Source organism: Anopheles nili, chromosome 3 (genome assembly GCF_943737925.1).
Source record: "Anopheles nili chromosome 3, idAnoNiliSN_F5_01, whole genome shotgun sequence".
Classification (NCBI taxonomy): Eukaryota; Metazoa; Arthropoda; class Insecta; order Diptera; family Culicidae; genus Anopheles; species Anopheles nili.
The window spans coordinates 37812317-37880608 of NC_071292.1; the positions used below are offsets into that span (position 1 = coordinate 37812317).

Below are 68292 nucleotides of genomic sequence, written 5' to 3' on the forward strand. Positions count from 1 at the left end.
CGAAGATTGATGTAAGCCGGTGCGAAACGCACGGGGGTTTCCACAAGAACCTCCTGTCTGTATCACCAAAAAAATAATACGGTCACAACAATAAAGCTCTTTCTGGATTTATTTAGGAGAGAATGATTCTTCATACACAAAATTTTGAAAACAAAATCTCCCATACAAGCTCCTCCCATTAGAGTATTGGAATATAATATCAAGCAAACAAATCATGCCTGATTTAAATGAAATGAGGCAAAGGCATAAAAAAGTCCATATTTACTGCATAATGAGCATGGGTACGTTGCAGCTATCCCGGTTTAAAACAAATCGGTGGGAGGGCATACAATACCTATTCGGAATATTGAAACAAAATGCCTAAAAAAACAAATATCGTCTAATTTTAAAACAACTTTTCATGTACGCTGTAACACAGTCTATGCAAGAAGTAGCAAAGTACAAGATTCTCCCATGCGGAAATGGCGGGATTCAACCCTTATTTATTGGCATGTTCAAAAATCGCTCAGCGATACAAATGTTTTATGTTTATTCTTTTAAACGAGTGAAGTTTACAATATGGACAGGAGAGGAGTTGACCTTTCCAGAATAAAAGAAATTAACATAAATGCAAAGACGTCAGCAATCAGCTCAGTTTCCTGCAACTTTTCTCTCTTCTACCATTTATTTAGACTCTAAACTACACTAAGAAATTCAACTCATACTCTTTCCGCGCATGTTAAAACCGTGCATGTAAAATATTTTGAAACACATAACGCTATTCTCTTATTTGGTAGAATTCAATTTTTAATTGTGTTGAGTAGCGTTGGAAATGTGGTTGGTGTAATAAATTTAAATATGGAATTCAGAGCGTAATGATCACGAACATGGAATGGTGTTTTGAAAGGGAACAGGAATACAGATGAAATATAAAGGAAAATGGAAAATTGTTTTCAGACAGTTTCAGTGACGAAACAAGAACAAGAGACAGAAAAGTAGAAAGATTTTGAACGTCATACATGCTAAGCATGGAAAAACAAAACACAAATTGATGTGACAGATCCAAGAAAAATCATAATGGATAAAAAAGGATTTTCGAAAGAGTTAAAGTCTAATAAACTGGACATAAAAAAGGTTATACTAATTTTATGACTTTAAAAATGCGAAAGATTTGGTTGAAAAATTTTGCTTGATCATAACGGCTTGATCATACGAGCGAAGATTATGAACAGAAATGATAGTTGTGAAACAACCAGAGAGGAAAGGATTTGATGTAAAATCCTTTCTTTAATAGCTAAGATGGTTGAAAGGGTAGATTTGTCAAAACAGAAGTGCAGGATATTTTGAAAAAGCATAGTATCGCAATTGGATAAGATGTGTCAAGCGCAACAGAGAAAGATGAATTAAAGGAAATAGAAAACCTTCAAAGACGAAGCTAGGAATCACGTATTTAGAATGAATACAAAAAAGTGAGAAAAAAGAATGTACATATCATAAATTGCATTACACCAGCATACGTAAAAACGCCACTTTATATTTACTTAAACTACGTCGACCCGAATGAAATCGGGTTTATCAGCTAGTTTATAATAATATACAGACAACTACTTACAAATGCGAGCAAAAGGAAATTTTGCATGCTCACAGAAGATTTCAACTCCCACCACACATATTGGGGAGACCACCACACTGACTAAAGAGGACAAATATTATTGGAGGAATCCAATGAGAGAAACCTTTCAATATTATCTAACACTAACTGTTAGGAACAGCACGAGTTATCTCGCCATAAATAACGATCAAACAATTAAAGATGAAACAGGGGTCAGTGTTAGTATTTATAGAAAGAATCAGCCGAGAACAGGAAAGAACCTATTAAAGAAATCTAATCTAGATTACTGAGCGTAAACAAAAAGGACTCACACGGAGGACACTAGATGAGGGAAATGTTAGTTCAAAAATAGATAAGGTAAAGCAATTGTAAAAAACAGATAGCTGATAAGGTGATCACTCTTCATTGCTCCACGGAAAGGTACACTTTTGGGGTAGGAGAGGAAGTAGCAGATAAAAAAAATCGAACGATATACACGAGAAAAAGAATTAAGTTGGAACAAGGGTGATCATAAAATTTAATAACATTTGTAATCACTTTCTTATTCCCTCTCAAACGGCATTATTATGCTCCCCATGTTCTTTTATTATTTTGCTATTTTTTCTCGATTATTTTATTTTTATTACAAACAAAATTATAAAGTATTTGATTTGTATAGATTGGAGTATAAACTTTTATTCGATTCAAAATAAAACAGCTGTTGACATATGTCACTTGAATTCCAATTCAAAACAAAGTCATACATTAAGACCATTTTAAACCGGCACGATACTAAAGGAATCTCTGTTTCCAAAGTGAATAGAGCAATTTAAGAAGAAGCCGCCGACGAATCTAAACTCTAATACGTATCGCCGTGGCACGCCATCACATACCACCAACGACGTACGGAACAGTTGCTCAAGAGATTCGCAACCACAATACTAGCCATGAAAATTGATATCCACCCGCTGACGGAGGATCCCACATCTGCATGGAAAGAAATCTCGAAATCGCAGCGAGTGATTAAAATCAACACCAAACCCCCGGCTGCCGATGTCCCAGAAAACAAGGTACGCGTTGTCTGCATGTCCGACACTCATTCATTGACGCACCACATCAAGTTCGACATCCCGGACGGAGATATATTCGTCCATGCGGGGGATTTCACGCGGTGCGGCAAGCTGGACGAGGTGGTTGATTTCAACGAATGGTTAAGTAAGTCTACCCATAGCCAACATTACGCACAGCAGATTTAGAACATGTTTTGTTTGCACTCCGCAGAGAAACTACCCCATAAGCACAAACTTGTGATTGCTGGAAACCACGAGTTGAGCTTTGACCACACATTCACTCACCCGTTTCAAAATGCGAGCGCCTGCTGCAAGAAAACAGGATCGACGCTGCTGGACGAAATACCGACCTTAGGAAACTCGAAGGAGTGCCTGGCGGAGGCTGTGAAAACGGAAAACATTCGGCAGTACTTGAGCAGTTGCACCTATCTGCAAGACGAGTGCGTGGAGCTGTACGGGCTGAAAATATACGGTACACCTTGGCAGCCGGAATTTTGCAAATGGGCGTTTAATGTGAAGCGCGGCCAGGCCTGCCTCGAGAAGTGGGAACAGATACCGGAGAACGTCGATATATTGGTTACGCACACACCGCCCGTTGGGCATGGGGATCTTTGCTGCTCGGGAGTACGTGCCGGGTGTGTTGAGCTGCTTACTACTGTGCAACAACGGGTAAAACCAAAGTACCACGTGTTTGGACACGTCCACGAGGGTTACGGCATCACTTCCGACGGTAGGATAATATTCGTCAACGCCTCTACATGCGATATTAATTATCTACCGAACAATCAACCAATAGTTTTCGATATAACCTTACCGAAGGGACGTACTAAAGACAATTGAATTGATTGAAACAAAACAAGACATTTTCCTGACAAAATACAAGACCACCCGTGCCATACACCATGGCTCGTACTTATAGCAGCTAATATGTTAGCTTACAGTAGCTGTGTTTGATAACGTAACCCATTTACACTTCCGAGATAAATGAAGAAACTTAACGGCCGGTTTCCCATCCGACAGCCTTCTAGTAACTTCCTTCGGTAAAGTCCAAGACATAATGCAGGCACATTTTGTGAAATGTTTATCACTCCGAGCGTATAGCAGAAGCACGGAAATGATAATATTAGTGCAATAGCAAAAACCGAGAAAGGTGTTGGTCTTCTCATAAGCACAAAAACTAACTATCGAGACTAAAAGCCAAACTAAATAAGCAGTGTTATGTTACGAGGGTTTAGCGTAGCGGAAGTAACAGAAACTTTGGCTCAATTTACTCTGTTAAGACACTATCAACAAACTAGTATATGCCATGCTTAAGATATTATTGAAGAAATTTTGTGTGTGCTTCATTTGTAGAAGGAAAAAAACGAATATGTGATGTTTTATAGATAATCGAAAACGATTGCTGCAATTATAACTATAATAGTCTGCATTGCTTACTGGATAGCAGGTGCTGAATAAATTTGTTTTTGTGTAACACATACTCTTTCTCTTTTTTTGCCAACACATAAGCAGAATACATACAATCAATGAAAGAACTTTGCCATTGAAATGCGAACAGAAAATAGTAGGACAACAACTCAAACCGGCATCTAAACGAAAATACATAACAAAATAACATAACAGTATAATAATGTTGACGTATACTTACATATTAAATTTATGGTTTTCTGTATCCCATTCCGCTGAAATGAAGTTTCTTTCGACGCTTACAACTCTCATTAACCCACGTAAATATGTGATAGCTAGTGTGTGCACTACTAGCTTACATAACTTTTTTATCAAATTATATTTTACTAAACATAAGTTGTACCAACATAACATAAATTTAATTACGCTGTGTTACTTTCCAGCTGGTAACACAGCGCAGGGAATGGGAGCAAATATTGATGCAAGTGAATCAACATGGAAGCAAACTGTTGTACCATCATCTTGCTTGATGTTGTGTATAAGCTCGAACACTCGAAGAACATTTCATGTTGGTGTTTCGTTTGGCAATGGCAGCGATTAGTTTGCATTTTTTGTTTTGTCCAATGTTCGATTTAATCTATTTCAGTCTTGGCTAATTTACAAATCCGGTTCAATTGGGTTGCATCCTCGGTCTATACACATTAAATTCATTATTCGTACGCGGTGTATCGCAAAATTCAATTTCAAACAACAGCGAAATAACTTTGTTCGTTTCATGAATATACCGTCCTTTCTGTTGCCGCCTGCCTGTGAGGTACGTTTGTACCGCATATATTTAATATATGTAATGTGGCACCAGTTTACGGGTACGCTTACTAACTAACACGAGCAAATAATGAAACGTGTTTTTTTTTTCATAAATATTTTCGGTTATTGCAAAAACACAATTTTTACCATCATAAAATGACAGTTTTTAATAATTGCTTTCAGACAGCAAGAAAAACGAAGCGCATTTTGTCATTTTATTGGCCATTGAAAAAGCGTCCAAAAAAACAAATATTAAAAACCTGTGTTCCAATATAGCAGTTCCGTGGAAATAGAAAAACAGGATGGGAGGGGATATTCCATGATTTTTAAAAGAAAATGTACGTCTTGAAGATCTCTACTGTGCACGATTTAGATAATGCCTAGTGGTATTTTCTCTTCCTATCTTCTGTAGCCAATGCATTTTGCGTGAATCAAAACTTAACCTTCGTATGTTGGTTTTGTTTTCTTCTCACTACCTTTTTTGTCCATGATTGGTCGTTTTATCTATTGCCTTGGAGTGTTGTGTATGTGGGTGTGTCTGTTAGAAAAAATGAGTGTGTTAGATTCCGTGTTGTCCTATTAATTTACTCGTGTAAGAAATTGAGGTGTGTCAAACATAGCAGCGCAGTGCAATCACGGTTTAGTAAGGAACATTTGAAAAGAGATACGAAACACTTTCTCCGTTGTGCGTTCGGCGAACTGCCTCAGCGAACATCATTGAAACGTCTATGCACTGGGTACGAACAAAAAAAAGAAAGAACAGAATTGAATTAGCAGAATGCCCCGCAATGAATCCAAATGCATGCGCATACCTGAATTTTCGGACAGTCCTTCATATGACCATCCTGGGGAATCGTGTTAGTCACAACAACGGCCTCGAAGCACGCGTTATTTATCCTCGAAATGGCCGGCCCGCTGAAAATGCCGTGCGTCAGTATGGCGTACACACGGGTAGCGCCAGCCTCAACCAGCTTGTCGGCCGCGTGGCAGATCGTGCCGCAAGTGTCGGCCATATCGTCCACCAGAATCGCAACGCGATCTTTCACATCGCCGACCAGCACCATCGAGGCCACCTCGTTTGCCTTCTTGCGCTCTTTGTGGATCAGCGCGAATTCGACGTTTAGCCGGTCAGCGATCGAGGTGACGCGCTTCGCACCACCAGCGTCTGGGGATACGATAATGGAATTTCGCCACTCGGCAATATTCTCACGAATCCATTTCAACACCGCAGGTTCCGCATACAGATTATCAACCGGTATGTCGAAAAAACCCTAATATTTCAAGAAGAAAAAAAACTCCACTTTTCGTTAGTACAATCAAACAAGGTTATTTTCCCGATTGTTCAAGGAAAGATTGTAAGATTGTTCAAGGAAACGAACTGATCGCCTTACCTGTATCTGTGATGCGTGCAGATCCATTGTGATGATATGATCAGCACCAGCTACTGACAGCATGTTTGCTACCAGCTTTGCCGAAATCGGCGCACGACTCTGCATGGAAATGGAGAGAAAACAAATGTTAAAAGAAAAGTCATATCAATCGATCGATCAACCTGGACTGGACACATCACTGTCACTTGATATGACCCCAAAACAGAAACAACAGAAACATATAACCATTTGTCATTTGCTTTTTGATTTTAAATACTACACTCCCCCTCCCCCTGGATTAGTGAAAACACCGCATTCAACCATCACGCAAACACGATCCGCAACTGCCGTTATGCCCCTGGAGAGATTCGCATTGACACAGTGACGTTTAACATTTATTAGGAAGGACGCGTAACTTTGTCCCTTTTTTCATCCATCCAGTATTTACAAAGTTAGCAGAATATTACAATACATACCGAACGGACTGAAAAACGTACAAAAACGAGTGTATAATTACTTTAAAAAAACTAATTCCAGATGCAAGGAACGAAGCGAAATCGTGCCAGGAATTCCGCAATACTTTAATGAGGGAATTAATTATGGCCATTGCTGTTATTAAGTGTAAAAGACGACAAATATAGGTATTCACACATAAACATGAAAGAATATCAAACGAAATTATACACTTTTCAAATATGCTACTTTTTTTTCTTCTTTTTAGCACCGAAGATGTAATACTACAATGTCCATGTTTATGTTAGTTTACGCGATAAAAGATTACAAAATTGATTAGTTTATTTTAGTTAATTGTACAACAATTTACAAATCCAACAACACTGAAGGACCATGAGTGGAATAAATAGAAGAACAAAAGGCATAATATGTGAATGATGTTATAAAACGTGTGTGCTCTCATCATCAAAAACCAATACAAAATCATTCGATTCAAATTCAAGACAGAGACTGCAAAAAGGTGCTATTTACACATGGGCCACATGCGGCCATATAGTAGTATGAATAGTAGTATGAAAATAAATCTTTTGCTTATTCTTTTGTCACATCGTTTCTACGGTATTTTAATTAAGCATACGCCTTAGGAAGGGACACTCGCTCATTTTTTTACTTTTCCACTACACCCATAGTACTCTCCACTCACTACTCACTAGATAGGCCTCTGGCATGTAATCCTAAGATGGGTGGTAAATGATTAATACACATTGAAACAGAAGAGCACATGAGAAATAAAAGAAAAAGAGAGAAACGTAAGATTATGATTAATCTAGATCAAATAAAAAGGAAAAGGCACAAATACACTCTTTCGCAGACCGTGTACGAAAGATTACGCATTGCTTTACAACATAAACACGTTGAGACAAGCATTGGAATTTGTTGCCCAATGTTATATACAATCACTCGTTTATTTAGCTTAAGACATCAATTCATCCCCCAAAATTCAAAAACGAAACTGGGTGTTATAGCGAAATGCTGCAGTTTTAAAAACTTGAAACGGTAAAATTGTAGCTTAAAAGCACGAGTTTTATCCTTAGCACAGTGTCTCTCCCTTGTGGCTTGCCCTTTGACTGCTCTTTTTTAACAGAAATTGTTGGCATCGTTGATTAGACATAAGAAGATTTTTTTAAAAAAAATTTCAAATTTCCATTATTTATTCCAATTGACTAGGTCATATGCAATGCTGGTTCAAGACAACAAAATAATATCATAAAGTACAGCAACAAATGAATTCTGCATGGCATAGTAATTCCGTAGTATATTATTTCCGATCCATGTATGTTAAACATAAAACGCACAACCGATGTTGATTCCTTCAACACACACACGAGCTTAAAATAAAACATGAAAACGTACAAAAAGCATACAGAAAGCGTAACTATTCGACCAATCAACCAGACGGACCAACAAAAGATTCTGTTGTTTCGTTCGTTGAGCATTTCCCATTTGTTTAGAAACATAGAAAACAAGAAATTTAGTTTTTGTACAAGTTGTTAGGGAAATATTCGGCCACTTTGATTTCATTTTCAGTGCAAATACTTTACGTCCACACTTTAATTTCGATTCTTTATGGTTGATGTTCCACATAATCATAAAACAATCACAAAAAATAGAACAATATTTATATATATATATATATATATATATATATATATATATATATATATATATATATATATATATATATATATATATATATATATATATATATATATATATATATATGTATATATATATATATATATATATATATATATATATATATATATATATATATATATATATATATATATATATATATATATATATATATATATATATATATATATATATATTAACCTTATGAACCGATTAGATTAGAGGACTTGATGTTTCTATTCCCATTGAAGGACAGTACAACATTAGGGGAAACGTAATCTAAATGATTGTTGTTAATCCCATCGAGTTCAATGCTTTCGCAACAAAACAAAACAAAAATATACTGAATTACAGCAATCAATGATCTATCGCGCAAATTAAAATTAGTCTTGAAATAAAGTTGAAATGTTGCATTCTAAATGTACCCTTCACAGACCAGAATAAAAGATTACAATTACAAGTCAACGGTTCGGCATTCCATTAATTCCGTGACGATTTAGTCCCGAGAATGACAAGCGATTGCCAAACTTATTATCCCCCTCTGTACGTACGTAGGGGACCCAGAGTAACAAAAAAAAATAAACATAATCTTAATAAGAACAAAAGAAAAAACAAAATCGAACAGCAACCCTACCCGGAACTTCCATTCATTGGTTTTCATAAGTTCTGCCAGCTTATCGTCGCCTGTCTGTGTGGTGTGGTTGTGTTGATGTGGACAAGGCCAAAATACGGATCAATCATACACATTTGATCAAGGAAAGGGAAAAGAAAATATTAATTTAAACATTGATCGTAATACGGGTATATTAAAAATATATTACACAAAACCAAGCCCTAGCGGTTTGTTTATTATTACAACAAAGTAAGTCGGCTCGATATCAAAACAACATACGTATACGACATTGAGCAGCCAAAAGAGGGCTTGTCCTATAATGTACGATCCCGTCATGAAACATTATCAGTCGATTGGCGGTAAATGTTGCTAAATAAATTTGAACGGACTGCTTGCGATTTCGTGATCTGCGACCACTGACGCATTGCTGTGTATATTTATTACAGTGCACCCAATCAATGTACATATGAATGCAACCCCCTCTGGCACGTAAGCTCCTGTTGCACACAGCAACAGCACACACAGTCCATGTGCGGACGTACGAAAACGCGCTAGCGAAATCTGTATGATCTGTTAGTTTCATTCCTTGGAGCTGATAACCTCGGCAGGACGCTGCACTAGGAGTACTCGCGTAAAGCCTTGCCGTGACGCTCCAGCTAGTTTTAATCGCGCAACTCATTATCGCCAATAAAAAAGGAAAGATTCTGAACGGGTACCTCTTCTACATGCACAACGACAATCAGTCGAGAGGTTCATTTTGATTGATCGTGCCATGGAAACAGGGTCATGTAAGATTATACCACTGACAACGCACGATCGCAGCGTACACTGGTCAGGAAAGAAGATAATCAAAGATTACCACCTTGCACATAACTATTACTTGCAAATGGAAAATATTGCAGCAGAGCCATTCAAAAATTGATCCGCAGCGATTTGTAAAAATGTTCCAAAAAGAAAAAAAAAACAAAAATCATGATCATTACCGGCCAGCTAGGTAGCTTCTTCGTACACGCAGGATCCGATATAAATTTATATACAATGCAGGGGACACTTAAAAAAGCGCATCTCGGTATCCCATCACCAGCTATCATTTATCACGTACCTTATCTTTCTTATCCTGTCGTGCGTACGGAAAGCATGGTATGACCGCTGTCACACGTGACGCCGACGCAATCTTGCACGCGTTGATCATAATCAACAGTTCCATTAGGTTATCGTTGATTTCGCCGGAACCGGACTGTACGATGTACACATCTTCCCCGCGGACGGATTCTCCAATTTCGACACTAAAACAAAACGCATTTCAATTAATTAAATGTTTGTAATAACACAAAAGCATGTAAATCATTTTGCTTATAAAACACTCCACCACCAAACCAAGGAGGTGGAGTTTGGAAGTGTTTGTATATATGTTTTCATTTTTGTTGTTTGTATGTACAAGCAAGCACAAGCTGCGATGTATGAATGTGTAAAGAATGAGAAAATGTGTAAAGTAATCACACCGACAAATGATAACCCTTTTTCCTGTACTAATAGTACTAAACAGACTAAAAGTGCTAATTATCAAAATCGACACAAAAATCAACCTTTTATGGAAAGTAACAATGAGGAACCAAATATAAAGTTCATTCTCATCAAATTAAAAAAAAACCAAACAACCTACCCTTAACTGATAACAGATCAGCTGTTTACAATAATGGACTCAGAAGCATGTTAATTTTAAAGCATGTAAACCGGACAAAGGTCCTTTTTGAGAGAGAAAAAAACATCGACCCTCGCATCGTGCAGCTGCCAAAACCAAATTGTTTGATCGATTTTAGTCCACGAACAGACCACGTAGCAACCTGCTACCGAAGGCATCAAGAGAGAGAAAGAGAGAGAGAGAGAGAGAGAGAGAGAGAAAGAGAGAGAGGGAGGGGGGAAGGGGGCGTGTGACGAATGAATGCTTCCTAATAAAACAAAACGGTTTAGCAAGCGAGCAGCAAGAGAGCTGGTGGAAAAGGCGCGAAATCGACCGGGGGAGTTCACATAAATTGAGCCCAATCAAACGCCGAACACGCGGCTGAATCCAGCGTGATGCGTGACCTTGCCGCTCATGAATCGCGGTAATGTCGTCCAGGAAAAAAAAAAGAAACATCAAATTGCAGATCCCGCGTGTTTTGTTTTCTACACATGTGTGCGTGCCTGCTTGTGCGTGGAAATCCGATTACAGGATATAGGCGCCGTCCTCAAATATTACAACACGAACATAACATGAATAAATCATGTCCGCCATCCATCCATCGAATGATCGATACCTGTATACTCCAACGATCGCGACACAAAATTTATGCGATGTTCAGCCGCGAATGAAAAAAAGATTAGAAAACCGGTTCCGGTATTTTCTAGACACTCACACAATCAATCAACAGATAGTCTGCCTAGCACCGGTAACAGCTTTCAACAGCAGCCAAGCTGAATGCCAGCTTTCTTGAACACGGAAAAGTCGGTCCGAGTTTGCATCGAGCAGGAATGAGTAGTACAACTACAAGATTGCATTTTCATCCCAAATCTAAACCGTATTCCTCAAGGTTAAGTACACAACATTTACGTGCCGCGGCTTGGTGGTCGCGGGAAAAAAGCGGACGGAATTTATTTATAACTGGTTCCTTTCAATACTGGGGGTTGCTGTCAGCCCAATTGGCCATTTAGTCAGCCGCCCGATTCATCGTACAGCAATGCATATATACCAAGGCTTCCATTTTTCCCTGCCATTTTGTATATGGCTCACACCAGCGATCGACTAGATCATCAGAGGGTGTTTCATCTCAATGAGACAGCGCTCGCTAGCGTATTCTTCATTGACGGCAGAGGCTCAACCCATGTACCACCTCACATTCAAACTCACGTTTCGTCCTTGCAACACAAGTTAGACAGCCAAACCTTAACACAACAACTTACCAGGTTTCTAAATTACTAAATTTTTTCGTAACCACCTTGCCAAGATCGATGCCCAGCCGGTCGACGATGCGGGACGCCAGATCCGGATGAGATGAGCCGGAAAACACCTTAATGTTCGGCATTCTGGACTGCAGCAATTGCCAAGGATCAACACTAGGAACGCAGGTGCTTTCGGGTGTATTTTTGCTATCACCGCTGGTGCTCACGGTGGTGGAGCTGTCGCTGCTGCTTCTAGCAATGCCGTGGATCGACGATGGTAAACTGTGCACGAGATTACTACCGCTGGTGTCGCTGCTGCCACTGTTGGGGCCGCTGCTGCTGATAACGGATGCCTTCTCCAAGTTGCTCCGGACAAGCGTTCTGGCGCGAATCGGGTTGGATGATCGGACTGGCATCACAATTTACGGTGTCGAATTAAATATATGTATTGCTTGTGATGACATTGAAGAGAAAAGAAAACCCCTCTTTTTCCCCGGTGCCGTACTTCAACCAATTATCACACAATTATAGTTCCACACGCGTTCCACTGACATTTCGCTGACATACGGGCTGTCAGGTTGTCTAATTCCCTCTCGCTCGCCGACAGCTGCTTACTTTCTTCAGCCAACGAATTTTGAATTTTGCATTGAACTAAAAGAGATAGCGTGTCTTCCGCGAGGCATGCAATTTTCAACTTCCATTTTGGGGTATTTGCTTGACACTTTGAAAACCGCATGACAGAGATACACATCTGTACACATCGCCAGGGGTGTCCGTTTCCAATGATATCATGACCTATCCTTAGCTACCGTAGCTAGCTCTTAATAATGCAACTGTAAAACCCTTGACAATCCACATTTACCGGCAATTTCATGCAAATAAAACACTGGTTCTAAATATCTGGTACTAAACGTACTAAACACAAAGAATTATTATAGAACTCGACCCAATGTCAACAGTACTGCTTCAGTTGCGCAATTGTTACCGTGGGTAAGTCGTAACGATTTCGCTCTGTATGATTAATAGCAATGTCTTCCATGCGATCACCGAAGGATTAATAACCGTCCTATGCATGATGCTTTTTATTGTCAACCAGTATGACACAGAGCTCTGTAGAAAAATGAATTTCCGTCACGGCTCGATCAAAAAACATCAGGATAATACCAATAAAAAAGGGTAAAGTAAAAGTAATGTTGTTGGATCAATTCCGCTCCCTTCGTTGACAGTACAACGCATCGAAGGTGAACGCAATTCTTATCAAAAAACGCAATTCACCGGGTAGGTAACAAAATGCACTGCGAACATATATTGTCAACAATCATCTTAAACTTTGATGGACTACCCCGATCGATGTCATGATGCGCTGTTGATGATTTTGCAAACATCTTCATTGCATCCCTGCTTAGCGTTTGAAATGGAAATTATTATTTTGGGTTATTCTGTGTAGTTACGTGCCCGCGGTGCTCGGAATCAACCAGTGGTGTATATTAATGCCTTCCAAATTGTAAATCTACGATTAGGAACGGGTTAGCATCAAGTAAGGTAGCGCGAGAATTAGCTGATTTTTCCTGGTTCGAGCTAGATTGAACATTGGACCGCCGACACGATTAGACTGGGCAAAAGCAAATGTTATTTGTTACTATTTTCAATTTTAGAGCACCATTCGCAGCACGTGGCTTATCAGCGATTAAAGGAACCACATCTTTGCGATTATTATCAGTTATCGGAACAAACATAAACCTCAAGTTGCAGCCGAGTCGGAACATGGCGAATATGGCAGTATCCCGCATCAAACGAGAGTTTAAAGAAGTTCTCAAAAGTGAAGAAGTAAGTGGAACATATTTCTTGCAGTTCAATTATCCGGGGACAAGGTTTGCTCCCGCTACAAAACTGGCCTTTAGCAAGGTTGCATAATATCCACCTTGATATGTAGACGATGAGAGCAGTAAGAAAAAAAGGGGTTTCTCTTTCTGCTACAGACATTTTAGGTATATATTACTAGTGAAAAGTGTTTCAATTCTTCTGTGTACATCCCCCCCCCATAAAACAGGGACGAAATGGATGTTATCTGTCGTTTGGCCTACCTTTCTCGTTCACTTGGCGAACTTTCGGCTGTTTAGCACCCTTTTTATCCATAGTTATAATTCGAGCAATATTATTTTCTCGCCCATAAACACAACACTGTGTAGCAACTGTTTGGGTCACTATGCTGAATTCCTACGAAGCGTGTCCCACTATTAGCCGCAGCTTCCTACTGTTGTCAATGTACAAAATCTTCAGCCTATTCCTCCGACTTCCCGGCAAATCAGTGGTTGCATCTTTCCTACCTTGAACTTTGTTTTCTATTTTTCAAATGTAGGTTCTATCAACCGTTTTGATTACGTCTGACATGTGCTACATGCGAGAGGCATACTCATCGCATCAAATCTTTAGCTGTGCGTTGTTTATAACGATTAACTGTTTGTGTTGTGTTGTTTTGAATCCATGTGTAGTTTTCATGAAACCCACACAATTTAAATGTGCCATGCATGTCTCGCGGTGTCTTCTGTTCACTTGATTGCTCGAATTTCTTTCCAAAGATATCCGCTTATATTCGTGTGTTTTTGTTGTGTTTTTTTTTAGATAACACAATGCTCGATAAAATTGGACATGGTGAATGACAACTTTACAGAGCTTAGAGGTGAAATTGCAGGACCCCCGGATACACCGTACGAGGGAGGAAAGTTTGTGTTAGAAATTAAAGTTCCCGAAACATACCCGTTCAATCCACCCAAGGTAGCAAGCGATATGCCGCATTTCGATTGATGGACACATTACTCATGCATTAGTTGATTTTTTTAGGTGAAATTCATGACAAAAATATGGCACCCAAACATTTCGTCCGTCACCGGTGCGATATGTCTAGATATCTTAAAAGACAACTGGGCCGCCGCAATGACTCTTCGGACGGTTCTGCTATCCTTGCAGGCGCTGCTGGCAGCGGCCGAGCCGGATGATCCCCAGGATGCGGTCGTTGCCACCCAATACAAAGACAATCATGAAATGTTCATCCTTACCGCAAAGCACTGGACTAATGTGTATGCCGGTGGTCCGTTCGCAAACACGGATTTCAATCAGAAGGTACATCGATTGCGTGATATGGGCGTCCCGGAATATGATGCCCGAGCCGCCCTTTCGCGTCACAACTGGCACTTAGAGCGCGCGTCGGAGCAGCTATTTAGTTAGTCTTTTCGTGGTATCGTTGCTTTAGAATCACTTCCTATGTTTGTGTTCTGTCGGTCTTTCGTTCAAGATACCCTCAAATCTGCTTGCCTGGTTCACTTTACTTGAAAAAAATGAATGTTTTAATTATTTAAAAAGGAAAGCGATCATCAGCCTTAAATATCTCCGTTTATTTGGTCCATAATTTACTTTCAAACACGCTTAATTCAAAAACCAATTTGTTTGTATAAAAACCTCTGTCCTGCATGCCTTTGTGGCAAGTTGGTTGAAATAACAAACTTTATAGCGTTTCAAAAGTAATCTATCTGGGAAGCACTCATAATGGTAATCAGCAGCAGCTTTGGTTACATGGTTGAAAAGGCAGTACTGCAAAAAGAAGCGTCTATTGCAATATCGAATGTACGTATAGAACAAGCCGTAAGCGTTTGTGAAGTGAAAGGAGAGAAAAAATATCTTGGGTGTAGTGCGGAATAAAAATGATAGCCTAAGGCAACCCAAATTTCCGTGCACCTTTGTCGAACTGTACAGGAACCTATTGCACGTGTTTGGTGACACGAACAGGAAAGTAATAAATAAAATTAATATTTCAAATACACTAACTTGTATTGGCACGTATGTTTTGAATGACCATTATAAAGAAATAAATCTATCCTCGTAACGAAACCCGATACGTTTTGCAAAACATCGTTAGCACGAATGTTCTACTCTGGACATTATATGTATATATTTATTTAATACGGAAGCAAAGGTTGAATATTTTGAAAGTTCAAATGTAGTATTCGTTCAGCGAATGAACAAGTTCAAAGAAATTGGAGCATGTTTGCACCTAAAACGATCTTAGTGCGGACTTGTCACACAAATCGAGTAATCACTTGACTCCGTTCGTCTTCACCTTAAGAGTAGCTAAATTCTTCTGCTTAATAGACTCCCTCCAGTCGTTCTCCAGCTTCATATACGTACCACCTTGTTGATACGTCTGGTACTGCAGGTTATGCTCTCCACCGGTTCGCTTTCCCACCATGGTAATGATTTGCTTCATCGCTCGTTCCTCGAACTCCCGTTGATTATCCTGATTACTGCGTGCGGACATGTCACCGGCCCAGTGCCTACCGTAAGACAGTTTGGATTTTCGTTTGGGATCTTTCTGTTGATGTTGCTGGTGTTGCTGTTGCTGCTGATGTTGGAAAGACGGGGGACTGCTATATTCCGATTCCTCGCCATCGGAACTGCTGCTGGTGCTGCGGCTCTGATTCGTTCCAGATTTATCGTATTCGTCCGAATCGGAATCGCTTTCAGTGTCCATCATCGATTGTGATATCTGGCGGTTGGCACGATGATGGTGATGATGGTTCACCATCGCATCTCCGTCCACGTGAAACGTTGGCAACAATCCCTGGCGCGAGCGGTGTGGTAGTATACCGATTCCATTCCACCATGGATCTGCGGATGTGCTGGGTGGTTTAAACGGTGACTGTTCGTAAAGGCAACCGCCTTCAAAGGCATGCAGAGCGAGCTGCAACACCGCTCGGTCTCGATCTGTGTCCACCTGGACTGTATGTTCGCGAAATTGACAACCCTGAAAAACAAATTCGATTTACATCAATCGTGGTTCCGTCCGATGCATTGGGGTTGAATTTCTGTAGTCTGCGTTATTGTTATATACGATGTAAAATCTTACTCCCTTCCGTATATTCTGCTTCTTTTAGATATGAGAAAGAAAACGCTCTTTCACTTACCGATGGTCCAGGTAATGTTTCGTACCGGTAGGCTTGTTTCCCACAGCATGGGTACCGTCCGGCAGGGCCTGCTACACGTCCTTCCGCAGCCGGGCCAAGAAACTGCGGTTGTTCAGGGTGATACTGACACCACATCATCTGGCTTACCGGAAAGTGTGTGTCGCAAATGGAGCAGTACAAAAAATGGCAATGTCCCCACAACCGCCAGTAAACCTTGCGCCATGAGCGCAACTCCTTGTGCAGGCTCGACACGTAGCTAGTAATGTTCCACGACGGGTCTTTGACGTGAGCGCTTATTAGTTGGCCCCAGCGATTGAGTCGAATATTTTGCGGCAAACAATGGATATATGTGCTGACTGTTTGAGTCAGAAACTTGCCGCATTTCAAACACCGAAACATACCCGCAAGCGTAGCATAATGACCGCGCAACGCCTGCGGTTCGATCTCACAAAGGCTTTGGATGAGTTTCGTCCATAGACGCGGTGCAATACGATCCTTTTTATCTTTTACCACCTCCAGCTCTAGGTTAGTGAACATGGCCGCCAGCCGCGTAATAATGCTATCGTTCAAACAGGCCAGATTTGCGGAAGCCTTCACAACTTCGTTAAGTCGAGCATGACAGAACGAGAGACAATCGAGCAGCAACGGCTCCATCTGGAGAAAGCTGGCCGACACCAGGATCGGAATCACGTTCGTGGGATCCAATGCCGGCCATTCGTCCTGTGCCATCGATTCTTTCTTCACCCATTTCATGAGCCATTCAAAGATTTGTAGATCGCAATGCACCGAGATGTCCATGTCTTCCAGTCGCTGACCAGCCGTAACGTCAGCAAAGTATCCCATTTTGGTGATGAGTAGTTTCTGTGGACAGGAAAAGTCCCTCGAAGAACCCTTCACTTCATCGCACACGTGAATAACGACCTCGGGCCTTAATGGAAAAATAAGTTATCTCAATGATTGGTCACCTCAAAATGGTTACCATAATGCCTATGGGGAGTACTTACTCGGTTCTGCTGTCTGGAATGGCGATTTGTGCAATTGATGATTTCCTACGCACGCATGTTTTAGTCGAACTACTAGCTATTAGAAAATTTTGCGAAACGTCGCCTACGGCAGAAAGAGTTGATTTTTTTCCACTGCTGCCACTCTGAGTATCAGGAGAAGAAGCACCACTAGTGATCGACTTAACGCCACAGGAGCTACCGATCGAGGTCGACGCGTTTATGACCTGGACACCGAGTGAGCTGTTTGAGTTTAGCTTTTGTCCTGTACCGCTCTTGTGATGATAGCCCGATCCATTCGAGGGGCATATAAACGGCAGCACCGAATCTAATATGCCCTCGTTAAGCACCTCATCCAACTTATCGTTCAATATGGCTTCGAGGTGGTTTTTGGGATTCTCGGACGTTTCGGGTTTGCTTTTTTGTGATTTTTGAGAGACGGTTCGTTTCTTGGCAGTTAATTTCTTGTCAGCCGCAGGCCGCAAACCGATACCAAGTGGCGACACTTCATCACACTTTGATTCTTTTTTCCCGCCAACCGCACCAATTGTGTTGTGTTTCGCTGGGGAAACGGTTGACGGGACTTCCAAGAGTTTGCCTCCGTCGTTTGCTCTTGAATTCTGTTGGATACTGTTGACTAACTCGTTGCGAGCCAATTGATTGTAGTCGAATGAAGGAGGATTCTTTTTATTGTTATTGAAAGAGTCATTTACTTGGCAAGTTACGTTCAAAAATTCCAAGAAATCGTGCATGGAGATAGTTTCGGCCGATTCTGTTGCAGTCGATTCAGCCATATTGGTTGCGTTTCGAATGTTACTCAGGATTTAATCAAAAAATAAATCTAGCTTTTCTATTGCTGTTGTTGCAGCTTAAAACACAATTTTTTTTCACGGTTTTTAAATATATTTTCTATAAAAAGAAATGGTGCTTGATTGAACACTGTAGAATTTAGAATGTGAAAAATCTATTTATGCTCCGTTGCTGTTGGCAACGGTGCCTGTTTTTGAAAATGGATTTCAATGTTCGATTTTTCCTTATGATATATAAAAAGAACGAACGTTGTTCAAATTCAATATATTTTTGATGCATTCAGTTGGCTGGAGCAAGATAGTACAGCATATGAATGAAATATTGTACATCGAAAAATAATCTACAAAATTACAGATTGAATGTGTAATAATGCATCTCCGCTTTATCACACCCCATTAGGCATGTTTAGTTCAAATTTGACTTCATAATGTTGGTACGCTGGTAATATGACATCTGCCAAAGCTGGCATCGGAAGGACGTGACGTCACATGAGTCTTTTCCACACGTTTTCGTAGTGAACGACAGCCGTGAATCTTAGCTCAGAATGGTAAATATGCGAAATTATGTGATCAAAAGGCTTTATGATTCGTACTGGCACTTCGTAAATGAGCGCGTTCGTCAACACCAGCGAATGCTATCGATACGCGATAGAACAATGCTCTATGTTCAACTGGAGGATTGGTACATTTTCGAGCATCAACTAGCATCGGTAGCCAAACCCTCCGATTACCATGTTTGACAGCTGAGAGAAGCTGCTCCGCCGTGTGTTAGGTGAAAGACACCATGGATTCGGCAGGTTATGTTAATTACCACGATTGTTCCACCGGCGATTCGACTGTGTACGACACGCAAATGCTCTACGTGGCCAAAATTACGATGCGCTATATGCTGGTGGTGGTGGGAATGCCAATATATGCAATGTTTACATGATTTTGTTCCGTAGGGTCGTGTACGTACCAAAACCATCAAGAAGGCCTCTAAGGTCATCATCGAGAAGTACTACACTCGGTTGACCATGGATTTCGACACAAACAAGCGTATTGTGGAAGAAGTGGCCATCATTCCGACGAAACCACTGCGTAACAAAATTGCTGGGTGAGTATGACAGTCAGGCAAAAGAATAGACAGACCGATTGCTGTTGTATTATCATGCCAACAATGGACAAACGATTGTAATATATCATTGTATTTACAGTTTTGTAACCCATTTGATGAAGCGTCTGCGTCACTCGCAAGTGCGTGGTATTTCCATCAAGCTCCAGGAAGAGGAACGCGAGCGTCGCGATAACTATGTACCGGATATTTCTGCATTGGAGCAGGACATCATCGAGGTTGACCCAGAGACGAAGGAGATGTTGAAGCATCTGGACTTCAATAACATCGTCGTCCAGCTGACCAATCCGACCGCTCCTGGATACAGCAATAGACGTAACTAAGATCACGCGAGAGTCTGGTGTGTATCGTCTAAGATTACCGTACTGATTGGTTTCTTCCCGGCGCCGTGAAACATATGTGTGCTGAAAATTACCTCATTATAGAGGAAAGAAGAAATTCAATATAAACAACAAAAAACAGTGCGTTCATAAAGGAAATTATGTTTGAGTGTTTCCAGTGTTCGAGGGATGGTGCTTTTGATGACATGATTAGTGGAGTGAGAAATATGGTTTTCATCTTATTTGGCCTTCCAGTGTGGATCCATGTTTCGTAGAACGTCTTAACAATCACGAGCTCAATTAATGTTGGGACCAGACCTACAATAGTCTGCATGTCCTGTGAGGAGCCCTTTGGTTTGGTTCTTAATGTGTTATGTGCCCGTGTTTTCTCAGCGCACATCTATTTCGGTGTCGTGCAACAAATCATGTCTACATTGAATCGTGATTACTGGACGATTCGTTGTTTGTTAGTAGTAACAAATTTGCATGATGTGAAAGCGATTTTCTAAAATTATCAAGATTTTTGTACCTTGAGCGTTGTTTGAAATGGTCATCCTTTTAATTTTTCTACTCCAAACTCTCTTTGTTGGAATTCGGTTCGTCTGTTCTCTATGTGAATACATTGCTTGGTTCTTTTGGGGCTTTACAAAAGATATTCGACAAAAACTACATTATCTTCAAGAAGGATTGCAATGATTTTGTAATTAGTCATAAAATATTTGCAATTTTATGATGGTTATTGTGTTCCAAGATTATTAAGATTTTTAATAAAGAGTTACTATTATGCGCATTTTGTTCCTGCAACATGTGGTTGCAAAAATGAAAGTATGTTTATTTTTAATGCATACATGACAAATTGATGAAATCGTGAACATAACTGTATTGGATGCATTTTCAAACTCGTCTCTATATCATCTATATCCGGTTTCTGGAACGACGTCTATCGTTTGTCGAAGCAAGCCGACTTGCAAAAGTTCAAATGTGGTGTGTTGCCTTTTATGCGCAATGCGTTTTCAATGTGATTCGAATCGGTGACTGCAAAAAAACGATATTAAATTGAATTGGAAGAATAATGCTGGTACTAAATACATAGCAAATATGAAAAAATATTCGTTTCAATTACAGTAGTGTAGTAAAGTTTGAAATCGAATTGTTCGATATCTACACTATAAATTAAGAAATTTACTAAACATAAATGTCCTCGTATTAAATTTCTTAATGTGATTCGTATTGGCACCAAAAACTTATCCTTGTTCACTATCCAGTTTGTGAGAACCGAAAAGTGATAAGTGAGAAGGAGATATAAACTATGAGAAAGTGAAGGTATATAATATGTTATAATGTTATATGTTATAATATAACTGTTACTGATGGTAGTTATCTTTAATAATACGAGGTAAATCGAAATATCTAAATAAAAAAAAACAGTTTAAACAAACATTTCGCATGTTTCAATAAATTAGCTCCCTCCTTGCATCTCTGCACATTTCCCGGACCCATTTAATCCATACGTTCTCTACACTTTATTTAGCTTAGCAGTTAAATAAAAAAAAACCACAATATCTATGATATAAAAATATAATTGGTTTAATGAAAACAAATATATGTTATTTCTTTGCTTTCGATCGATGACTAAGGATTCGTGGATCTTTCATATTTTTCAAATGAGTTATTTATTTTTACTTTTATTTTTTTTATAAAAACGGATTTGCATTTGCTCATCCAAAATATCTAAAAGCACCTTATCATCATCCAAATTTTTTGTCGATAGATCATTTTGTAATTGCTTAACGATCCCGACCAGAGGAATGTCAATTTTTGAACCCAATCACGTAATGAGAAATGCATGGTGAGCAGCATTAGTCATGACATCTGGGATACATGAAGTGGTGAGCACGATGGCTCACTATAGGTTTATTCAGCTGTCATCCAAAACGTCATGCCGTGAAGCTTCGAAAATTCAATGGCTGTGGAACGAAGCACGCGAAGTAGCTGAACGAAAAAGTGTTGCATCGAAATAATCGACTGCTGGTGTTGGCTGATTCACGGATTAAACTCTCGAGGTACCGGTGGAAAGTTCATTACTAGGTCAGTTTTCTCTCATTTTTGTGTTTTAATTCTTTCTGATACCCGCCTGAATGTCGCTAATATTAAACAGTGTGTGTCGGCTCATCTAAACTAGCTTCCGCCATAGTGGCAAAAGAACGTACGGTATGAATCAAGCAGTATTTGGTTGTTTGAACATGGCGCCATACCATCCGGATTTGCGAATCCTGGAATTTGGATCACAACGCCATGCCAGCTGGTCATTGTTGCTGGAAAAATATCTCTTTTCTATCACTTACTCATCGTGGTGGTGTCTAAGTTAGTGAAACATTTATGAGTGCTGTCTATGGAAGGGGGAGGGGCATCATTAAGATCACTGCCATCGTCATCGTCATCCTCGTCTTGAACAGACCAAACAAACAAGTACCAGTGCCAACTGTCATCATTGGGCTATCGGTTTACCGTTTGGAACGAACCGGTTGAAAATTTCTCTTAACAATACGAATTGGAAATTTTCTCCGGAAACGCCCGAATCGGACCTTTTCTCCGGAAGTGATCTTGAAAGATGAAATGCATGTCGCTTTGGCACTTCATTTACGTGAGACTTTTCGTGAAAATTTATGACTTTTTAGTTTTAAATTATTTATAATTTATTAGTTTTTTTTAATATCAATTATAGTTAAAAGTAGTTTTGTGATTGTTTAATTCTTTTCCTAAGCTCATAGATCATAGAATATAGTTAATCACATATGTTGCTTTATGATCTGTTCAATAACATACACACATTATGTAAATAAATTAATAAATAATATATATTATATAAATATATTAATAAATAATACACACACACACACACACACACACATATATATATATATATATATATATATATATATATATATATATATATATATATATAATTACTTTATTTTTTGAAAATTAGGTCCATGAAAGTGTAATTTTGAGTTCATCTCGGTCATATGCTATCAATTTTCTGTCATTTACTGGTACTATCGTTTTACTGGTTTTGTTAATGATTACACGATGTTCAGTATGTAAAAATGTGTTAGAAAACTTTCTGCTACTTAGGATTGATAAAAATGATAATGCAAACATCAACTCATAGCTATATAAACTATTCGACATTAAATACTATGCAGGTATGCTAAGGCTACGTTAAAAGGTATTTTTAATGATAATCAAGCGGTTAAAAGAGAGCGAGTATTTCAGAGGTATCTAATGGTGTTTCTTTTACTAACCAATATCTGCGCCTGAAAATCCCGTCCATGTTGAGTCGATTAAACTCCAACCAAATTTGATGTGTAAGCTTTAAACTGCTCCAAAAATAAACCAGTGTATGCAGTTTTTTCCCCATCATGGGCCTTTCACGCAGGTTGAGGCATTCCTAACATTTCCCCTGAGCCTCGCTCAACCGCGATCATATGTAATTGATTTTTTAAACGAAGAAAAACAATCTTAACAAAAATGCATTTAAAGATTAAATCCGCCTGAAAACCCATCTAATTTTCCAAATTAACTATTTCAATCAGATACATAGGAGTTAACATTAGAAAAGCGGTCGAAAGTGGGACGCGATAACTGCAGTAAAATGACAAGATTTGATTTAAAATTCCGCTGCTATTCTGTGTGGTTGGTAAAGATAGTAATGGTGATTGACCGCTATCAAACTGCTAATCATATAATCCACCTCACTTTCTACTTCACATTGTTTTTTTTGTACATAGAATAAGTCATATTTTTCTTTTTTCTTGATCGATTGGGTCTCTTAATCGATGATTGATGTTCATTATCATGTGCTTGGGTGGTTTTGGCTATCCAAACTTAATTACAATGTCCCGTGCGCAGGCAGTTGCTTTTGATGTTTATTCTTATCGACTCGATGGAACGGAAATATTCACCCAAAAGGAGTGATAGCCGGAAGTGAAAAAAGAGCTTGGTTGCCGTTCGTTTGAATGTCTTTAAACCTCGCTCGCTACTGGATTGATGGTGTCACATCGAGTTAGACCGTTGTTGAGGGATATGATAGGAAAGGGAACTATTTTTGGTTGTAGCTTGTCAATTGTTTGCAAATTAGGGCGACCATGAATAGCTCCCTCGATTTGTTCAGGATTTCCCTATCGCGCGGCGTTAGCTTATAAGGCAAAAAATAGCGTGGTTGCAAAACTCTTCACTTGCTGCTGTAGGTCTTGAAGTAGTAGGAATTCGTATTGTTGTTTGATAGCACAGCCTGCAGGCATTGCCGTACGTTGGCTAATTAACCAAAATGGAGTGGAAAAGCAGGGGAATTCTCGGCAGTAAATGAACGAACGAAAGAATATCGTGAAGATTTTCAGGCGCAGTAATGATTCAGTTTAAATTTAGATATAAAAGGCGTGCAACAAACGGCAAAATCTCTGTTATTTCACGTACGTGAAGCCACACAGGGTGCGCGCTCCTTCGTTGGTGAGTACCGGAATATTGAAGTTCCGAACAGCCGGAAAGAATTATAAGAACCGTAGCGAGTGCCGCTATGTGGCAGATCGTTATCAAATGCCACGAGTATCGGTGTGTGACTTCTCTTTTCCCGGCAGCAAGCTCCGCATTTGGTCGATAAAATTTTACTTTGGGGTTTACGTGCAACTTTCTTATAACGATGAGTTTTTTTTGTAACCATATATACTATCTAGCCATTGCTAATGAATTAACCCGTCGTACGCGCGACACTCGTTATCTAAAAATGAACGGAGAAAGTTTTTTTTAAAGCAATTCATACGTCATCAAGGAATTGATCAACGTACCTTTCTTTCATTTCGTCGACCATGCGTTTGTTTGGTTTGCAGAAGAACTTGAGTAATCCTCTTCGACGGTACCATGAGGTAAACCAGAGTGGATTTTTTAGTCAGCTTCAACTGCGTGTTCATTTACTAAAGCAGCGTTCGTCGCCATGTGTAGAAATCGCAACAAATGCATCGTAAAACGTTTGAATCAACCGAAGATGTGGAATAAATCTTATAGCGATAAAGTGCTTTCGCTTAGCACTTTCTAGTGGCGCTTTTCTTACCAAATAAGTACGGTTAGGGGTGTATTTCTTCCTTAAATTGTGATACCCAATTTATAAAGTAAAAGTTTGAGGCACTCCTCCTTTAACTTGCCATAAATCGCGTATCGTGGTCTGAATTTTGCTGCATCTCGCTGTGTAACAACACGTCTGGTGTGGTGCGGTGACGGACGGGCTAATATAGTAGAGCCTTTCGAGTCGTTCCTAAAAATGGGTCAAACGGAACAAGGCTGCATGTGTGTATGTGTGTATGGTTATCATGACGTTTAACGGTCTCCCAAACAAAACGAGGATGAATCACCGCTGCTTGGTTGTATGCTTTTCTTATCGACTGACTTGGCACATAGCCTGGCCCGGAACACAAGCTCTGTAACTTGCATATTATGCAGCACGCATGACCCTTGCTAAGGTAAGGCAAATCATTGTGTTTGCTTGCTATTTACCTTTGTTCCAAATCAACAAGTGTCGCTGGATAAAGTTGGGTTAGGTTTTGCCCTACAGGCACACGATATCGGCATATAATCAGCATAAAAATTCATTACCGATGATCAAACTGTGCGTGCATCTTATTTGCAAACAGGATGTTTTGACATATATGCCCAACAGCATACAACTCTTTCTGATCGTGCGTGGGATATCAAACCAAAGCCGGACTTGGGTTTGGAAATCATCTGACTGAACGCCTAAACCGGTATCCTGTGTGGCTTGGCGTATTATTAGATGAAGACAGCACAGGTTAAAAGCGATGAGTGTGTCAGCCAAGCCTTTTTCCTCCTACATTCGATTTCGTTCCATTAACGTAGGAAATAAGGGTTGTCTGAGAAACATCGTGCCTCCTTTGAGGCGACAAGGGCCCTAGAATTCATTCAAAACTATAAAACGAACAGTATGTTGCTGTGGAGTTAGCGAATGGGTCTTGTTGTTGTTCCTCATTCTACTTCTTCATAAATGGATAGCTATGAACTACTGACAGATTAGCAGAAAGTTAGTATTTTTTTCAATTATAATCGCCAAGCGTGCGTACAAGGGGGGACGGGACGTTCACCGTTTACTCCTACGTTGCATGTGGTTGACAAACATTCTTTGCAGTTGACGTTGGCTTAGTAATGTCAGGTTGGAGTCTCCCGTTCCTAACGCGTTTTTTGCTTGTTTTGTGGGATTGTCTGAAAGAGTATGACAAACGTTTCCGGTTGATTAAAACGAACGTAAGGGCATCAATATTATGGCGCGATAGTGCGATTGCACATTCCATAATTGGTTAAAATGACTGCGAACAAAACGGTCGACATCATTTATGAGATTGATTATCGATCATAAAACTAGAGAGGGTTGTCAATTGGACAATTATTATAAAATGCTTTTTTTGTTATTAATATAACTTAAAAAAAGCCACTATCTCTTTATTTACCTTTTTTTTATTTTACGGTTTTTGGCCACACTAGTGGCCTAAATCATAAATTCACTTTTGTTCAAATAGATCCTGCTGTTGATTATTTAATTAAAATTAAATAAAATTATGGTAAATAACTGTAAACTGTGCTTTGCATGGTAAAAACTGTAAGGTATGGACTGTATTCTCAAATATTGATATTTTAATGGTTCAGGTTCCATTTACGAGCGTTTAGTCGGATGATTGAGCCGATTGATTGTATCAGGTTACAGATTATCTTCATTTGGATCAAATTCCTTGCACATCAGAAAAAATCCATTGTATCGCTTCAACGCTTTTGATTTTGTTAGGTTTTATTTATTCAATCACTCACTGTAAATACGGATAAATAAGTGCTGGAATGCAAGTGAAAGTAATGTGTACACGTATCGTCAGGATGATTTGTTTGAGATGAAGTGTAATCGCTAATTATTGAAAATACTTCCATGGCCAGCGAGTGTCTTGAAACAGAAATTTGAATGGAAAGGCCTACGAACCACGGTAGAAGTAGGCACTTGCTTCCGAGGTTGTAAATATTTATTCCAAATTTCTTATTTCGATTCACTCTCTACCTATGATCCGTCATGATAAATATTTTCCTTCCTTTTCTTACGACGATTTTTTTTTCATTTAATAAAACCGGATTAGTGCTACAACAAACAACACACCCACCCTCTCGGATGTATAAGTAAAGATCAATGTTTGCATAGTTTAGTGACATTTTATACTCTTTTCGTTCGTTTGGAGAAAATATGCTTTAGTGAGATAAGATAATTAGTCTGTTTCAAGCTGGATTTAGCTCTCTTCGAGACAATATTAAAATGAAAGAATTAAGAATGATTAGAGAACAAAACAATAGAATGACAATTTTTTTGTAAAGATGGCAAACCTCGGTACTTCGTTTTGATTTTAATATCTAGTATTATAATACAATCTCAATCTAGTATTATAATACAAAATACAGTAACATTGAGAAAACAGTTTCGTAATATATATATTGCTTACAAATGAGGCATGTTTTCACAGTTGGCTCGGGAATCATTATTTCACGAAGAAAATGAAATTGTTATTTGCGTAGAGTCTAGATCAATTTCAGAAGTATTGGATCTACACCATTACGTTTCTCACCGTTGCATTTTGTTCTAAATTTGTGCGGCGTCATCGCGCTTGGTCGCGCACTATGCAACTGTTCTGGATCGGCAAACATAGGGTGTAGTTTTGTTTCTATTATTTTTGCATGTTCTTAATACAGCATTGCGTTGCACTGTCGCGGTACAACATATTAAGAGCAACAGCAGAGTTGACTCTCTTGAATGCAGCTTGATGCTTTGCCTATGAAAGAAAAGACAAATCTGTCTTGTTGGCTTGGTTTCAGCATTCGTTCATTGCTCTCGAAGAAATTTAGCGGCTTAGAAAAGACTGCTATATACTATGAAGGTTATATAACGTTGGTTTGCGATTTTTCCGTTAGCTCAACATACACTGTAATGAAGTGAACCAACTAGACAAGAGTTAAATAAAGAAAAAACAATGAAATGATTGTGAATACTTTTATAGGCTTATATTAAAGAGTGTGTTCGTAATAATAATCTTATATCTACCTTTCAATCTATTTTGCTATAATTTAATTTATCAATGTATTTTAAGAATGCAGCATCTTCCATCATCATAATCCATGAATAATAATCTTTTTCATTTCTATTTGTTTAATTTTAGAACCGCATGCAATAATTGATAAGCATGGCTGTCAACGTATATTCGACTAACGTCACGACAGACAACCTTTCCCGACATGATATGCTATCATGGGTTAACGATTGTCTGCGATCGCAGTTCACCAAGATTGAAGAATTGTGCACTGGAGCCGCATACTGCCAGTACATGGATATGCTGTTTCCCGGCTCCGTACCAATGAAGCGTGTCAAATTTCGAACCAACCTAGAGCATGAATACATTCAAAACTTCAAAATCTTGCAGGCTGCCTTCAAGAAGATGAATGTCGATAAGGTATGATCTTGCGGTGGCGTTTTTTTTTCAATAGGTTTTCCATTTAAAAACAAAAAAAACAAAATCTATCTCTGGGGAAGGGTCTGGTCATTAGCGTATGTTTGCGAAAGCCATCATTTTTCAGTAAGTGGAATTAGGAACATATGTTGTAAGAAACGTATAGATTCGATATAAAATGTTTTTAATATCGATTCGTTTTAAGTTTTATGGGCAAGCAAACGATTGCCCTTATTTTTTTATTCATTTAGATATTGCTAAGAAAATTTGAAAACAATCGAACAACGTTAGTAGGAAAATCCAGACAATCCATCTTTTTCTCTCATCTATTCCATCCATTCCACATTTCCTTTCCCTACTACGTTTAGGTCATCCCAGTGGACAAGCTGATCAAAGGTCGTTTTCAGGATAATTTCGAGTTTTTACAGTGGTTCAAAAAATTCTTCGATGCAAACTACGACGGCCGAGAGTACGATGCACTGGAAGCGCGAAGTGGCATTATGCTCGGCCAGGGTGCCATTCAAAACGAACTTGGCGTGGGAGAACTGCCGACTCCCCGTATCCATAGCCGACCAGCTGCTTCCGCCACTCGCGGGTCCATCGGTATAGTAACATACAAGCAAAACACACTATTTACAAAAAGTTTTCTCAACAAACCGAAATTTACTCCATCCTCCCATTGATCCTTCATTTAGTGTCTGTGCTATCCCGGTCTGACTGTACCGTTATCCCTAAAAAAACTTCTCTGCTCCAAAATGTTGTTCATTTGTTTTCGATCATTCGTTCGTTCGTTTGTTACAATGTTAGTTCTGACAATAGTTTTCATAATGCCCACCTAGTCGCGTTGTATATCGATTGGTTGTGTGCTCGTATCTGTTAAGATGCAGGGCCGAAGGTTGCAAACTATTAGTGACAGCACAGTTTTTAGCTGGGCTTTTCTTTTGAATAAATACAGCAGTTTTACGTAAGCGCCTGTACAATTTTATAATTGGTTCGTTCCAAATGCGCTTTTGAATCTTCGAAATCGAAAATGACAATAGAAAATCTAGAATGTAGCATCCGATCTAATAAAATACTGTATTTGTTCAAAAGGAGAAGCTATGCTGTTTGATGCATTTGTTTGAATACACGTTACGCAATACAAGAGGGAACGAGGAAATAACAATGCCGAATTTTGTTTTCTTTGTGCATTTATATTATTTAATCCGCTGGATTCACGATATACCTCAAAGCGAATGCTGTACAATATAGACAACAAACATGTTTGGTATGTTTTCTGCACAGGTTTATGGATTATGCGTTTTGAATTTGGATAGAAATTTATATCATCTGAGCTTTTTTGAATATGTTATTTATCTGATTGGGGTGCTCTTTACATTCATTCGATTGTGTTGGGAAAATTTATATACACGTTACGGTTCGTTTTAATTCTTTGAATTAGATCGCTTTTCTTTTTTGCTTTTATTTACATCATTCTGCGTTTTCATGGTGATAGGTTTGACATGATTTACATCTAATTTAATTTCTTTTCTTTCTTCATTTTTAGATTATTCCAATCGATAAACTAATTAAGGGTCGCTTCCAAGATAACTTTGAGTTTTTGCAATGGTTCAAGAAATTCTTCGATGCAAACTATGACGGTAGAGAGTATGATGCTTTGTTAGCGCGAGATAACCTACCGATGGGTTTGGGTTCCGGTGCGGGTGCACCAAAAGGTAACGGCGTATCGGCCGTTGCTCCTCCACGCAAAATGACAATTGCCACCGCTGCACCTCGTGATAGAATCAAACCGAGTACGTTACTCTCCTAATTACTTATTTATGGTTATTTATCGAATTTCAAATTTAAAAAAATACACATGAGCTTCCTGTCCCGTCCGATTCTTCTTCCATTATCCTGACTGCATCGAGCTAAGTATACTAACGCCAAACACAGCCTGTTAATGTTGTCGATTCTAATTACAACAGCAACAAAATAGCTATTTTGCTCTCTCGCTCTTCATTTTCAAAAAAATTCACTGTCACTGTATTTTTCTAGTTCACGTTTATTATACGATACACTGAAAAACTATGATGTTACATGATCTGCATATAAATTAAAAATCGTGAAAGACGTTTTATTAATGGGTTGTTACAGATCTGTGTAATCAGATTACGAATTGTGAACCTGGACAAGATTCAAACATAAAGTATACTATTTTTTTTTGTCATGGATAATAAAATAACTTTCTTGTTCCTTTTAGAAGTAAATTTTCTACATTTTCGTACACCTAACAAGCTCAACAGTTTTGGTTTTACGCGACTCTTGATTAAAATTTATTTTCAATTGATTAAATTGAATTTTTACTGAATTAAACTGAGGTTTAATATTTGTGGAACCTACCAAGATTTGACAAAGCATTGTAAAATACCTCGCTCCTCCATCGCATGGCTATAAAAGCATTAACTTAATTTTTTAACATTTTCAAAGTTTACTTTATCAGAATTGAATTGAAAATGGTCTTTCTTTCGTATTTATATTCTTATATCCATAAATATCAGATTTAATTCAAAAACAGTATCACAAAATGTTTCAAATATGAAATCTTTCGAATTTTAAACTTTATACATCAATCGAAAATTAAAGCACAATGTTTAGAAAAAGCTATTATGAACTATTATGAAGTTATAATTTAGGAATGATTTAGATGGGTTTTTATTTTATTATTATTCAAATAGTGTGTACAAATCTGACATTACATTTTTCATTCAATTAATAACTATGGTTATATATTATTAAAATTATTTGTTTAACCGCAGTTTGTATCTATGCCAATACTAACACTTTCGGGTTATTGAGGGATTTTTTTGCTTATGGTTATTACACAGGTATTATAATGTAGGTACTATATTTGTACATTTTGGCATGTAGTGAATGCATGTATTCATAAGGAGCTTTTTAAGGAAGACGAATCACTTGCTTCGGATCCTCTGGCGATTTTTCTTTCTTCCAGGTGCGTCATTTGCGGTTGAATGTATTTATGTACCAAAGTTCCAAAAAACCGTGATTTGAAGTTTGCACCAATTCCGACTACAAATATCGTACGACCATCAATTATATTTATTTCGATAATTATTCGTTTATCTGAAAACTATTTTCACTATTTTTTTCATGTCTTTCGGCATACTGGAGTAGAGTAGTTTCTCAAAACTCAAATCTTTTTTATAACACTTCACATTATTTATTTGAGTAGCGCAGAGTATTAATTTATTTTTTCTTTTTCTTTTCTATTTCTGCTTCGATTATCTTCTATTTTCTGAACATAAAACACCAACGACGTAAACGCAATGACACTGTACTTATTTAATTCTTTATGCTCTGTTTTGGTCAATGCGCCTTGTATCCTTTCCCGGGATATCGACGGTGTCTGTACTTGGCTAACAATAACCACGATCCTGCATGCATAATGATCTAACCCTTAATTCCATCCATCTCCTAATCAAATATTGGATTTTTCCAAAATGTTAAACATTGTTGCGCTCTCGCTCGCAATTACACATAAACATATCTAACACTATCCAGTGTCCAAAGTTGCACCCACTCGACAGATGGTGCAGAGCCCGCCTGGCCGGATTGGCGGTGGTGTGATCGTAAACACGAGCAAATCGTCCTCTCAAAATAGCGTGACGAATCAACAGATTGAGGAACTGTCCGCGCAGATGTCTGATATGCGATTAAACTTCGAAGGGCTGGAAAAGGAACGAGACTTCTATTTCAGCAAGCTTAGAGACATTGAAATTCTGTAAGTTCTTTTTATATTCATTCAAGCAAAACTGTGAATTATAACGCTCTTGAAATTCTTTTGTAGCTGCCAAGATGATGAGCAAAGTCAGAGTCCGTTTGTTCAGAAAATTTTAGAAATTCTATACGCGACAGAGGTAAGTAGCATCATCTGAAAATGTCGTTTACAAATTTTTTGGTATTGCATTTATAGTTTACCGACGCTATTTCATTCTAACCAGGATGGGTTTGCGCCCCCAGATGAAGTACCACCAGAGGAGGAAGAATACTAAGCTGCGAATTCGTGTGTTGTTGCTGTCTGTCCTATTTGCATTGTTGCCGACGGTGAGGTAATATTGATGGCATACGCCAACCCATCTGTGCTGGTTTATCGTTTGAATAAAGCGAGAACTAGAACGACAGGAAGATCGAACAAATTGAACGGATTCAAAAGCAATGCATGCATCTCAATGAACAAACAAACCATTATGTGAAAAACAGAAATGTCATAAACGATGCTGGTGCATGCGGATTTTTGTGAACGAAAAGGATTTCTATATTAGCTTCACAAGGGACTTTATCAAGATAAATTATTAACCTTATCCATCTACGCCCTATGTGCGCGCGTTTTGGGAGCAAATCAGAAGCCGAAAGTTTGATAAATTTTAAAGATCGAATCGCTACTGCACCATGACTGTTGGTATTGGAAGTGCTAAAGTAACCAGGAGGACAACATAACTAAAAAGAGTGCGTGGGGAGTTCTAAAATGAGATTAAAACCATGTACGTTATTCAATCATTCACTTTTCCTTACTTAACCTTAGTTTCCCTATCGCGTGCACGACGTATATTTTTTGTATCGTATGTTTAAAAATATGTATCATTAAAATTGTTAAAATCTATTAAAATTTAAACCAGCGTAACAACCATAAAAAATGTGCACTGATTTGGGGATCAGATTCAGTCTTCAAGCAATGAAGAAATTTTACATTTGATCGATGGCGAGATTTCAAACATCATCTCGTATTAAACAGGAAACTACGTCCAAATGTTAACCAATTCGAAATCCAGATTCGGTGATAAAATGTTTATCTTTTATATTTTGATCGTTTTTTTTTTTGAGAGTATTGAATAAGGTTTGCGTAGTCTCTGATCAAAAACTGTATTAATTTTGCCAAAATTGTATGATTCAAACCAGTGGTATTTGAAACGAAACGGACAGTACTATGGATGGAATATGTTATATATTCCTTTCATTATTTTGTCATTGGTTCAGTCTTTTACTCCCATCACTGCATATTTGCTTTAAACATGGGTCTCTATTTTGCATGAAATGTTTATTGAAGCATATCAAATGAAAATGATCGATTCGTGTTTATGTTTGTACAATCCTTTGATAAAGCGTCCATTCTGTGTGCTGCTTTTCCCTGCATTTAAAGAGCGTTAGAATGCAATAGAATGGAATGATAAAGAAAAATGAATGCATAGAGTGCGAAAAACATTTCTACTATTTCATAGGTAAATTAGCTCAAAAGCTCCTGTTACACAGCTGGCAAAGAACAAAAAATGAAATTAAGCCAGCTGATAAGTAATGCAAAGCATGTAAATGAGGATTCGTTGAAGAACGTATATGGTTGATGTACGGCGATGGTATTATTCTAAGGGCGCCGGCTGATGAACAAATTGTTGCAGCTTTAAAGCGACCGTTATTGCCCATCATCTTCGTAATGAACGAGCAGTATAATTTATTTGTATGAAAGGTCTCTCGTACATTATTTTACACCTGTGTTCTTTTGTAATATCTTATTAATAGCAAAAAAAGTCAACAATAGTCAAACCATAGCAGCATAGAAAAAAATGCATTTAAGACTCACACGGTAATGATTTCTTTCAGTTTGTTCCCAACGCTCCGTATAAAACATCGCAAATTAAGGTTGTTACTCAAATCTGTTTTTAGGTTCTTCTCCTTTCTACACCTAACATTCTTTGATTGTAACTCGTGCGGCATTTTTCTTTTCCTTTTTGTTTTAAATCAAAAATAGTAAAAGCTAAACCTATTTTGCATGTTTCATTATCTTTCCAATTACAAACGATGACATTTTATCGATATAATATCTCAAAGTAAACCCATGCAGACAGAGGATGCTATTTTTCATCTTTACATACGCTAGGGCACGTATACAGAGGGCAGAGAAAAGATTCATATTGATTGCCAAATTAGTTGAATTGACTAGCAAAAAGTTTATGTCTGAAGGTGGTTTTCATCACGACTACATCAAACACCGACGAAGGATCAATTCAGATATTGATAGTGATACCCGCAGGCCATGGTATGAAAGTAATCAGAGCACGAATAATTGGCAATAAATTATACCAACGCTTTAAAAAACTTACGCCAACAACCAACAGTAAATTGACAAGCAAAGAGAATTAAAACGGTAAGAGTACGTCTATATTATTTTATTGACTAAACTTCTCTTTCGCGAAAATTTCTTTTCCGACGTAACATCAGAGTAGAAGAATCTATCACGCTGGCAGAAACAAGAAGTAAAAAATGCGACGTGTTATTTTCCCGAGGTTTTCTGGACTTCCTCACACTTGTGCGTTCCATCGCAAAATGGGCGACGTTTGGTTTGTTTGCAATTGCACAACCAATAGGTACCGGTTTTCTCAACTTGAAAACGCACCGGTCTGAAATAGATATATGGCATAAGTAAGTTTTAAATAAATTTGTACTGTTGTACCATGGCATCATATTTACCGCTGCGTAATTTTGTATTGCACTAGCTTGTGGGTTCCATCACATAGCGGTTGACCTTTAGAACGACCACAAAGGCACCAAGAGTATCGCTTTCCTGTGGAAATAACACGAAACGTTTTTCTAGTTAGATATTCTAAACAAAGTCACCAATCCGACAGTGGTACCTTCTTCTAGGTCAATCCGGAATGGTTTCTTATCATAGATTACACCGTTTGTTTGTTGTTCTTGTGAGGTGTTGAGGTGTTCTATAACATTTTTGGGAAATTTCGAGCCATCGCCAGCGGTGCTGTACCATCGAACCAAACACGCGTGAAACGATCTCTGGAAGAAATATATCTTTATGAAAGCAGGGCATTTTTGGTTACTTACGCACGCAACGCAGAACGTGTACCGCTACCGGAAGTCCTTGGCCTATATATATTTTATTGAGAATACTCATCGTAATTGCAAAACGAAATGTTTCCTAACAGAACCAAAACAATAAACCCCGGTGTTGCGATAAACAACTGACAGCAATTTGCTACACAGTGTGTATGTGTGTACATGCTCACGTCCGATCGAGCTGATGTGCATCCCGTCAGCGTGGGGCGTAAAAAAAAAACAAAATAGTAGTGATGGGCTTCCCATAAATATCGGACATTTTTTATATTAGTTTGTAAGATCCGTAATAGAACAATCCACAATCAAACCTTTGAAATTTGTTGCTCTCATCAACCTTTATGATCCCACTAATGCAAGCTACAAGTGGCACTTTAATGTTGCGGTTCAGTTTTAGGTTTTGTATGAAGCAAAACAATCATTTTCTGGCAATAACTGCTAAACACTATGTTGAGAATTTTGTTTGATCAGCCAGCATGGTTTTATACTTCTCAAACGTGACGATTGCAACAGGACAGATCCCGCTGGACTCATAACAGAAGCGGGCGGATTGCGCTCGGTATGACATTTACACGGTTGGTCAATTGTCAAAAATGCCTGCAGAGACTCGACTCTTTCTGTTGCCGTATTAGCGCAAGGGAGAGCGAGAGCAATGGAAGAAAATGGTCGTCGCGTAGCACAAGGTGCAATCTCGTTTGCCGAAAATTGTCAGAAAACATTGATAATTGCGTACCGCAAGAAAGATCGTTGTCCGGTGGCAAACGCATTTCCGCCCAGTGAGCCCGTGGAGCTGATAAGAATTTCGCTCAGCAGCGGAGAATCGATTCAGCAGGAAACGACGCAGTGCTTTCTAAAGGAATGGCTGGAACAATCACAGATATAAAAAAGTTGGACTACGATATCTACAAATATTCGAGTTACTCTTCGTCCTATCTTCCGGAGTGAGTATGGCGGTAGTAGCGTCCGGACTTTGCCATAGCAAGGGAAGGGCATCGTAGAGTAGAGGTAGTGTTCTATACTAAATACCGCCATGCCGCATAATGCGTACTAGCGGAAAAGCGTGCCGGTAGCCCCTTCCAGCATGCACACGGCGAAGAAGGCGACCAAAATAGCAAAAACGTCAAGAAACATTTAACATCTTCGGCACGTTACTGCAAATTTCGATTGTTGCTCCGCGAGGCGCTTTCGCGGGATATTTTGGGTGGTAAAACAGTGGCGATGGCGCATCATTTTTGATAGCGATGAAGCTGCTGCTATTGGTGTGCAGTGTGTTGGTGTGCTATGGTATGGTATGTTGTGACCGAAAGGCGTTGGTTCGCGGGGGTTTGTCTGGTGAACGAGCGCGAAGGCTAGGAGGACCAAGGTGAACCACAGTGCATTTGCATTGAAAACGGAACAGGTTCATTGACGAAGGATACATAAATAGCGCGAATGTAGCCGTCTTCGTCACCGTAATCCGCTGGCCAGTTGGTGAATTTCGTAATAATGGGCTCATTGTTATGCATATTTGTTTATCAATCTTTCAACTGCTTTTCGGGAGCCTTTATAGTGGGAGTAGTGGCATTTGCTACGCTTGATGTTGCACCTGTGTCGGGCGAGTTGGGGTGGAATGTGGTTTGTTTTCCCTGGCGCTCTCTTTTATGACACCCAAATTCACATAAAACAAATTCATTCGCAGAAACATCCGAGAGGACAATCCTTCGAATCAGACATCTCGTTGGTCATCGAACACCAACACTCCACCGCAGTACTTGATCCTGAAACTCGAGCGGCCGGCGATCGTTACGCGAATCAAGTTTGGAAAGTACGAAAAAACGCACGTATGCAACTTGCGGAAGTTCAAAATCCTCGGTGGATTGGAGGAAGAATCCATGGTGTTGCTTTTCGAAGGGTAATTAAATTATTCATAATTATTCATTTGTATTTTCCCAAAGCAATGGCATGCATCCACAACTCTACTGGAACTAGTTGAAACCATGTATCACTGTATTATCATTTATCTCGTCTTTTCAACGATCAGTGGGCTAAGAAACGATTCGGTACCAGAGACATTTAACCTGAAGCATCGCACAAACTCCGGTGAACTGTTGCCGATAAAGTTCATTCAAATCGTACCGCTGCTGTCATGGGGTCCGAGTTTCAACTTCTGTATATGGTACGTCGAGCTGCTGGGTATAGAAGATTCTATCTTCATTCTGCTGAATCTGCGAAAGTACAACATGCTTCGGGAGGTGGAGATTGTGCGGCTGTTTCTAAAGCATTGCCGGCAGCAGGGCTACACTAATTCGTTCAGCGCTCTGCAAGAAGAAACAGGCGTGCGGTTGGAGGATGACAAGATGACGGAACTACACGAAATGCTTGTAAATAGAGGGGACTTTAAGAAGACTGAAGAGATGCTGATGGAATTTATCAACAGTAAGGATTCACGCTACTGGACAGGGAACCCGCTCACGGGCAGAGAACTAATGGCGTTTCCTACACGCTTCTCTTTCTTACAGACGGTCTAATGGACAACTACCTCGAGCGACAGGAGTACAAACCCCAGTGGAACTTGCAGTTGACACCGGAACACGAACCCCGGCCGGGTCGACGTGGCGGTCACCAACTTATTATCGATCCGATGACAAGCACGATCTACCTGTACGGTGGATGGGATGGGAACGAGGATCTGAGTGATCTGTGGTCGTACCATGTGAAGGCAAACCAGTGGACGTTGATACACGAGCGGTCCGAACTGCTGGAAGGTCCGACGCCCCGAGCCTGCCACAAGATGGTATACGACACGAAGAACTCTCAGATTTTCATGCTCGGCCGCTACCTGGACAGTGCGTCTCGTACTGAAGAGAATATTAACAGCGACTTTTACCTATACAACACCATCTCTAAGACTTGGTTTCTGATTTGCAACGACACGAGTCAGGTCGGAGGTCCCCAGCTCGTATTTGACCATCAGATGTGCATTGACGTCGACAAGCAAACGATCTACGTGTTTGGCGGTCGAATTCTAGAACCAAAGTATGCATACGCAAAAAGCGCGATTTGAGCTATATACTTGTCGGCATTTTCAGCCCTTGCTTGTTCCTTTTGCATGTAGCTTCTCCAGAGCACGCGTGGTTGAATTTTGTTTTGTTTTTTTTTTCTTCTTTTCGCTTGCATGTATGTTGCGTGTACTTTTTCGTACAAGTTACAGAGCTTCTTTGTCATTTAGATACGAGGAGGACACGACTGCCCACTACCGCTACTCGGGACTGTTCTCGTATCATATCAGCACCAACACGTGGACGCACATACTGGTGGATTGCGAACATCCGACAGCTTCCAGTCCGCATGTTCTCAGCATTCGATCGCGGGTGACCCATTCGATGCTATTCCATCATGTAAGTAATAATATTGTGTCGTTGTGGAGTCACGATTGCTCAGTATAAAGGTAACAACCCCTATGATGGGTATATGCCAAGAAAAGTCGTCGATGCTTGACAGAATCTAGCTTGAAAATGTTAAAAATATATTTGGCTAATTATCAAGCGAATGTGTAGAATTTTCCTCCCAAACTGGTACACGATTGACAGGTTGTTGTTGATGCATATGTATCCTTAGGGGATGTATCATAACGTGTGAATAACAATTTTTTTTGTTTCCCATTGCTAGAAACATCGCAAGCTGTACATTTTTGGCGGCCAACGGGGAAAGGACTATATGACGGATTTTCTCATATATGATGTGGACGCAAACGAACTGTCGAATATGACGCCAGAAAACAACAATACTGATACGAAGAATGTTCCCCAGTCGGGATTCACTCAGCGGGCGACGATCGATTGTGAAAAAGATGAAATTTACGTTCTAACGGTATGTCGCAATTAGCAATTAGGAAGCAGGATAGTTGACTAAATGATAACGTACGCGTTCATGTTTTATTTGTAAACCCACAGAGTCTTAGTAAGGAAAAGGAACGTCGAGATTTGAACATCAACTCGTTCTGGTTGTTTTCGTTGTCCAAAAAAGAATGGTGCTGTGTGTATAAGAGCGAACACTCCAATGGAGAAAACTGTTATCAAAAGAGTCAGACCGCTTGCCACGAACCGTGCCCCCGGTACGCTCACCAAATCGTGTACGATAGCACAAATCAGGTGCATTTCCTGTTCGGTGGAAATCCGGGCACCAACTCGAACGTGCGGTTGGATGATTTCTGGGTACTGCGCCTCGAGAAACCGAACCGTGAAAACATACTGCGCTACTGTAAATACCTGTTGCGAAAGCAAGAGTACGAAGAGATCACTAAAAACGATCCGCTTTCGGCTATATTGTACCTGCAAACGAAATTGTATGACATCATTGACCATAACGATCCTGTGCAACTTAAGGAGTTCCATAAGTTGGCCTCTCTGCTTTTCAAGTCCGACTCGGCCGACGACGAAACGGAGGTGGTCAATCCACTGTCCTGTGCTCTAGGGGGAGTTAGCACTACAGTCGGTGGTAGTGGTGGTGGTAGCAAGCACAAGCAGCAACGTGCCGATGATGACGGTCACAAGGAGGAAGAAAATATGGCCAAGGTAATGCGCGTCGAATCGCCGAAAAGTGTCGAGGAAGTCGACACGTCCAGTATCAGCTCGATGAGCAGTAGCGATTGTTCGAATTCACAAACCCAACGGACCCACGGTACAGCCATAGTGCAGGAGAAACCCGAAGGAGTTACCTCATCACCTGTTGTTAGTGATTCTTCCCAAAAGGCAATAACTAAGAAGGGTGCGATACCACCAGCTACGTCGGACACTGGTGCCACACCGTCAACTTCTCGTTCTTGTGGTGGTATTGCACGCAATCGTGCCGTCGATCAGCAGTTTGAAACGAAAATACGACGCTGCCTTCTGTTCAACAAACTGGTCGATTTAATGCCGGAGGCGCTTTGTCAGCCGAAGAAAAATATCAGCGATTTTGTACTGCTGTAGTAAATGTTGCTGACAACGAACCGGACACACGATCTACGTTCACACGTGGGATAGAACATGGAATCACAATAACCAATTGGGAAAGGACACACTGCCAGTGTATGCATGCGTTTCAGCAATGTACTTCGTTCTTCTATCGAAAACCATGTGATAATATTTGCAATTCCGTGGAAAACAAGAAAAGGAGTGGAAAACGAACAAAAGCATAGCTTGTTGTCTGATATGTACGTGTGTGTGTGTGTGTGTGTCTGCGTTGGACGGTGGATATTCAGCTTTCATTATTGACGTTTTAATTTTATCAGAATCAGGATTAACAAGCAACGACTTTCGTGAAACCCAAACGTTTTAAGTTTGTACTATATGCTGACAATGTTTTCGCAATAGCTTCAATAGCTAAAGTTCTACGCACTAGAATCTGAACACCTTACTTATGCTTCTCCTGTCGTCTCGGCTAATAATGCAGCCTCTTGAGGTAGCCTGAAATATCGTATGTTTTTATAATTTGTAAACGGTTATTGTTTATATTTTTAAATTGCCAACAGTTGTGAGATAAAAATGTGATGCACGACATATAAGCAAATTATTATGTTTGCTAGCTCTATTTTTTTCTTACATTGCGAATAAAACCTACTCGAAAGTACCAAAGAAACAAAGTTTGATTGTTTATGTTATTTATGATGTGGTTGCACGTCTCACAATAGCATATAATCAAACATGGCAAGACGATCGCAACCTAGACAATCTTTAAACGTTTCAGCTACTGCGTACATGTGCTAAACTTGGGTTCTGTATACGGGATAATGACTTATATTTAAATAAGCCTAGCTCGTTAGAGTGATACGAGGATACTCCCACGGGTCGAAATTGTACGTTGCTGAGGTGTTGGAAGATATCTAAGGATCGAATCTAAGAGGTGGATGTAGGATACTCCGTGTATACATGTGACATGGAAGCCAAAATGCTTGTGTTCCGTTTCACTACAACGTGCGTGCTCGCTAAGCAGATCCATATCCGTTGATAATTGATACTCGTTGATATTGATATTTTCCTCTATTCTAGTTCGGCGTGTAACGAGCTGCTAGTATTGGATGATTGTGGAAGAAAGCGGTGGGATGAACGCGGAAGACATTCATTTGACACAGCCGGAGATTCATTCGGCAATCTTATAGACCCCAGCCTCTCATCATACTGTGCGCTGCACATAATTTGCCTCACAGCACTGTGTGCATTGCTACGGCATACCATTCCGGCTTGAAAATATAAACAAACGAGCCACGTCTCAAACTATCTATCCGTTGATCGGATCGCAAAACCGATAACCGGCACCGTTCTGGCGACTTCTCTTAGAATTTATTCGTCTGCCCTGAATCGATGCCATCTTCAATCTTCACAATTGTAAGAGGTGTTAACAAGCAAAGTAATTTATATTTTACGCTCACATCTACCATGGTGCATCAACTTTCACGCCCAACAATTATTATCTAAACATCGTGAAATCCATAAAATAGTCTAGGCATAACACAACCATCAAATCAACTCACTGCAATGTGAGCAATAATTCTTTTGGTCACCGATACTTGAAGGCCTACATGTACAGTATTGGAAGGAATTTTTATACATTTGCTTTGACACTTAACTATTTCAATGTGTATTAAATTTAAACCTTACAATTTCCTTTTACATTTTCAAGAAACATAGCAGGCATTTTCAAAAGCTAGACAATTTCAAAATACTGTCAGAATTGTTGTTCATTGCATAAAAAATAGTCATGCAAGGGTGACCAGCACGGGTCAACATTTAGCTGACAGCTGTCAAAATTACATTCGATAGTCGCCTTCTCGCTCACACTCAGGGCGCGATAGCAAGAAAGAATAGTAAACACTTTACCGAATCTGCCCAACCATGTAGACAGGAAAGAGAGCGACGGTAATTGCAATTTGGTTTTTGTCTACGTGTTTTTCGCCTCGCTGTTGTGCCGAATTCGCGAGTATTTTATGAGTGCGGATAAGTAAATAGAACGATTTACCAGCGCTTTCTGTGCGCGATAATCGTTTCGTTTCGAAAAACGACCGATTTTGATTGATCTCGCTACGCTGACCTGCCCGAGCGGTAGGGTTAGTTTCAATCGGCGGTCGGGATCCGTATCGCTCGACATCGAATCGGACTGATGCGATGTGTCAGTGATCTGTGTTCTCAGATTTGCTAAGCCGTCTGATGCTACCAAAACAAGAGGAGCCACGCTCGTCGAAACGGTTTCGTAGGCAATAGCTTGTGCACTTTTAATCCGCCATATTTTCGGATGTCGCCTCAGCAGTTGAGCAGCATTACAGCTAACACGAGCATTAGAAGCATACGTAAAATGAATTCGCACTCAACGGCAGAAAGGAGGAGATGGTATGTCGTGGCATTCATCGGCTCGCTGTTGGTCACCTACGTCGCAGCGGATGAGCACAATCATATGGTAAGCAGAGCAGGTCGTTTGTATCGAAGTAGATTAGCGAACATCGTAGTTCGGATAATGAAATCGGATTGAACATGTTCATATAAATCAGTCGGCGTTGCTTATTTTGTTTTTTTTTTCTTTTAGTACGAAGATCACGAGGAAGTTGTGCTATGGATGAACACGGTTGGACCGTATCACAACCGGCAGGAGACGTACGCTTACTTCTCTCTTCCGTTCTGTGTCGGTGCCAAACAATCGATCAATCATTATCACGAAACTATGAGCGAGGCACTCCAGGGAGTTGAACTGGAGTTCAGCGGATATGACATCGATTTTAAAGGTAAGCTTATAAAATGTCTAATTCTAGAGCAGGGTCTTATTATTCTAAAATAATATTAGACTCTGAACTGAAATTACTCTTTATGCTTTGTACAATGGTGCTAGACAAGAGATCAGAAATAGTTCCCAGAAACAAATAGTTATAGTTGTTAGCAAAATAATGATAAGAAATCAAAATTAAACCGAAAGCTTTGAGGGCCGCACGGGAAAACCTCGCGGGCCGTAGTTTCGAGACCCCTGTTCTAGAGGAAGGATCAAAATATTGTCCAATCAATTGTTGGCCTCCACATGGAATGCTTGATATTCGCGTTGTTACTGGAATTGAATTTCTTTTTGTTTCAATTAAAAAACGAAAGAATCAATGAATTGAACCAAGTGGTTTGCACTAAGCTTGTTTTAAAAGTTGCGTAAATCGTGTGCAAATGTTTTGTCATTATCTTATTAAGATTTATTAGTTGATTACTTTATGCTTTTCTTATTCTTGAGTCTTTTCCTTATTGATGTGGTGTTTCTATGTATTACTAACGCTAAAGTTGGTTGTTGCAACAACTTTAAGTCATTGCACACATTCATATTCTGTTTAGCAAAGCTAAAAAACTGTGCTTTAAAATTTTTTGTCTATCCGTCGATTTTAAATGATACAATATACATGTAGCTAGAATTTTGGGGGGAAAAATAGGTGTAGAGTTGTTTGTAGTATACACAGTAGGTACTACAAAACGTAATACAAACGTAATAACAAAATATACCTAGTTTTTAAATTGAAACATATATCGAGTTCAATGTTGATACATTATCTACCACAAAAATTGTTGAGATATGATATGAGGTGATATGATACGTGGGTGATATGATACGAATACCAATGGGTGATATGATACGTTATTATATAGCCAATAAAGAGAAGTGTAATTCCAACATATTTGGCAGAATAGAAAATTACCTTCCAATTAGGGCTTGACTGGCTGTAAGAGATGGAAGTCGTTCAAAACTCGTTCAAAGAGCAGCGATGTCAAGCTTATTTTGGCTTGCCGACCGGTTTGCAAACAAAAATGATCTTGCGGGCCAACGTTAAAAATATCACTTCATTGTTGAAACACCTACCTGATTATAATTTCTATACGTGACCGTTATTCGTGATTTAAAATAATAGTTACACGAGGTGTAATTCATACACTATGTGTAAAATATGTTCCTATATTTTCCAAGCTACACAACAATCCAAGCCAGTTAATAATCGATGTTCTCGTTGCGATGCGAGCCTGCTACAAAGTACTTGTGTCTATTGTCTGCTTTTGATTATTGCCCTCTCTTTATCATTAGATACGATACTACGTTTCCGTTTTGATTGAAACCCTCTGGAGGAATGTAAATATATTTCTGAATATGTTATGTACACTATTGAAACCCTCTGGAGGAATGTAAATATATTTCTGAATATGTTATGTACACTATTATTTCCTATAAAGATGGTACCGGTTTGTACGGTTTCATCGACTTGCTATAATGAGTAAAACTCCCATGCTTGCTAGAGTAGCAACACTCGCTTGCAGCAGAACTCCGCTGGATGGTTTTTTCGTGGTAGTAGTAGCGACACCAGGAACTGTGCTCTGCTGAGTAGGGATATTGCTGGACGTTGTCCCCTGTGGCGTCGTGGCGATTGGGGATACAGTGGACTGGCCGGGAGCTTGCGTTGGTTCTATGGGATACGCGTCACAGTTGTCGGTTAAACATGTTCCGCAGCTGGTTACGTTCAGTTGGCTGCTCCATCCGCTGCAAAAGTTGGTATTGTTGAAAGTGCATCCTCGGGAGTAACCGCGATTTCCGCTGTCTGTATTGTTGGGAAACAGTACTGCAACCTGTATCCGGTAGCATTTAAAATCCGTCCAGTTTCCTTGCTCTAGGCCTGGGTTGTAATTTTTGAAATTTTCATGGTTTTGGTTGACGATTGTGGAATTACATTGCACTATATCTCCCATTTTTTCGCATTCGTCGAAGCTCTTACTGCTTAGGCAATTGCGACAATATAATGTCGCTCCTGGAATGAGAGCCATGGTTCCATTTCATAGATTCTACGCAAAAATACTGCCAAGGTTGATTACTAACCATTTTCAAACACCGTCACAAAAACTAACACAGTTGCTAATGCTTTGATTTCCATTGTAAGAGATTTCTTTGTAAAATGTTAATCAACAAGTTTCTGTTTGTTGCACAATTTGAACAGAACACAACATGCACGTGCGATTTGACTTGGCAAATGCTACTGCACCAATCCTTCAGCGCACGAGCTTTTATATCGTTGGCACTCTTCACTGACGGGTGCTTCACTGAAACAAGCTCGCACTTCTCTGGTGCACCAATCACAGATTTGTATCAGGTTTGCTGGAGAGCGAATATATTCCCCTTGGATTCACAGCACATGGTGACCATCCACCCGATGGTTTCTTTCTGACTCATGATGCTAACAGAGATACTGTATGGTGTTGTTTGCATATAAGAATTACAAAGCAAATGAATACGCACCTACTCCATCGCTAATGGAAACGAGATATCCACTCATTTTTTGTTTTGCTCTTGGGTCAAGGCTCTTGGTGTTTTTCTTTTTGCTTCAAATCTTGAGATAAGTTTTTAATGCTTAACGATTGTCATTATAATAAACTCTATTGTATCGTATAGCTTCAGCCATATTTTACCTTGTTTCATCTTTTTGGTGCATTTTAGCTTATATAGTGGGCCAGTACAATTTAATTCTTATTTATAAACAAACACACAAATGTATGGTGTAATGCAATAATGCTGTATTTTATATTTGCACCTAATGCACGGCCATGCATCCAGATGCAATTAATCACCTTTGCCTTGCCTATCGATTGAAAATGTTAGCACACGTGCATGCTCATGGAAGTTGAAGTGGTTGGTTAAGTGTAGATAATGTTTGTAACATTGGCCAATTGGAAGTAAAAACGTCGATTGTTTTCTTTGTATCAATTTTTTTCGTACCATATTAACACATATATATATGATTTCTTTCGAACTTATATTATTTGAATTATTCTACTTTTAAGGGGTTTTTGTAAAGCGTATATCACCCTTCAATAGATAACAATATGGACATAATGTGAAAAATGCTGAGCTTGTACTATATCGTTATCCAAGAAGATAATAAGTAGCATCGTATAAATTCATTATGCAAATACTAAATTACTCAGTAATTCGTGATAGTGTATATGCAACACTAAAGAAAAATGTTGACATACAAAATACTGGCTATCGCGAATCCCGCTGTGTAGCTATAGTGGTCGCCTTTTGTGGCTGTATTGCTATTACTAGCGGGGACGAATTTAATTTCGTTCTTTTCTTTCGACCCATTGCCAGCTTCCGACGGTAATGGGCCGTTACAGTTGCTTCCAGAACAAAGTGAACACGAGGCACCCTTTTCCTTCTCCCATCCAGTGCAAGGATCGCTGGTCGTTGTAGCACATCCTTTGGCATAAAACGTCTTTTTGGGTTGAATTTTACCGGTAGTAACAGCTGAGAGCGTAAAACAGCGAAATTGTATATGCTTTTCCTTCTTACCATTGTTTGCCGATTGATTTTGCGCCAAGGCTGACGGATCAATCAATCGTATCTTGTTCATGGTGCTATTCAACTCTTCCAGAGAGCACGCTTCCGTTTTCGATGAATTTTGGCACTGCTCAGCACTTTTTAAGCTCCAACAAACTATGCACGAATCAGGCTTAGAATGTACACCTGCGATAAAACGGATTTGTATACTATATGATAGAATTTCAAGCAGTACAATTCTCTCAGTTCCCAGCACAACAGTTCATTTATGTGGGACCATACCGTAACATACTCTCCATTGCGGCGACTTTCTGGATGGCGGACAGCGATACATGTAGAAGTAGAACGACAGTGTAAAAAGACACCATTTTTAAGGATATAAACAAACCAACTGAGACCGGAATGGAACAGCTTTCTTATAGATGCACAACCGAAGATGTACTAATCGATCTCTCGAGACTGCAACTCTCTTTTGAAAGAACTCGTAACAATTTCAATATAATTGCTTCCACGCAGATCTATAATGTGTGAGAAATTAGCTTGGACAAATGGTTAAAAACAGTGTCATATACTCATTACGAATGGAAACATATGCTAAATCGTGCCAAAGATTAGACACGCCAACGACATACGTATTTATGGAAATTTTAAAGTATTTATACTCTGTCGCTATGTAAAAATCACTTGACGCAACTGCCTCGTCGCCACCCATGAGAGCTTTAATTATTATTTGTGTTGAAGTATTTTATTTAAGTTAGTAGTAGTTTCTTTTAAACAGGTTTATTACTTTAGCGTTTCGATCAATTATAATTGACTATCTGGATCTGGAGATCGCCACGGTTTGTCATGATTTGAATGGCTCGAATGGTAAAAAGCATAACTATAGTGTGCGAAGGGCTGCATGATTTGGATAGCTCATTTGTTATAACTTGGCAAGCAGCTATGTACTCTTCCAGGACAATTTTTATTTTTAAACGCTCATCGAAGGCAAAAAGAAAACGATTGACATCTGCTACCTTTTTATTGTTCGATATTCTTAACAACTGAAAACATTTTGAGTCTTGCAATATCTTTCACTTTTTTTACTGATTCAATACATTGTACTTATATTACTGGACTATTGGTTGTTGTTCCTGTGTTTTTACTATAGGTTCATGGGTTATCCTGGTCCTATCGTTAACGACTGGTTCCTCCGTTTGATTTTCCTGAATAACATTCTCAAACTTCTCTATTTCAGATGATATCAGTCAAACAGAGATCTGCATGGTGGAGCTGACGGAGGAGAAGCATAAGGCGTTTGTGTATGCCGTGAAAAATCAGTACTGGTATCAGATGTACATCGATGACCTGCCGATCTGGGGCGTAGTTGGAAAAGAGGAAGAGAAAAAGTACTACATCTATACCCACAAAAAGTTCGACATCAGCTACAATGGCAAACAGATTGTGGACGTTACGCTTACACCTGAGCACAAGGAGCTGTTGCGGGTTGGCGCCAAGATCAAGTTTACATACGAGGTCAACTGGAAACCCAGCTCGGTTAAGTTCGAAGATCGTTTCGATAAGTATCTGGATCCGAACTTTTTCCAGCATCGTATCCACTGGTTTAGCATCTTCAACAGCTTCATGATGGTGATATTCCTAGTCGGTTTGGTGTCAATGATCTTGATGCGGACGCTACGTAAAGATTATGCTCGGTACAGCAAGGACGAAGAAGCAGATGATATGGTAGGTTTGATTTAAGCAAAGCTCTAAATGACACCGCGCAACCACATGGTCGGTTAATTTCGCATTTTTAATTTGGAATAGGAACGTGACCTTGGCGACGAGTATGGATGGAAGCAGATTCATGGAGACGTATTTCGACCAGCGTCTAATGTAATGCTTTTTTCCGCACTAATTGGTGCCGGATATCAGCTTACATCGGTGGTGCTATGTGTCATTACATTTGCAATACTTGGCGAACTCTATACAGAGTAAGTATCTCGTTGAAAGTGTTTATTTACGTATTAGTAACTGTTACCTTTGTTTATTCAATGCTAGACGTGGTTCTATGCTATCGACGACTATTTTTGTATATGCTGCAACTTCCCCGATCAATGGATATTTCGGAGGATCATTGTACGCGCGTATGGGAGGAAAGCAATGGATCAAGCAAATGTTGATGTCTGCGTTTATCGTACCGGCGCTCGTTTGTGGCACCGCCTTCTTCATCAATTTCATCGCGATCTATTATCACGCCTCTCGGGCGATTCCTTTCGGAACAATGGTAAGCTCATTTTCGGATCGGTTCAGCTTCCTAGACATACTAACTGATAATTGCTCGAATACGATTGCAGGTTGCAGTGACGTGTATCTGTATTTTTGTGATCCTGCCTCTGACACTGATTGGAACCATAGTGGGACGCAATCTGGATGGACAACCTGACTATCCGTGCCGCGTGAACGCTGTCCCACGGCCCATACCGGAAAAAAAATGGTTCATGGAGCCAGCTGTGATTATTCTTCTCGGTGGAGTGCTACCATTCGGATCGATATTTATCGAAATGTATGTAAACATATAAGCTGCCAATGCTTGCATAGTGCTTATCAGATGAATTCAAGATTGGATTTAAATTAACTTGAGTTGTTTAATTCTGTTTTCAGGTACTTCATCTTCACTTCGTTTTGGGCGTATAAAATATATTACGTATACGGTTTCATGTTGTTGGTGTTTTTGATCTTGATCATTGTGACCGTGTGCGTTACAATCGTCTGCACGTATTTCCTGCTAAATGCAGAAGATTATCGATGGCAGTGGACCAGCTTCATGTCGGCGGCATCCACGTCGATATATGTGTACATGTATTCGTTCTATTATTTCTTCTTCAAAACAAAGTAAGTGATCCAAGTGTTTGTTTGCAACAGCGCTACGGTTTACTAATTTTCGTTTTTTCTCTTGTTCCAATTCCCAGAATGTACGGGCTGTTTCAGACTGCGTTCTACTTTGGATATATGGCGCTGTTTTCCGGAGCGCTCGGTATCATCTGCGGGACGGTGGGATACTTCGGAACAAACTTGTTCGTGCGGAAAATTTATTCTAATGTAAAGATTGACTAAAGGAACTTGTCCCTCCTCACTTCGGTGCCCGAGACACGCACACCGATCGACAACCGCAACAGCCAACAGGGAGCGTGTACCATGTTACAGAACAGCACTCGATTGATGATGGTGTTTAGAAGCTCCCGTTTGCTGGATGTTATATACTAAACCTTCAACAAGCTTTAGTAAACCATGCTTAAGTTTATTAATCTAACTTTAAACCATTAGCTGTCAAAAAATCTACGGTCAACCGGAACTGTGAGGGATGTTTGTATGTATTTGTGGCAACCAAGGTGTTTGTATGGCTTAAGCAGAGGATAATGAAAAAGGTGGAAAATTGCAGAAAAAAGTGGATCGACTGTTTTCGCGGGTTTATTCCCCGAATAGATGGTAACGGCAGCATTTAAAATCATGTGTAATAGTATGTGTATGACTTGAGAGATCGCGGAAGATTGTTAATCCGTAATTCAAACTTAGTAATAAGTAAAGGAAAAGTTTGGTACACGTGTTGGCAAACGTAAATGATCTACGGTCCTTGAATTGCATGCTGAACAATGAACGCACGATGCAAGCGCGCTGTCGGTGACGTGTTGCTTAGTTTGTCTTGTCTTGTGGAGAGATCTTTGCAAGAAAGAATGAGATGAACTGAAAATTATCCTTTTCATCGCATAACGTAAATCACTGTCACGAAAGCGACAGCGTTTGCGCTCCTACATGAGTAGTCCATGTGGCAATATCGATGAGTTCGGCGAATATTTGAATACTGGTTCGTTATTTTGTGTTGCTTAATGATTTGCTAATTACTTATTTGAAGCAATTTACGAATGACATTCTCAATGGCATACCGAACCGCTGATTTTGGCCCTGGAAAGAAAACAAACAAAAAAAAAAACAACCAGAAAAGATGCAAGAGAGAAATAACACCACTTCCTACTACCACAGGTAATTGAGTTGAACACGTTCCAATATCGCAGTATATATAGCTATTTTGTTTTAATTTCAAAGAGGATTGATAGCATACTAATAATAGAACCAACAAAGAAATCGACCGAAGGGGAATTCTCTGTAAAACAAACCACTAAAATGGCCTTTTGTGTTGTGGAATTCATGAAAGAAAATGTAAACTACTTGAATACAAGAATAAGAAAATGATGCTTTTTGGTTTTATGAGTATACTTTCTAAAAAGAAAATTTTATTTTACTTAGAACGTTGCACTTTGGATGAATAACACAACATGAAAGTAGAATAACTTGATCACGTTTATTCAAAAATTGACAATTGACAGTAAAATATCTTTTTAAGGGTTTCAGTTGGTATTTACTTGTTTGTAAAATACTAAATACTACCGTTTACAGTTTTTCTCTTCTCGTAACATCGCGCATCTCAAATAAGTACGAGTGCAGCCCCGGAAAATGTAAAGCATCTGTTACGGTGGTAAATGAAAGAATAAAATACTAACTAACCCTAGCTCATCATACATCACCACCACGTACGACAAACTAAGTTTGCGAAAAACAAAAAAATGCGCGTAAATATACTAGCAGATCTGGGATCCTGGTCTCCCACATTGCTTTTCCCTACTCTACTACAACGGATAACCGACGCACCCATGCTGTATGAAGCCGCTTGTAGCAAGTAGGCTTGCTTAAATCTGGACGGTTTAAAAGACTACATAAAATAATCAAACCACACTCCTCTTGTTGGGCTATCGCACATCTAATCCTCACATTCTTATAAAACAAGCAATACTTTGTATCAACGGTTACTAGAAACAAATACACAGCTCTGCGTGGAATGTCGTCGTCTTCCAATTCGGGCGGTAAGATTGGGTAGGAATCAGGAAAACTTCACAATTGGCACATCTCTTTTCGAGTCTCTAATCGTCTGCTGTTCTGCTGCGTTTGATCTGACTATCGTTTTGCGCGTCTTGCATGGTCATATTTCACCGTGCTTCGAAATCGCTGGTTTAAACGTAAACCTCGCCATGCTTTGGCTTCCGTTTGCTCAGTGTTGACGCGGCTGATGACGAGCTATCTGCGTTGGAGCTGGGCGCTGGCGGACGGCTTTTCTCGTTACTCAACGTGACGCTTGTGCTGACCTCGCCATCGTCACAAGGTAATTCGGTGATGATCGTACCACCGGTGGTCGTTGTGGTGGTGTTTGTGACCGGCGTTACCGTGAACGAGAGCGGGATGGAGGTGAGCGAGATGGGAAGGATTGCGTCGGTTTTCGGCACCAGCACATTTCCAGTTCCGTTGGTACAAGCATCGATTATATCGATCGCCCGTCTGGTACCGCCGGCTGTCACCGGAATTGTTCCCGTGACCGTGGTGCCATTCGCGGAAACCGCCACGGCCGTCGTAGTCGCCGGTAGCACGATCACTGTGTTGGCTCCGAGTGGGCCGGCCGAACCGACCAGGGATGTTGGATTCGTTAGCGCTAGTTCCAGGTTGGAACCTTCCTTGCCGAACGGCGGCACTGCAAAGTAGGGACGAGAACGTGAAAACGTTTGCTCTGCAGAAGGCAATTTGCAGTGGATTAGTTCACGTTTATATCGATAGAGGACATCCCGAAAAACGGAGCACTAGGCGAAACGGTGATCTTACCGGAGTTTTTTAACGTCGATGGTATTATCGATTTGGCCAAAGCGGCCGTTGCGGACTGCCCCGAGTGCAGAGTATTGGTCGTCGAGCTGGAGTCGAGTTCCTTGATCGGTGCCAGCAGGAGCGTTCCAACCACGGGAACTTCGTTGTTGTTTATGGTAGCCGTGGACGCCGGGTAGATGGACGGGTTGTTAGCGAGCTGGGGGAGAAAATTGAAACACTTAGCGTCTTTTAGAAAGCTCAACCAACGCAATAGACGGAAAAATCAGGGCACCTGCGTTGCCATGAGCGCCACTCCGGAGGCAATGTTGGCGGTGCTTGTTGTCACTGTTCCAAGCGGAGCAATGCGGCTTTCCTTCGTCACGTCCGGCGTCGGTATTCGTGGGCGAGCTTTCTGCGGCACGGTCGATATGACCGACCCATTTAGGCTGAGCTTCGAATCTGGAAGCAAGGGCACAATGAAGTACTGTGGAAGAGAATCTTTTTCCTGCGTTTACTAAAATAGGTGCTGCTTACTTTGTTTGATGATTTGCCGCGCGTGACGTCCAGATTTCCGGTTCACGAATCGATCGTACAAACTGACTTTCGGAGCGGGTGCACCGGTGACAATAGGTTGCCCGAGGCCAGCTTCCGGACTGGAGTAGACCGAATTATGACGGTTGCGTGCGAACAGACCCCCGGACGAGTAGGCCGTGGACGAGCTGCGTCCTGAGCCCATTCGGCTGACCTTTCCGAGCCATCCTTTACGCCGTTCAGCCATCGGAGTATCGACGCTTTCCTGACAAAACGGAACCCAAAAATGGCGTCAGTTGGGAAAAGTGAAAAAATACTCGAAAAATGAACAGTTGCCCAAAAAACTTACGTAATCCGCGTACATCTCATCGTTCATCATGCGCTTGCCACCGACGGCACCGATGTTGGCGTAGACCGCATCGGCCTCCTTCACCTTGTAGTGTTCGGCTGAACCCTTCGGTTCCTCCCGGCGATAATGCTCGGACGCGACCGTGTACGGCAGGTCTTTCGGAACGACCTCTTCCCAGTACTGATCCTTCAGCAACTCCGGATGCTCGTCGTGCATTTCGTCCACGATCATGTAGGACGCCTTGATGTGCCGGTCGATGAGCCAGTTCAACTCAATGTCATCGTCGTCCTCACCGAACGGGTTAATCAGCACCTCGGCCACCTTCAGCCAGCCAACGTAGAACACAAACTGCAGCACAGTGAAGAGTGGAAAGAATACGTCCAGCTCCTGGTAGGTGCCGGTTGCCGCGTCGTACGTCGGGATCATCTGGCTGCCCATGATGGCGGCGGTAAAGTACGAGTAAAGCACGAGCGTGACGACCTGGGTGTACACCAGGGGCACACACACGGTATCGTATCCGATAAGCCCTCCGAGCCGGCGCCGGATGTCCGACAGCTCCATCAGCAGCGTCTGCACGATGTGATCGGAAGGGATCAGCTGATCCTTGCGCGCGCGGTTGATGATGTTCGTAGCCCACACCAGTGGCATCCAGTACTTGGACATCGGGCTCTTGGCGTCCATAATCTCAAAGATTTTGCGCTCACTCTCAAGCATGAGACCGGCGTCGACCAGATGCTGCCATCCCGGGAACCGTCGCTTAACGCGCAGCGAAATCTTCTGCAAGGTGATCACATACGACAGCACCATGTAGCGCATGATGTTTCGGCGCATCAGGCGACCCGTTTCATCCTGCGTGCGGTGGACGATAAAGAGCGAATATTGCATTAGATATACGGTCGAAGTGTAATGCAGAGATCGCTTACATTTCCCTGAATGGCAGCGCTCACGAACAGGGCGAGCGTATCCGGCCATGGCAGCATTCGATATTGTTCCCACCATCGTTTCACCACAAGACTGACGTAGAATCCGAGCACGAACGACAGTGGTACTGTCTCTCGCTGCTGGCCGAAATAGGTGCGGATTCGTTCGAAAACTCTAAAAAGCACATAAAGCGAAATTAAAAGGAATGAATAAAATACATTGCTGCGTCCTTTAGAACAGAACGGATTTTTTTTGCGTCCTACCTTTTTCCATCCTCGCTAAGACCGTAGCGATACGTGAAATTAAGTGTATAGTAGACTAGCAGATATGCCAACAGCTCCCGCCAAACGGCTTTGTACACGCTGCCACGCCATCTGGAAGAAGAACGAATAAAAAATAAATTTAGCTGCAAATTAGAATGAACTTCCGTTTGCTGTAACTGGAAGTAGCTGTGTAAGTTGAGATGGGTTAGTGTTCTTCTTTTTTAACTTCTTTACTAAAGTTTTAACGCCGTACGATATAGGAGTCCAGCTTCCTGGGTGCTCGTATATTACTCTGTATTTTTTAGTGATTCTTCCTTAGTTATTAGTAGGACCAGCATCTATAGTACATATGTCCCTTCTTGAGTAGCGCAACTATTGTCAACAACGTTGGTCAATTCCTGCTTTGTTAGGGCTTTTTTTAGACTTAACAAGTGTAAGAAATGCGGAATTCTGTGCATTCGTACCAGCGGGCTCAATCGAGAGTTGAGCCCGAATTCGTTGCGGGTTTGTTGTGTTATGAGTTATGTTTATTAAATCCGGATATATGTTGCATGGTATAATGATTTTTTATAACACCCATGTTGATATCTTAACACAGGATTCTTTGGATCACAAACATTGATTCATTGGATATTCGATTGATTTAGTTCATTTTCAAAAGTATTTGAAACAGCTTTAACTCAGCTATACGCATTCGTCAAACTGATTCAACGGTAAGCACGTAACGGCTGGCTCAACACGGGCAATGCATTTGTATTATCTCGAAAAAGCGCTCTCCCCACTACTAGCCATTCTATCTGTGCGCTAGTTCTGGTGACCGGTTGGATCTGGTGTCGTGCGCATCCGTTGGATCACTGTTGATGCTCACTGGGGTGAGTTCATCCAGCTGTTATACCCTGCTAAATTGCCTTAGAACGTACACTTTCAACAATAACATTCGTGGCGCAGTTGAAGTGGAGCAGTAAATATAGGCAAAAAAAGGCATCAGCCAAAGCACGAATGGAATGTGCACATCGTTGGATTAGCACGAATCAGCAATTAAAAATAATCAACCACCACGTTCCTGTAGCTGTGTGCTGGAAAAGCAGAAAACCAAAAGAGCAAAAGTTACTTTTGGATGAATTACTTCCGCGGTGGTGGCTAAAATCACGCAGCAAAGCTTCTAAGCTGATATTTATTCTGTTTTTTTAATCTAAAAAATACTTTGAGTGTCAAGCGAGCTGCTGGTATTAAAAACTAAAAATAAGGTTATCACACGGAAAATTTGACATGTTGAAGAATATTCATCATCGATGAGTGAGCTGTAGTAAACTACGTGATACATCGATTACGAATAAATTGTTCACAGCTTATGGCGTCAAACAGCACGAAATAAGCTAACAATGGCGGGATAAGTTTCCATAAAGGTTTGTGCAATACCATTGATATACTGATTTGCGATGTATTCCATACAAATATTAAGAATTCCTAACTTCCGCATCCTAAGTATGACTAGTGGTTGAACTAACAGATATTCAACATGAAATGATGATGTTTAAGACGCTTCATACACTTGCATAACTGTGAAAACGCTGTCGCAAATGAAAATACAACAAATCGGTCAAATTTTACTAGCGATTGTTTGGGAAGATCACTGGTGTCGTTATCTTTAATGCGTGCATCCCTAGCTTTATAAAGTAGAACCACCTTCGTCTGGTACTTGAATCGCTCAACAACCGTAATTATCGATCAAGGAAAACCATCGTCGGCATCGTGCATCAATCAATGCACCACCAGTTCACGCTGTCATTTGTGAACGTTGCCTTTTCCAGTGAAAACCAGTCTCGGAAAGACGTTTTTTTTTCTTATTTTGCAATTTTGCGGAAGCATTGTACCATGTAGATCAATCTGTGGTACGAGGTTCGTCGAGTTGAAGGATATAACTAATTGCTCGGCGCATATGGCCTGCATGGAAATGGAGCATATGTCCAATCCGTCTCATGTTCACACATACACACATATGCACCTTAATCAAAATTTAAAGCTGAAAATAATTCTGTTTAGAATCAGCCGTTTTGCTTGTGACGTCGACGACCCAATGTACTTATGAAATAAAGCATACCCAATTGGAAATGATGTACACCACCCAAGTTTCAAATAATGCGAAAGCTTCGTCTGCTTGATGTAACCCGTTCTTAAATACTCGCTTATTACAAACCACGTGCTAGTGAAGAAGTTACTTTAACGTCCGACAGTGTAAGGCAACCAGTTCTTCTGACCATGATCGAGGGTCACCGTATGCGTATGAGCTTCTGTAATTATCACCTGATCCTCGTCGACAACGGTTGCTGCACTTATGTGATCGTTCTTGAGTGTGACCTTTAAGAGAGGCTGAGTTCGGTCAGTCTGTTACTCGTCCGAGCATGACTGTTGGTTTTGGGTGCGTCGACATTCAACGATGTCGCAGAGTACGTGCTAGCTAGCAAGCTTTATTTTCCTTGGCTCTTTTCGCATCTCTTGATTACTCTCTTTCATCTCGTTGCAACAGGTTCGAGAAGCAGGAGATCGGAACACCGACTTCGACATACTTCCGGTAAACCGTAGCCAATCGATCGAGCACAACCCGGTGACCGACAAACATGCATTCGTCTATGCTTTGAAGAAACCTTTTTTCCTGCACAGTGTGGAAGGAGTCCGCTCGAGAGGTTGAGGGGGCTTGAGCTAATCGTTTAATCGATTTCAACCAACCTTTGTTTCCCCGCGTAAATCCTGCCACAGTCCCCCATCTTTATCAATGTACGGGATAGTACACCGCAAAGGGTGTCGCAGTTTTACCGCGCATAAATCTAGCACTCTGATAGAGCCGCCCACTGTCCTTGTATTGTCGAAACATTAGTTGCTTGGGGAAGTTAAAGTATTGCGAGGAGGGGTTTATACCCGATGGATGGAGAATAAAATTATTAAAACGTGAGCGCACGATGGTTAAAGGTGCAACTCACAATCGGCAATCGGGTGATGATTTTTTTCGTTAGGAGATGGACGATTTGCATGGTCGTATGATTAGGCAGTCGTTGTGATTGGCATGTTGCAAACATGTAAACGCAAAGAACTCAATATTTGGCCGCATCTGGGTATAACCTTTTAACATACAAAATCATCCAGAAACGTAGGAATACACCATCTAAAGACTGTATAATTTTGATACATTTTTTCGCTCTAATGCTTGAATTACAAACCTATGGAAGTGGTTTGCAAAGAAAGGAAATAACTGGTATGTTTTTTTCATTTATTTTCGTGGTTTTGCCACCGCAATACATAGTACTGTCATGGCACATGGTAGCTTACATTTTTCATCTAACTGATGTTACGCTATGGAATAATAAATTAACCTCACTAGTTATCCCTAGTGAAGGTACGCATCTCACCTAACATTTACATTTTTGCTTCCTATACACATTTATATGCTACTCTTGTGTACAGCGCTGTCTCTCTTCAGCGTGTTAAAAATTTTGTACATTGTTTTCTCGCAAATTTAGGCACGTACCATAAGCAACCTCCCCTCAGACTGCCACGAGCAGGTCAGTGTCAATCAGTGTAATCGGTTAATTAATAATTAAATGTCTTTTTTCTTCCACCACTGCAGCCAGGTTACCTCCATTGGCGAACGTGAGCGATAAGTACAGTTTGTGAGATAAAACTTAAAGCGATCAGTTCATTGTGCATTCGGTTGGGGTCACCCAGATGTACTTACTTCCAGAGAATTCGCCAAAATACGCCAAAATTGCTACCGTTTGGTACCTCCGCTGAATATGAAACAGTCATGTTGAAGCTTGGCGCGTGTCCTCTGAACGGCTGGGTTTACCGAGGTCCGTTACTTCATTCGAAAGGATACTACGATGGCTGACTAGCACGACATTCACCGACCGTTGGGCTTTGATGGCACATTCACTCTCTTTCTGCTACCGACGGTGCTATTTATTCGCGATGAGTACTTCACGATCGCCTCGGCGACGTCGATCACGTCTTGTGGGCTTCGTTTTCGAGAAATGGTTATGTCTCTGCTACTGTTTGAGCGTTTCAATTGCAAACTACCAAAACGGACACATTTTACTTTGTCCCCGCACGTCACGATCGAACGATTACGCAGCGCCAAACAGCGGCATGATCATCTTTCCAAATGGTGTTCGAGGCACAATAAATCGATTTGTTTCAACAGCACGCGTAAATCGATTTTAACCTACACTTACACTTACACCGCTCGATCACTGGAGCGTTTACGCGATCGCACTACACAGCCCGCCTGTTTCCGATGAACGAACCATACACGTGTTTGGAGCTTCCAGCGCAATGATCCTGGATGGAACTTTCGATTTTATTTTGTTTGAGTGGGCCGTAAGGAGCTCTGGTTTTGTGGCACTTTCTTCATTCGATCACTGGCACAGTCGAAATTTGGCAACAACCACTTTTAACGCTTCGTAATGGGAGGAACACAAAATTTGCCTAATGTGGAAAGTTGACTTATATTTACACTCGTTTACGTTCCTGTTGGTCACCGAAAGGATTGCAAAAAAGATGAATAGCTAGCTGGAGGTCCTCATTGGGAGTTGAGAAATAAAAAAAATTCACTGTTATTTAACGGGATGGTGATATTTATTAACATGCACCAAACTGGTACCATAGATTTTGTCGTTGCTGTTTGATTGGACAAGAGACCTTTTTTTTGAGAATATCGTCATCTCGTCATCAGAGAGGTGTCATCGAAATTGGCACTTCCTTAATCGGCAAGCGCTGGGTAATGACGCGAAAAATGAGTGTGGGAAGCTGTGCATGGTTGATTTCGCTTTCGTGACAATTCCACCCATTGGTGGCCGTTGAACCGCAAACAGTTGGGGGTGCGGCTAACGCTCAAGGCGACATATAGTCTGAGGCGCTCTACTGTTTCCCCATGGGCAGTGATGGAGACACTGTTACCATGTCGGATACCGATCCAGCCCATTCCAGTTGTATTGTTTCGCAGCAGGAAGTCATTTTTATTAGCCCACTGAATGGTGAATATGAAACATGGGTTCGAAGTGTGAAAGTGAGAAAACGTGACGACAATAAATGACACCAGGATACTATTTCTTCCAACTTATGCCTAATGCCTAATTAAACAACGTATAATAAACAAATATACGGGTGATAATTGTCAAAAAAAAACTGTACACCCAAAGGGTACGTAAGGTGGAACAATAAATGAATAATTATTCAAAATAAAAAAAAGAAGGATGTTGTTTACATGCTTCAAAATCGTTTGAACGGCTCTTTTTAAAACGCGGTTTCGTTGTTTCACCTAAAGTTTTTATTACTAGCTCCTGTGCACTGTTATTAACTTCACCAATCCCATGTTTTATCTATTCCGCCTGAGATGATGTCAGGCAACAAAAGTCGTATATAGTTTACGGCATCTTTACTGCATAACGAGACGTTGGGTGGGTTAAGAGATTACAATTTGCTTTGTCTAGTTTAGTTTAAAGATGGACGATATAACTGCTTAACGTGATAAGATAGAAAACAATTCAGCCTCCATTGTATTTAAAAAAATAAATTTTGAAAAAAAAGGTGAGTTTTTTTACTATTATGCTGGATCCACATTTCATTCATGACGAACCATCATTATTGAATTCTGGGTAGTGCTTTTATTGAAACGTGTTGGTTTGCACTCAATCTAAAGCCGGTGTTAAAAGCAACAAATCGTGGCATGGAAATACTCCGTGCTTCGGAACGGTAAGTGTATAGTAGCTAAGCTATTGAAATTACGCGAATAATAAGTGATACTGTAATGTATAGAGCCAAACGAGCCCTCCACCAACCCCATTCGCGTGAGGTCAGTAAAATCCCGCTTTAGCAATTATTCAGCCGTCAGGGTGTTTCTCCGGATGGAGCTGCCATAGATGGCCACCGCTCTCAGACGTGAGTAATTAGCTACGATAGAAATCTTGCCAAATATCGCCCTCTCTGTAATGTCGGCTCGTGCCAACGGGGTGATCTGTGTTGGGAGCTGAAAATAGTACATACGACCTTGGCTGGAAGCTTCCAGAATGGCGCATACGTTCGGGATACGTCTACACGGGGGAACAGGTTTCGTGACGGAATACATAAACTGCCTGATTCTGGGCTCAACGGTGGTGCTGTTTTGAGGTGAAAAATTTCACACCCCGCACCACCACAAGGTGGAAGCATCGCTCGGTTCGAAATGACTAAAAATGGCCGTCCAATAACCGGTTAATTAACAAACAAATAAATCCATTCGTCAGTCGTTCATTTTGCTTGTTCACGAGGCGTACGATCTTCTTGCATTCATGTTGATGCTTATGTCCCACAGCACCTGTCCAGCTTGGTAAAAAGGGCTGTCAAATCACCTCGAAAGAGGCAGATAGGAGAAAAAACATAGTACCGCCAGGAATCAACCGTTGGTGGACGACAAGAAAAAAAATACAACAGCGGATTGAAAAAGCCAATCTCACGTTTCGTTTCAGGCGATCGGCACTACACAGCTGCTGGGGGATGCACGAACAGAAGAATACATGAGTGTATGGGTGTAATCGATCAAACGAGCCACATCGGTACTAACCACCGCGAGGAAGGAATTTGAATTAAAAAGAGCCATTGTATCATCTCCCTGTTGCGTTCGTTTACAAACGTCAAACGTCTAACAGAGCGGGCTCAATAACAGATGGAATTAATCAGCAGGTACGTCCATCCCAGTAGTATTGGTAAGCAGCGAAAACAAAAACGTTGCTGCTCACCGTCGTGTTGCGTGCGCCACAATTGACGTGGTCGGCGACTCGACACCGGTTGGGGCAAAAATCCGCCAGGTCTCGGATGTAAATACAGATTTCCCCGCTCGATTCTCGTTGTTGAATCGTGAAGCGTTCTTTTTTTGAGTTTCGAGCTCTGTGAATGAGGTCTCGATCTTCGAAGCACAGAACAATCGATGTAAACAGTCGCTTCTCGCCTAGCGGACGGAAACAACAATTGCAGTTCGGTCTGGTGTCTGTGTTCGGTTGGCTTTTGAATGTACACTGTTGGCCCCGTTCCAGATTATGTGATTGGAGAGAAGGCATCATCATGTATCAATTGATGATGGATGCATGAAGGCAACTAATCACTGTTGTTGTAAATGGAGTGATTGTTTGTATTCGGAACTGTTTCAAGAACAGGTGAATGGGTTACGTTTCAGCTAATCGCACACGTGCAGCAAAATACAAGCACCTTAAATTCAACTTTTGACTTCATAGACTTTTCCGTAGATATGAATTTAAAACATATATCGTAGACAGAAAAACACTTATTATTATACACCTGCAATCGTCTACTGCACTGCACTTCGTTATTGATTTTTAAATTGAAAACATTTTCTGTTTGATTTTACATCATTCAGCCGGAATCTGGAAACAAGAGTGACGGAAACATCCGGCAATTCTGTTCTCCCATTTTACCTTCAGTGCATTGAGAAAAAGCTGACCTTCTAATTAGCAACATATAGCGATCAAATCTTGCAAATTAAATTAGCTGCATCAGTGGCATTCCGAGTGTGTATGAACACAATTTGCATCATATCAATACGTTATTCAATCTTCTTTTATCCACCTGCGAAACGATTTCCTGCAGCTCGCGCGCATGGACGAATGCTATGAAAGCCGCTTTTCTACATCTCCTCATATACCCCGGCTCGTTTGGCAGGATGCATGCCTTTTAATGTACCTTTGCATTCAGCGCAACAACATGCATCGTGTACGTAACAGCGGAAGCTTACTCGGTGATTGCTATATGAATATTAAAAGACTGATAACTATGATTACAGATCTATGTTTTTTAGCCAAAGTAAGTTTAATTTATCGATTTAGATTAGTCAGTTTTGTAACGTTTGCAAACGCTACAAAATTAAAATTGGTGCAACTTTCATAATGTAAACTTTGTTGTTGGTCTATTTTACCAATTGATAACTGATAGGGATTTATCAACCTTATTTGCTCAGAATGTAGGGTCTCAAAAAGATATAGTAAAGAGGTTACCACAAAGAATAAGCCTAAAGAAAGCCCTAAACTCTTGCTAGCGATTAAATTCTAGTGATCGTTTCTAGTAACTTATTACGCGATTAAATTCTAGTGATCGTTCTACTTGTACAGATCGTAATTCAAAAGAAACGTTATTATGATGAATGCGATTTTGCTTCGTTCCTTGAAAGTGTGCGAGTTTAAAAGCAAAACAAATCATAAATGGTCAGTATGGTCGTTCATCAGCCATGTTAAAGTTTTTTTTGATCGGTGTGAAACATATTCCACAAACCGCCAAAACAACCTGCCCGTTTGTTAAACGAGGTAGACAATTCTAATTTTGTTTCAGCTATCGATTCCCTACAAATGCTCGCTTCAGTTTAAATGAACACTTTCCGCTGAAATATGAGAAGCACAAACCATTCGTCACACGCGTGATGACAAACCGGAAGGGCCCACATCGCGCGGGAGACGTAAAAAAATTTGCACAATGAAATAAACTATTTGTATATCGCCTATATTCACTGAAGCGTTTCAGTGCCGCCCGGATGCTGGTATGGTGCGTGCATGTCATTGAACCGACTGTTATTGTTATGCATGATGATAACCGAACCGTTAGGGTGATTATTTCCATGGAACCGAAAAACTTTCTCGAACAACGATTAACAGAACAGTAGCAAGCGAAGTGCCGTATGATAATGGTACCTTCTGTGGTATTGGTTATGCCGGATTGCTAGAATCCATCATACCGATCAGCACCCCACGCCAATGTGGAGACATTTTAAGTAAGCTAGAGAAAAATCTTCATGAAAATGGGTAAGCGATGATGTTATTCCCATTGTAAAAGCTGACAAAACTACACATGCGGTGAATGTTCATTGCCGGCGTTCGATTGCCCCAGCTTAAACATTTTTGCAGAACTCGCTGTGCTCAATTCGTCCGGGGACACGATCGTGACCTCCATTCGGGACTTTTTTATTATCTTTCTTTTTACTCACCCAACCGAACCAACAAGTGAGCCACTGCAGTGGCGAGTGTTGTGTGTGATATGAATTATGGAATTATGGAGCTGTTTGACGATACTATTGATATAACCGGTGATGAACAACTCCCAACAGGTGGTTTACACAAGCGGTTTTCTAGATATTCTCTGAACGAGTAGCGAATAATGGATGCGCATGAGTCATGTAACTGGTGTAGGCCCATTGTACGCTCGCTCGCTTTGCTCTATTTCTTCGCTACACGAAGCCGTATTTCATACTGTCTTGGTGCTTTTGCTTGACACTTTTTGACACCCATTCGACGGGTTATGCGTAGCAGAGACAGACTTAGGCATAAAACCGCGTGCCCCCTTTGCAACTTTGAATGTTTTGTAATCTTCGGTAACAAATTTGTGCTGTCAACAGACCACATTGTATTGGCTTTGTGTTATTATTTGTTGATTTTAAATATATAGGCTACATGCATTGCTGCCATGTTGGGCTTCACGCATACGACACACACACAACACAAAATTACCGTGGCATGTGTTTAACAACCGGTTCGATTACTCTGTCCGTGACCCTGTCCACTAATGTTTGGGAAAGAAAATGTTTTGGGATCACCATCACCAGAATTCAGCCGATACTACAATACTGGCGGCCAGCGTCGATAACGGGTCGTTTTGGTATCGTCAAAGCGCAAACCCATCGCCCCAGCGTCTGTAACGACCAAATTAAGCGTTCGTAGTGTGTCTTTGGATTCGAAAATTATACCCTGAACCGGTTGCCAACCTTCTGAAAAGGGGCAACCAATTTAGTGCTCGCGAGCGCATTCCGGCAGTGTGCGTCGTTACCTTGGAACAGTTCACTAACATTGCATGTTGGCATCATCTCATGCGCGAGGTCAGGCTACGCCGAGAATGGCCTTCCGAGGCCAGGAGCCGGTAAAAAAAGACTCCGCCAAGTGTTTGGTTCGAGCTGGTAATTGGTTGTTCTAAGACCGAGAGACAGGGTGGTTTAAAGACTCCGTCGCCGTAGGGTTTCAACAGATAAACGAAACGAACAAAAATCGAAACGTTCGCCCTGGCCGAAGGGGCATGTCAGGTGATTTGGAAATTCCAAGCTTCCATGAAGCGAAACACGAGTCGAACGAGAATCCATTCTCCTCCGGTCAACGCTTGATTGAGCGGTGTTATTTACTTCATGCGAGGCCTTTTTATTATTTGGTTATATTCCTATAGCGCTTTGTTCTGAACGGCTTTCAGTTAGGACGTTCAGGAGGTTTGGCATCAGCTTGTGATCTCGTTGACCTTTTGGCCAGCGTTTTCTGTGCGTTGTTTTCTACGTCGATAGTCCGATGGTTACCGCATTCAAATTATAGAGAAAGATGGCCAAATAATGCAAATGCTTCTGATGGTTTATTTTCTTGTTTTTAATACCTCATACGTTTATGCGAAGCTGTGTCTTGCCAGGTGTCCTACAGTGTGTGAAGTAGGCGTTCACACATTTCCATAAATTATCCAAATGTATAATGTTACATACATGCTTAGGTCGAAAATACTTCCTATTGGTAACATCGGCGAAGAAGCTTTCTCTCAAGAACCATTCCCTAATGCCTCAGCATTCTTGACAAACCACCCGATGGGAATTGTTTGTAACGTCTCGCAAAGTAATTGAGCCACAACAAATCACTATCCAATGCGCAACGTTGATTTGAAACCGGTTTCTACCGAAACAGGAGATAGAATTATTTTTTTAGATATAAAAACCCTTCTTCAACTGTACACCAGAATTCAAACCAATTGCCGAATTAAAGCAGGTGTTTCATCTCACTGAGCACGAACAATAACGATGCATTAGGTGAAAGGAGTCTAATCCTAGTCGCTTTGTTAGCTTCCTTATGCCGGACAACGCTACCTGGCATGGAGTGCTTTAATTTCAAGCCGATTATTTGAGATCATCCAAACCACGTGGCCTGTGAGACCACAAGATCGCCGTCGTTTTGTTTTGTTTTACAGACCAAGCGGCGATTATTCACTGTTCGGCCGTGTCCGGACACAAAGCAACAAGCCGGCTTGGGTTTCGTTCCACCGTCCGTCTCTTTCGTTTGGCTTACGTAAGGGCAGCGGCGCTGAAATTACCTCGGTCTTCAACACCCATTACCTTGTCATATGATGTCGGGCTTCCCGCTTGCAGACGCATTGCAGTCTTTCGTCGTGCGCTCGAGCGAAGCGTTTCTTTGGCGAATTTGCTTTCGATTTCGAGTTCACGGAGCTTGCGACTTGATTACGCCAAAAATTCCACCGTTCACGGCATTCGGTGCTCCGTTGGTGTTTGTGTAAGTGTACGCGTCTGCCAGGGCCGTTTGTTTGTTTGTTTTGCTGATGACGGCGCCAGGCTAGATGGGGTCGTGGTGTGGCTATTCAAGACCGGCGAGGTTTGAGTTTGCGAATCGTCAGGACGCTCACTTTGGTTGCCACTTCGGTTTTCCCTTTTTTTGGTTTCACGCACGACCTTCTGGCTTATGTGTGGTGTTTGATTTTGAAGATTTTGTTTCCCATCCAGATGACAAGGAAATGTTTTCATCTTCTTGCGAGCTGCCGTTTTGCATCAATTTCGCAACCTTCCCACTTGGATACGAAACGTGTTTAGGATACCAGCCTTACAAAACAGGTTCACGGTTTTACGGCTAATCTATGGAACGGGTATACGTCGCCACGATCAGCTTGTTTATGTTAATTTAGTCTCCTTTGTCAACAGATGAAGCACCAAATTGCACAACGTTCATATATGCTATCGCGAAATGATACCTTCCCAAAGGTTTCTTGTATTTCATATGGTATGTTGAACGGTCGAGTGCACGGAATGACAATTACGATTCCGCCGACACACACAAATGCTTGACCGAACGCACACAAAGAACCAAACGCCAACTCGATCGGTCGCAATACACATGCAATGGCTTGTATCATGCATGTGCCCATTTGCAAATTCATCCGATTCGATTGTGAAAACACACTGGCCGGTTACATTTGGCGTTCGCTGTGCTTATTAGTTCTGAGAGAGTTCATTTTGGGTCGTACCATGTGAAAGTGTTTCGGGCAACCGAGGACATAGACCTTGAAGCCGCAGGAATAAAAGCGTTGCTACGATCTACGAAGAATAACATGCGATCCTCGCTAATTTGTTAAGCGTTTCCAAGGCGTTTAACATAAGATTTTTTTTCAGTGAAACACATTTCACATCACAACCGGAAAGCAAAATATCATCGTCATGTTGGTTAAACTTTCCCACCAACATGGTTACCCGTCGGGTGGAGTAGTACGTGTTCCACATCTGGTCCGCGAAACCGCTGATCCACCGGTTCGCGTTGCGTAAGTGAAGCAATTGCTGTTATTATGCTATTGGGTAGGTCGCATTGCACAATGCACCAATGCCAGCCTCAATGATACGCTCCATCATGTTGGAAACAGAGAACAGCCAGGGGACCAGGTAAACATACTTCTTTCTCTTATTAGCAAGTTTGTAAATGTCACACTGTCGGTTTCAATTCGACATATCCGAAGAAACATATATCAATTCCTTCATTACTCACGATCGGGCTTCATGCGATTGCTATGTTTGTTGAAACGGCTATGGTGTTCGATCGAATTACCGAAGATCGCTTATCACCGAGCGGTGCTCTTCACGCTGAGCACACGTTCACACACAAACACGTGCATGCTACGCAAGCATCTAGCCGTACTAGAACGGAGGCACACGCGTAAAGGCAGATTGTTTAAATGGTTGCAATGCTGCCACTCGTCCGCACTGATCAGGTTGTTTGACTTTTGCTTTTGCTGTCACTGTTAGCGTACGCACACGGACCGCTGGCTGCATGCCGGAAGCGACACTTGCGCAGAATCACGAAGCTAATGCCAGTTCCTGCTGACACCAGCGTTTCGCATGACCCCCTTGAGTCGCATTGCGATGCGCACTGTACTGGCGACAGGTCGCGAAAGATTTCACTGAAACGAAACGCGCCTACTAGATTGCACACGTACACAGCGATATTTGGACGAACACCGTGTGAAGGGGAATGGAGAGGACTTGCCGCATTGGGATGTGTGTTTGTACGTGTGCTCTCAGGCGCTGCCTTGTGTAGGATACGGCGAAAGGAGAGTGCGAACGGAAAGGGAAAAAGGGTCGAGTGAGATCGATAATGGAAACGGAGACACTTTAAATCAATTTTGAAGGAATTTGACTTCAGCAGATGGTAATTACAATTTAAACGACTGATACTTGGCGCCGTCTGGAACGCTGTTTGATCACTTGCAAGCAATCACACACCAGCTGATGTTGAAAATACGTTGGCAAAGCTTTGAAAGAGAGCGAAAAATGTATACTTTTGTTGTACAATCGAGGATAACCTTCACTGTACGGTGCTCGGCTATTGCTCTAACTGTGTTTTCTTACGATTTCCCGCTGTAACTTCAGGCGGTTTGAACACTCTCGCGGAATCGACCTACGCGTCGCGGCGATAAATTTCGAATGAGTTGAACAGACTAACGTGCGGACACGTTGCTGTGCTGCTGCAGGTTCATGATATAAATACCCGATTTCATTTCGATTTCGAAGTGTAAAGATAAAAAAAAAATTTATTGAAAGGAGTACCTAATTTGTATGCATCTAGTACTAAATGAAACATGTTGTTACCCAACGGCCTCTTGTTGTTTATGTTACTTTCATTCT

The 68292-nt window shown here is 40.7% G+C and overlaps 11 protein-coding genes across 15 annotated transcripts; 6 read left to right on the forward strand and 5 right to left on the reverse strand.

Moving 5' to 3' along the window:
- The first annotated feature begins 2517 nt into the window (after window positions 1-2517).
- Window positions 2518-3480, forward strand: LOC128726012 (UPF0046 protein C25E10.12). Its single transcript, XM_053819791.1, has 2 exons — window positions 2518-2785; window positions 2852-3480. Exons 1-2 carry the CDS (start codon window positions 2518-2520, stop codon window positions 3478-3480), a joined length of 897 nt encoding a protein of 298 aa, XP_053675766.1.
- Window positions 3481-4372: 892 nt separating this feature from the next.
- Window positions 4373-12400, reverse strand: LOC128725466 (ribose-phosphate pyrophosphokinase 1). Of its 2 annotated transcripts, XM_053819213.1 has the most exons (8): window positions 12252-12400; window positions 11926-12053; window positions 10088-10271; window positions 9951-9975; window positions 9007-9056; window positions 6246-6344; window positions 5667-6125; window positions 4373-5587 (listed from the first exon to the last, which is right to left on the reverse strand). In XM_053819213.1, the coding sequence occupies exons 1-8, from the start codon at window positions 12318-12320 to the stop codon at window positions 5495-5497; spliced, it is 1107 nt and encodes a 368-aa protein (XP_053675188.1). In that variant the 5' UTR covers window positions 12321-12400; the 3' UTR covers window positions 4373-5494. The 2 variants fall into 2 exon arrangements, with proteins under 2 accessions (XP_053675188.1, XP_053675189.1); XM_053819214.1 differs by lacking the exons at window positions 9007-9056; window positions 9951-9975.
- A 690-nt stretch (window positions 12401-13090) lies between these two features.
- Window positions 13091-15749, forward strand: LOC128725467 (ubiquitin-conjugating enzyme E2-22 kDa). Its single transcript, XM_053819215.1, has 4 exons — window positions 13091-13182; window positions 13560-13731; window positions 14527-14679; window positions 14746-15749. The coding sequence occupies exons 2-4, from the start codon at window positions 13669-13671 to the stop codon at window positions 15127-15129; spliced, it is 600 nt and encodes a 199-aa protein (XP_053675190.1). The 5' UTR covers window positions 13091-13182; window positions 13560-13668; the 3' UTR covers window positions 15130-15749.
- Window positions 15750-15994: 245 nt separating this feature from the next.
- LOC128726214 (SANT and BTB domain regulator of class switch recombination) lies at window positions 15995-18657 on the reverse strand. The gene is made up of 3 exons (XM_053820008.1): window positions 17867-18657; window positions 16863-17790; window positions 15995-16702 (listed from the first exon to the last, which is right to left on the reverse strand). The coding sequence occupies exons 1-3, from the start codon at window positions 18655-18657 to the stop codon at window positions 15995-15997; spliced, it is 2427 nt and encodes an 808-aa protein (XP_053675983.1).
- A 489-nt stretch (window positions 18658-19146) lies between these two features.
- Window positions 19147-20259, forward strand: LOC128722631 (40S ribosomal protein S17). Its single transcript, XM_053816307.1, has 3 exons — window positions 19147-19220; window positions 19617-19768; window positions 19869-20259. The coding sequence occupies exons 1-3, from the start codon at window positions 19218-19220 to the stop codon at window positions 20107-20109; spliced, it is 396 nt and encodes a 131-aa protein (XP_053672282.1). The 5' UTR covers window positions 19147-19217; the 3' UTR covers window positions 20110-20259.
- Window positions 20260-22074: 1815 nt separating this feature from the next.
- Window positions 22075-35157, forward strand: LOC128725967 (microtubule-associated protein RP/EB family member 1). 3 transcript variants are annotated; one of them, XM_053819742.1, is made up of 7 exons: window positions 22075-22194; window positions 28356-28646; window positions 30190-30436; window positions 30579-30581; window positions 32205-32424; window positions 32491-32560; window positions 32645-35157. In XM_053819742.1, the coding sequence occupies exons 2-7, from the start codon at window positions 28380-28382 to the stop codon at window positions 32693-32695; spliced, it is 858 nt and encodes a 285-aa protein (XP_053675717.1). In that variant the 5' UTR covers window positions 22075-22194; window positions 28356-28379; the 3' UTR covers window positions 32696-35157. The 3 variants fall into 3 exon arrangements, with proteins under 3 accessions (XP_053675717.1, XP_053675716.1, XP_053675714.1); XM_053819741.1 differs by lacking the exon at window positions 30579-30581 and having other exon boundaries at window positions 32617-35157; XM_053819739.1 differs by lacking the exon at window positions 30579-30581.
- On the reverse strand, window positions 34882-35735 carry LOC128724189 (CDGSH iron-sulfur domain-containing protein 3, mitochondrial). Its single transcript, XM_053817954.1, has 4 exons — window positions 35706-35735; window positions 35327-35555; window positions 35163-35256; window positions 34882-35092 (listed from the first exon to the last, which is right to left on the reverse strand). The coding sequence occupies exons 1-4, from the start codon at window positions 35733-35735 to the stop codon at window positions 34966-34968; spliced, it is 480 nt and encodes a 159-aa protein (XP_053673929.1). The 3' UTR covers window positions 34882-34965.
- Window positions 35736-36398: 663 nt separating this feature from the next.
- On the forward strand, window positions 36399-41128 carry LOC128722733 (muskelin). Its single transcript, XM_053816411.1, has 7 exons — window positions 36399-36481; window positions 37219-37431; window positions 37561-37955; window positions 38039-38555; window positions 38725-38917; window positions 39189-39389; window positions 39473-41128. The coding sequence occupies exons 1-7, from the start codon at window positions 36399-36401 to the stop codon at window positions 40487-40489; spliced, it is 2619 nt and encodes an 872-aa protein (XP_053672386.1). The 3' UTR covers window positions 40490-41128.
- Window positions 41129-42534: 1406 nt separating this feature from the next.
- On the forward strand, window positions 42535-50873 carry LOC128727255 (transmembrane 9 superfamily member 3). The gene is made up of 8 exons (XM_053821149.1): window positions 42535-42950; window positions 43077-43272; window positions 48073-48560; window positions 48642-48808; window positions 48876-49101; window positions 49172-49380; window positions 49479-49709; window positions 49787-50873. Exons 1-8 carry the CDS (start codon window positions 42789-42791, stop codon window positions 49929-49931), a joined length of 1824 nt encoding a protein of 607 aa, XP_053677124.1. The 5' UTR covers window positions 42535-42788; the 3' UTR covers window positions 49932-50873.
- On the reverse strand, window positions 44470-45519 carry LOC128727256 (uncharacterized). 2 transcript variants are annotated; one of them, XM_053821151.1, is made up of 3 exons: window positions 45378-45519; window positions 45131-45309; window positions 44919-45044 (listed from the first exon to the last, which is right to left on the reverse strand). In XM_053821151.1, exons 1-3 carry the CDS (start codon window positions 45430-45432, stop codon window positions 44985-44987), a joined length of 294 nt encoding a protein of 97 aa, XP_053677126.1. In that variant the 5' UTR covers window positions 45433-45519; the 3' UTR covers window positions 44919-44984. The 2 variants fall into 2 exon arrangements, with proteins under 2 accessions (XP_053677125.1, XP_053677126.1); XM_053821150.1 differs by having other exon boundaries at window positions 44470-45309.
- Window positions 50874-51115: 242 nt separating the features above from the next.
- LOC128723165 (bestrophin-2) lies at window positions 51116-58585 on the reverse strand. Its single transcript, XM_053816880.1, has 8 exons — window positions 58294-58585; window positions 54564-54674; window positions 54303-54474; window positions 53380-54228; window positions 53034-53295; window positions 52792-52958; window positions 52521-52716; window positions 51116-52392 (listed from the first exon to the last, which is right to left on the reverse strand). Exons 1-8 carry the CDS (start codon window positions 58362-58364, stop codon window positions 51881-51883), a joined length of 2340 nt encoding a protein of 779 aa, XP_053672855.1. The 5' UTR covers window positions 58365-58585; the 3' UTR covers window positions 51116-51880.
- Window positions 58586-68292: the final 9707 nt, after the last annotated feature.

Excerpts from the sequence above, each read along its gene's own strand:
- LOC128726012 (XM_053819791.1), top strand. The coding sequence starts at position 2,518 with ATGAAAATTGATATCCACCCGCTGACGGAGGATCCCACATCTGCATGG. Across the intron at positions 2,786-2,851 it reads TGATTTCAACGAATGGTTAA|AGAAACTACCCCATAAGCAC; the intron begins GTAAGTCTACCC and ends TGCACTCCGCAG.
- LOC128725466 (XM_053819213.1), bottom strand. The coding sequence starts at position 12,320 with ATGCCAGTCCGATCATCCAACCCGATTCGCGCCAGAACGCTTGTCCGG. Across the intron at positions 9,057-9,950 it reads CGGTAATGATCATGATTTTT|GCGACGATAAGCTGGCAGAA; the intron begins GTTTTTTTTTTC and ends CCACACAGACAG. Across the intron at positions 6,126-6,245 it reads TGCACGCATCACAGATACAG|GGTTTTTTCGACATACCGGT; the intron begins GTAAGGCGATCA and ends TTGAAATATTAG.
- LOC128725467 (XM_053819215.1), top strand. The coding sequence starts at position 13,669 with ATGGCGAATATGGCAGTATCCCGCATCAAACGAGAGTTTAAAGAAGTT. Across the intron at positions 13,732-14,526 it reads AAGTTCTCAAAAGTGAAGAA|ATAACACAATGCTCGATAAA; the intron begins GTAAGTGGAACA and ends GTTTTTTTTTAG. Across the intron at positions 14,680-14,745 it reads ACCCGTTCAATCCACCCAAG|GTGAAATTCATGACAAAAAT; the intron begins GTAGCAAGCGAT and ends TGATTTTTTTAG.
- LOC128726214 (XM_053820008.1), bottom strand. The coding sequence starts at position 18,657 with ATGGCTGAATCGACTGCAACAGAATCGGCCGAAACTATCTCCATGCAC. Across the intron at positions 17,791-17,866 it reads ATTCCAGACAGCAGAACCGA|GCCCGAGGTCGTTATTCACG; the intron begins GTAAGTACTCCC and ends TTTTCCATTAAG. Across the intron at positions 16,703-16,862 it reads AAACATTACCTGGACCATCG|GGTTGTCAATTTCGCGAACA; the intron begins GTAAGTGAAAGA and ends TTTGTTTTTCAG.
- LOC128722631 (XM_053816307.1), top strand. Across the intron at positions 19,769-19,868 it reads CTGCGTAACAAAATTGCTGG|TTTTGTAACCCATTTGATGA; the intron begins GTGAGTATGACA and ends TTGTATTTACAG.
- LOC128725967 (XM_053819742.1), top strand. The coding sequence starts at position 28,380 with ATGGCTGTCAACGTATATTCGACTAACGTCACGACAGACAACCTTTCC. Across the intron at positions 28,647-30,189 it reads AGAAGATGAATGTCGATAAG|ATTATTCCAATCGATAAACT; the intron begins GTATGATCTTGC and ends CTTCATTTTTAG. Across the intron at positions 32,561-32,644 it reads AAATTCTATACGCGACAGAG|GATGGGTTTGCGCCCCCAGA; the intron begins GTAAGTAGCATC and ends CATTCTAACCAG.
- LOC128724189 (XM_053817954.1), bottom strand. The coding sequence starts at position 35,735 with ATGCACATCAGCTCGATCGGACGTGAGCAT. Across the intron at positions 35,257-35,326 it reads CCGGATTGACCTAGAAGAAG|GAAAGCGATACTCTTGGTGC; the intron begins GTACCACTGTCG and ends TTATTTCCACAG. Across the intron at positions 35,093-35,162 it reads CAATACAAAATTACGCAGCG|ACCGGTGCGTTTTCAAGTTG; the intron begins GTAAATATGATG and ends TATCTATTTCAG.
- LOC128722733 (XM_053816411.1), top strand. The coding sequence starts at position 36,399 with ATGGCTGGAACAATCACAGATATAAAAAAGTTGGACTACGATATCTAC. Across the intron at positions 37,432-37,560 it reads ATGGTGTTGCTTTTCGAAGG|TGGGCTAAGAAACGATTCGG; the intron begins GTAATTAAATTA and ends TTCAACGATCAG. Across the intron at positions 38,918-39,188 it reads ATTCGATGCTATTCCATCAT|AAACATCGCAAGCTGTACAT; the intron begins GTAAGTAATAAT and ends TCCCATTGCTAG.
- LOC128727255 (XM_053821149.1), top strand. The coding sequence starts at position 42,789 with ATGTCGCCTCAGCAGTTGAGCAGCATTACAGCTAACACGAGCATTAGA. Across the intron at positions 43,273-48,072 it reads ATATGACATCGATTTTAAAG|ATGATATCAGTCAAACAGAG; the intron begins GTAAGCTTATAA and ends TCTCTATTTCAG. Across the intron at positions 49,710-49,786 it reads TATTTCTTCTTCAAAACAAA|AATGTACGGGCTGTTTCAGA; the intron begins GTAAGTGATCCA and ends TCCAATTCCCAG.
- LOC128727256 (XM_053821150.1), bottom strand. The coding sequence starts at position 45,432 with ATGGAAATCAAAGCATTAGCAACTGTGTTAGTTTTTGTGACGGTGTTT. Across the intron at positions 45,310-45,377 it reads TGTGACGGTGTTTGAAAATG|GAGCGACATTATATTGTCGC; the intron begins GTTAGTAATCAA and ends CTCTCATTCCAG.
- LOC128723165 (XM_053816880.1), bottom strand. The coding sequence starts at position 58,364 with ATGACTGTTTCATATTCAGCGGAGGTACCAAACGGTAGCAATTTTGGC. Across the intron at positions 54,229-54,302 it reads GCGCTGCCATTCAGGGAAAT|GATGAAACGGGTCGCCTGAT; the intron begins GTAAGCGATCTC and ends CACCGCACGCAG. Across the intron at positions 52,959-53,033 it reads GCGGCAAATCATCAAACAAA|ATTCGAAGCTCAGCCTAAAT; the intron begins GTAAGCAGCACC and ends CCTTGCTTCCAG.